At 37.9% G+C, this 72089-nt stretch overlaps 2 protein-coding genes across 2 annotated transcripts; both read left to right on the top strand.

Annotated features, from left to right (window-relative positions):
- Nucleotides 1-48996: 48996 nt before the first annotated feature.
- LOC140230576 (uncharacterized) lies at nt 48997-60690 on the top strand. Its single transcript, XM_072310717.1, has 8 exons — nt 48997-49287; nt 49740-50003; nt 51430-51654; nt 52639-52740; nt 53713-53952; nt 54993-55077; nt 55381-55548; nt 60680-60690. Exons 1-8 carry the CDS (start codon nt 48997-48999, stop codon nt 60688-60690), a joined length of 1386 nt encoding a protein of 461 aa, XP_072166818.1.
- Nucleotides 60691-61032: 342 nt separating this feature from the next.
- Nucleotides 61033-65560, top strand: LOC140230575 (uncharacterized). Its single transcript, XM_072310716.1, has 2 exons — nt 61033-63683; nt 64038-65560. Exons 1-2 carry the CDS (start codon nt 61033-61035, stop codon nt 64951-64953), a joined length of 3567 nt encoding a protein of 1188 aa, XP_072166817.1. The 3' UTR covers nt 64954-65560.
- The last annotated feature ends 6529 nt before the right edge of the window (nt 65561-72089 follow it).

Genomic DNA, 72089 nt, shown 5'->3' with positions numbered 1-72089 from the left:
CATACATGGTCATTTCAAAGAAGACACTTGACAATATTTCTTTCCTTTAATGCTAATGCTAGATATTTCCACTTTTGTGGCCACCTAAGGCAGAACGACACACTCTCTCTTTTGACTTTCACTTCACACACACCTCAACCTAACCAAAGAGCTACTAACCAACCTCTGCCTGAACAACCGCCATTTTGACTTGTTCGCATGCACTTAACCATACTCTCCACACTCTCCAGTTGGTTATAGCATCACATACAAAACTCTCCCATTTTATTCTTCTGCAGATTCAGTTTCGCTGATTTATTTCTGTCTGGCACTCAAGAGCAACGAAAGCACTTCGGATCTACACAAAATCGTCTCATCAAAGTGTCGCATTATACCAGCATCTATCGACAAGTATCTGGCGCCTTTGGACTTTGCAATCATTCACAGTCAGCCAAGATAAATATGTGTTTGTCTTGAAGTTCTCGCTGTAACTTACAAGTTCTTTCTGCGTAGTTCACATTCATGTGGTAGTACAGAGGAGCACACAGGAAAAAATGCAACGGTGCACTTCATTTGAAGTGATATCGTATTTCATCTCTATTTTTCCTCCTAATACATGTCTCGATTCAGAACAAACATTTGATATGTTGATATCTTTAAGTTGGGGGGGGGGGGGGGGGTGGGTAGAGTTCGCTCCTTAAAAACATTTCGCCAGAGCAACAATAATCCATGCACAGGGATAAACTGAATATGGAGGAAGAATCGTGACGCTTGTGTGTCAGAGTAACTTGACACACTGCACGGGTATCAGTTTAAGGCATAAATCGCAATACTCCAAACTCACATCACAGACAACCACATAAGAAAGTAGCAACCAAGTTATGACACTTTCCCAGATTATATCTTAAATGACATGGAGCCTATTTTCAAAGAGAAACAAGAAATCACTCTTATGATATATTTGAAGCATTGTCTTGATCAGAAAACTAAGATATCACATTCATTCAGTTGACTGTTGCACAATATCTGTTTGTTTGTTTGTTTGTTTTTTGGAGGGGGGTTATTTGGAAGACCACCATATATAGTAAATTATTTTGGCCCCTCTTATTTTTTTCCCCTTCGCATGTCTACCAAGGCCAACCACACTTTGCTAATTAAATAAGCAAAATATTGCAGCAGGCAATTCATACTCTCCACCTACAATTTACCTGGTGAAGCGTAAAAACTTTGATAAATCCCTTCTCTTACCCCCCCCCCAAAAAAAAAAAAACTCACACAAACATATGAAATTTGATACACTGCAAAAAAAAAATTGTAACTTGCAATATTCTGATATTCAATACTGTCTCACAACAAACTTTGATGCGAGCTAGGATGGCCTGGAAAAACAAAAAACCAAACAAACAAAAATGGGAGAAGGCCACGTTGTCGACATCATGAAGAAAAGAAAATAGTGAGTCGATTGGTATCATGCATTTCTAGGTTGTAAAAATATATCATATACTCGTGGGGCAGAGACAGAGATATAACATTACATGAATGTCACAACAGGTTTGTGTTCGTTCGGTGAGGATGGTCAAAGAGAGTAGGCTGAGGTGCCCTGTCAAATTTGGGAGGAATACAGCTGCAAACTAGACGATAAAAGTGAAAGGAAAACAAGAGAGTGCAAAGAAAGGAAGGATGTGGACACGAAAGGAAAGGTTGGGTTGAAAGGTAGGGGCAGCATGGCTAAAAGTACTCTAATAGAACTAAAATTGTGACAAAATGTCACAGTGGTCTACACACAGATATGCATACTATACTGTAAATGTAAGAACAAAATTATCTGTATCATATCAATAATAAGTACCACATTGATTCGACTAGACAATATCACAGAAATACAAATGAACCACACCTCAAAGAGGGTATTGACCTCACAACCTATTTTTCCCAACTGGTGTATAAATCACAGGGTTGATATTGAGGTTTTTTGAAAAAAAAAATCAGAAATCAAACTTTTCAGGTAATTCTGATACATGGAAAAAGCAAAAATGAGTATAGACTTGAGAAAGACAAAAACAAATCTGAAATCAGATTTAAATCTACAGAATATCAAGCCTGCAATCATAAATTAATCCTCAAATAATGATAGGAAGAAAGTGAAATATCACTATATCTTAAGTGCACATATTTATTGAAACAGAACAGTCCTTTTGAATGAGCTTTGGTATCATATGAAGGTACAAATTTAGTTACAAATATCTATGTCAAAATGTGTCCCTAATAAGCTCAATACTCTTGTATTGTGTAACTGTTTACACAGTTACACAATACAAGAGTAACCATGTAGTGTCCACACACTTTGACCATAACCAATACAAGGGGCCCCTCTGGGAAATTTTGACCCATAAAAGTGCTTATCAAACTCCTGACTTCCGGACCACATGCTACAAATCACCAATGGCCCATTAATTAGAGATAATATTATGCATCCAATCAGTAACACAATTAGACTGGGGTACAAGTCACCAGTGGTGAAATTAAAACTGTCGGCAGCTCCCCGAAGGAAAATCAATTTTATCGAGCGTTTCCGCTGGAATACCACAGGACTGGGCTGTTGTATCACTGTGAAGGAATGTAATCTCTTGATGGGCTGGTGCAAAGGGAAACCCCATTTTACAATGGACATCGATAAAGTGTTTGTATTTGAATAGCAAAGCCCAGCTCTCTGTTAAACATTGGCTGGATGGGAACTTGGGAGGACATATTACTGGAAAAAAAAAAGATAACAAGGTTTACTTCCTTCTATTATGGTACCAAATTTAACAAAAGTAGGCCAAATGTAAATGCATGTGAAATGCCAACCACTTCAAAAGAGTTCGTTGTTTGAGTCTGAATCATGCATCTTTGTCTATTTTACATACATGCCCAGAAACAACGATACTAGCAGTTTTCACATAAAAACCTGAAATCTATCCCTAGAAATGGCACTTGGTATCCCCCGGAAATTCATATGTCTAAATAGATCTCCCTCTAACAACAATCTTGATAATTCTCATTTGCAGCTTGGCATCTCCAATCGCAATGTTTCGCACTGCGTGTTTTCACTACTCAGAAAACTCATTCAGCACCAATGAAGAAAGATTGAGAAGATTCTGGAGGTACTGCGCATACCCAGTACACTCGTTCAATCATACCCATCGTGCTTTTTGGTTCGAATTCAATTTACTGGCGATGACACAAATGCAGTACAGTGCAGTGCGATACTGGCCGCTCACACATTTCTTGTGTGCTAAATAAAAACGGATCTGGAATTCACATGAGGAATATCATAATTTTTCCTGCTCTCAAAGTTCTCATCACAAAACACCTTCCAAAGTTCACTCGTAGTTAGAAAAATCACATCCAGATTTGTGATTTTCTTGCCAAGTTTCATGTAGAGTTACGCTAGGTCCAGCTGCTAGGCAACCTTCACTGTAACTTCACCATATTTTTAATCTTGCTATATCTCTATCCAAATAAGAATGCCCAAATTAACTCTGAAAATACTACTTAACACTCTGCTGCAATAGATTTCAGTGGCACTCTACATGTATAGAAGCAACCCAAGATGGGTTAAGACACAAGACAGCAGAAAAAAAAAAAGCCATCTTTGTGCTGAGGGAGTTGTTGTCCTTGTAGGAGAGATGTCCTGCATCCTGTTTACATCCTGCATCGACAAACTTCTGAATCACAACACCCCCAGAGATTGAAGATGGTGGTAAACTCAGTTGTGGACAAAACAGTCCATGGATATAAGACGATGGTGTTGTCAAGATGTGTAATGTAATGTGTAAGTGAGGAATGCACACTGACATGTTGTGACTAAACTCATCACACACCTGTACAATTTTTTTTTATTTGCATTGATTGTTATTATTGCATATGTGACCCGCTACAACAAAAGGATCCTAAAGTCGGGGGATCACAATTTTCTAAAAATGGCATGACATTATTTCCTTACTTTTCTTTTTTGTTTTGACCAATTTTGATGATGTGACTTCAAACTCGATTTTCTCAGCTCAGCCGTCAGCGACTTGAGGATCCTTTTGTTGTAGCAGGTCACATATTTATTCATATCAAATGCTACATTCAATTGTACGGTAAAGCTATTATTTTGATGTACACATATTTTCACAAATGAGGTCACAGACATTTTCTTGAGATGCTCTTTTCACGATTTGACATCTCAGCTATCATAGGAGCACTAACGCTACTCCATTTGCTATATTTTTGCTTATTGTTATATTCACGGCCCAGCAATGATTCAAGAAAGTCACAAATATTAAGCCCTCGCAAAAATAACAGCTTCTTCAATAATCCTTTGTTTGTATCTTAGCTCACCAAATATGGATAGCAAATGCTGGCAGTGGTGTTTAATGCTCATGTTTTTCTCATTTGTCTTGAAAAAAAAAAAGTATTAGATATAACACATTGCATAATGATGCTGGCAAGCATAAAATAAAACAAAAGAATGAGATATGTTTGCATGGGTAGTTTCCTGCTATTAAAGTTAAGCACACGATATGGAAAAGCAATGTCTCAGCATCGCTTGTAAGTCTTTCGATTTTCCAAACCTCAACAGCATGTTTCAGAGCAAAATTTTGCAGGCAGTATCCCACATGCCATTTTACCCATGACCTGAGATACAGTAGTTATGTTCACACAAACGCTTAAACGATGGCAACTATTGAATCATAAACGATTAAATCTTGCCCCATAAACTACAATACGTGTCCACAAAAACACCTAATCTTAGAGAGCGAACTTTTGAAAGAGAGTTCCCATTTGATGATGCGTAAACCACAGACCGAAGTGGAAGGGTATGCAGCACTAGCAATAAACAGATCATGGATGCCATGATACAGAAGTGTACAACATGCTCTAGAGATTAAACCTGGAAGCTAATGGGGAATATGGTTCATGGAGAGGTCACACTACTTTCAAGTTTATTGCTTATCGCGTCCACATGATACTAAACTACAATTTCCAACGATGTAAGATAAGCTATTCATATTTCACTCAGCAGCATATATGGATTTATTTTATGCTTCATTTCCATATTTCCCCAGCTCCTCATGCACTGTATGCATCTGCACATTTTATATCAAGAAATCATATGATAGATTATAGCTTCCTCCCATTTTCTTTGTGCGTGTTTGTGTCAACCCCAGCAATCCAAAACATTCCCTTTAAACCTGTTTCATACGGGAACCTGGCAGCCTGCGTATTAAGTCTATAGGCATTTCAGAATTCAGTATGGAACAGGTTAATAGAAGATACAATTTATATTATTCAATAATTATTACAAGGCTGTTTCATATTACACTAATTTTTCATGATTTCAATGAAAATGTACCTTTGGTTTCATATTTTGCATTGATAAGTATTTCCTTTGTGAAATTTTGTTACTTGAAAAGTTGCAGAAACCAGAAAATAAATGAATGAAAGAAACATTTTGGAAAGGACACCATGACTGTAAAGCACACACCACCCCATGAAATGAAAATCACCCTTAGTATATGACCATTATGATCTTCTGTGATGACTATTAAAAGGTCAAATGTAAACAAATGGAGACTCAAACGACTAGCCAATGGGTAGAAGGCGTGACAGATGAAAGGACCATGGATCGTCCCTGTCTACCTAAGATGATGACGTAGTTTGCAGGGGTCCAGGTTGTTTTTCTTAATTGGCAGTGACCGCCATCAGAGGAGGATGTTAATTATCTTAACGCTCAGCTGGATAGCATCAATCACATCCAACAACCCCCCCCCCATCCCCCTCCCCACCCCCCCCCCCAAAAAAAAAAAGATGAAGGAGGAGCGCATCCCTATCCATCGGTTGGTACCGACGGGCGGGATCGGTGGTACGCAATGAGGAGGAAATGAACTGCATGACAAGATACAGCTGTCGGGGTGTGATCCAAAGCCTCCGTCATGAGTGATTATGGTTGCTATGATGATGGTGATGATGATGGGGGTGGGGGGGGGGGGAGAGGGGGAGGGGTAGGCAAAAGCAAGAGGAATGTAACATATCATGCCAAATCTTGCTCAAATAAACTACTATCGACTTGCAAGTTGATATACATGTAATGACATGCTTGCATCTTCCAGAGCATCACTAACTTGAACACCCCAGCGTGTTCTGTCCATTACAAAGGCCAACCCACATCTAAGTAATAAAATATCTTCATATATATGGAAAACACATGAGGGCAATCCCATCAAAAGGTGTGGCAGTATTTAAAGCTATGACTTACACGAACATGCTTTAAGAAAACACCTTTTTCTTTCTTACACCACAATCGAAGCATATTATTTTTTCAAAATTGCTTAATCAGACTATAATGATCCAAAATTCAACCCCAAGACCTCCCGATCAGGAGGTCATGGGTTCAAATCCTGTCCCGAGTATGTAAATGCCCAGAATTTTTCATCTTTTTTCATCATGGTTACTAATAAAACACCGATTTGGTGCCTATTCACATCGATGTAGGACAATTTGTCGATCAGTTGAGACAAAAAACAACTCGATGCAAGAGTTTCATTCATATGAATGTACTGTTCTGTCCTATATACAGCAGATATATGTATCAAAGTGAGATATATATTTCATACACGTACACATCCTCTCTGGTCATTACAAAGAATTTCAACCTCATGTTTTAGGAAATACTGGTATCCAAATGAAATGAAAACTAGAAGTGCATGTAATTTATCAATGCTTTATACAAAGTGTTGCTCTTTTTTTCTTTTCTTTTTTTCCATTATTTGGACCAGTCTATATACCAGAACTTAATCAAAAATTGGCTATCATTACCTGAGCATAACAACGGCATAGGAAGAGCACATGATGTCTTTCCAGGTATGAATTAAAACAAACAACTTCAGGGGCTTAACATCACGCTAGTCTGGGCAGGAAACAACCAGCGATGGTAATCATTATCAACAATCATCAACCACAGAACACCATCTGTGGAAATGATCATCATAGCCAGATAGGGTCACTGTCTCTAGATCAAACAAGTTTCGTTTTTTCATCCAACACAATTACCATGCAAAATTTTCACTGATAACAGATCTGTACCAGTTCCTCTGGAACATAAAATTTTAAACAGTTCACGTACCACTATCAAATTCGGGCAAAAGCTTTGGAACCCCAAATTTTACCAGCACATTTTTGATGAATCATGTGTATTTTGATCATTCATGTTTCACATTCAAAGAAAAATGATCTATCTTGTCTGCTATCAATTTCCAACTGCAATGAGTATACCACGTTGAGCCGATATTAAATTCTTACTGCAAGCTCGATCTGCCTCATGACATTAATAATTTTAATTTTATTGCAGAGGTTTCTGCCCAGACACTTTACTGCTGTATGCATCTAATTAGGCAAAAATAATTCCCAAGGCATAGAGGCTTTTATATTCTCTAGTCTAGACATGAGGAAGCCTCCTGCAAAATTGGGGCAACTCTGCAGGTCTGCTACAAGTACAAATTTGTATGAGCATCAAAATATTTCAAAAGATTATGAGCAGCTTTACTTTTTTTTGGGGGGGGGCACAACAGCATTAATTTTGAGTTAGGCTACATAAAAATATGATTCCATCCAGTGATTCCATCACTGTACATTTTTTGTGTTACTGGGCATCATTCTGAACAGAGGATGCAGTCTTCTTACTCGCCTCTCTTATCTACCTCACATGTGTTATCATTTATTCGGCAATGATGACACTCTTTGACTTCAAGAGTGGATGGGGCAGCTACAAAGGAGGGGCCTGGTGCATCTCTTAGCCCCAGAGTCATGGCAGAGAATATGAGCTGGAAGACAGTCATGTCCTTTCAGGAGCAGCAAGCTCCAGTCATCAGGGAAGCAGTTCACCTTCCAGGCATTGTATACCCAGACAGTCCGTTGAGTCACTAGCACAGTAAGACATTGGTTCATAAGCTCAATAATACGCACCCTTACAAGCACACACACATACACACGTGATGTGTATGGCCCACATTTAAGCCATGTACATGTATACACATCCTCCTGTACACATACACACGCATTTACACTCATGCATAGATGCATGCCACCAGATTTTCAGCAGCAAGTGATGCAGTACAGGACAGTGAGACAGGACGGGCGTGTCTGCATGGATGCCTTCACCATGGGAACCATTCTGGAAATCACCCCCTTTAGTTGGCTGTGTGGCACTTACACACAGACACAAACACACACATACACATACATTCATCTTAATGAATCTCTTCTGATGGCTCATTTGGGTTTATCGAATTTGATCCCTTTCGATATTGTCAAGCTAGCAATGAAAACAGCCTTTCAACCAAGAGAAGCTGTCTGCATCTGTTCTGATAGGAACAATCACTGACTCCAACATTCATCAGCTTCCTGGGCAATGGATTTTCTCAATGTAAAATGTAATGAGATAGCGGTAAGGATGACTATAGTTTATCTTAAATAAATTTGTTGAAATAATGACATATTTAACACAAAAACAGAAGCACTTTGAGATTGCATATTGATTCAAGATGGAACAGAAAATGCCACATATTCCTTCACTCATCTCTCAAAACACTCTTTCACTTGAATATTTTCTTTTCATCCTCTAATTTTGCTGCAGAAAAAGAAAAAAAAAGGGAACAAGGCACAGGGATTTTAGATATCATGCTCCTCTGACAACACTAATATCACAATATCACTTGTTGCTATATTCTAGAGGGAGAATCGTGTGACACATTCGGTGAGCGCTGCAGAGGGTACATAATCCTGACTCAGCCGTAAGTGTAAACAGTATGCAAGGGTAAACAGTAAGCGGGAGTGATGCCGCGTAATGCGAGAATGCCGTCCTCATGTAAACATACCCCGCTTTCCACCGTGCATCCAACCCAAGAAAAACTGCGTTCTTCAAGACATCTTCTAAAGCCTGTGCTAGCATGGAGTAAGTTTATCCTCAAAACTCTTTTCCTCATCACGCACAAACACAGCACACAATTGTGATGCCACTTATGAACAAAAGTCATAAATATTTCCTACCATCAAGGTTGCAGCATGGCATCTGCCTCACACAGCGGCCAGACCAGCAATTAATTAGCACTCTTTGTGATTACGATTCTCTGTCTGGGGGGTCAGTTTTTATTTGTTAGGAGGAATACCCATCTCGCTCTATGTTTAGACTACCAATCTCGCAAATTGTTATCAACCTCTATATCACTGACAAAGGGGGGGGGGGGGAGGGAGGGGGTTAGGGGGGGAAAAAAGAGAGAAAAGGGTCCCTTGACCCAGTCTTTGCAGAGCCTGCATCAAAGATGAAAACCACGTTTATACAATGCTGTTGAGTCACAAAATACATCTACTGTGATATTTTGCCATATGGCCATTTTGACTCTGACAAAGATTCTGCTTGCAGCATGGATTACAAGCTCAGGCCTCTCTTTGACTCCAAAATGCATTTTTAATAGGTGTTCAACATTCACCTTTTCTGACATGAGCCTGTGTGTGTCTAGGCAGCAGAAGCGGTAAAACCTCCTTGGAAAATGTGAGAGACTTTCTAGGCATCATCCTAGCTCATTGATGAAGCAACTGAAACATGAGCTTCTTAGAGGCTGCAGAAGTAGTACTCTGTTGGTAATTACCTCCAGACACAGCAAGCCTGAGAAGGATAGTAATCAATTTTAAAGACCCAGCAGTGTGGGGATTCATGGCTGGCCCAATTCATTTTTACAGTAAGTACAGAAATAATGCATTTTTGTGGGATTTGAGTCACAATGAAAATCATACAAATTTGTGATATTTTTACAAGACACTAAGTTGTAAGATTTTATATCCTACAATGCACCACATGAATCGCTCCTTGCTATTTTTACCATGCTGTGGCCTTGAGACTTGGACTTGTAAGGATACTATATATCCATAACATGCGCAAGTCAGCTCTTCGCAAATAATTGGATGACAGGGACCCAAAATGTTTTTAATTTTTCTCTTTTTTTACAGTGAGAATGCTGAATTAAATAGAAGCGACCCTGATCACGACCCAAATTTTGACATTTTGGCAATGAGAACAGCACTACTGACTATAAAAGTAATTTCACTGGTCGTAGTGACTAACTGAACTAGTCAGTAGGACCATGATGTCATGCTCAGCTTCAGCTCTCCAGCACTTCATTCATGCTAACATGCCATCAATGCTAACAACCATGTGAGGGTCTTGGAAAGAGACTATTTCATGAGCAGCTCAAAAGATAAGCATTTTGATTAATTTGCTTTCTCCAATAGACACAGCTCATCCCACTTTAGACTACCAACACTGACAGTAGTGTCTGTGTTTCTACTGCCAGATTATCACTTCATAGATTGTTTTTCCACGACAATTTCCATAAAAGGTCATGCATATCATGGCTAATTCCTACTCATTGGATGAAATAGATTGCAAGTCCCAATTTCAAGGCCAAGTGAATGACATTCATAAATTGCATCTGTATGATCAGATTCAATAGCAAAGTTGATTATATCTCTTTATTCCTGTCAAATTGTGCATCTGTGAAATGTGTACTTTTGTTTGTACAGAATGCATGAGCAATCATCCAAGTCGGCTAATGAAAATATTTTCAGCCTGTCATCAGCTAGCACCAATAAAGAGAAACCACAAAATCCCCAGTTTATTGATTGACAGTAGGTTAGGTACATTCATATTTATGGGGAAATACTGTTGCATTTTGTGCAGCATTTGGCAACGTGAATGCAAATACATCATGAAATACACCAAGAAATACATTGCAAATGTTGAGAATTCGATGAGGAGGCATCACGCTACATATACACACGCTATTAGTTAAGGTATGTAGCTCAATGGAAACTTGTCAAAGTTTCTTTGAAGGCTGCAAACGGTTGTTTTATTGCAGCTAATCAACTCAAAATCCAGATATTGTAGACAAGTGATTGTGATCCTGTCACCTCGCTGGCTTTCACTTAACTCCTTTCTCTTTCTATTCAAACTAAGTTTTTATTATTTTTCATGGTTGTTACGTCTTGCTAACAACGCAACGTAACGCAATACAATTTTGTGCAACATTAAAAGTCATGGTAAGGTTCACATATGCCGCAAAGCTTAACACATCACAACACAAAACAAGTGTGTCCACATCACAATGCAATATACTACACAAAATACCATGGTATTTAGGGTTGGTAATCTATCAACTTTGCATGTAATTTATGCACTTGAGCATGAATCACGTCATGAAATACCACTGAACTGACAGCGGTATATTTCTGACATGACCTGACATACTACCCGTCTTCTCCCATTAGAAGATTATACACATGTGCAGTGCTAACCTCAGAGAGGTGAACTTAAGGGCTAAAAATACCATGGAATTTTGTGAAAAAGAATGGTACCTATTAAACCTAGTGAATTAATGTGTTATCTATTCTGTAGCATTTCGCCAATAAGAACAGTGCCAACATACTACCCTGATATTTGATATCATTGTAACACAAATGTGAATGCACCTTATGATGCCTGAAGTTTGTAGCAGATCATGTATCCTTGGGAAAGATGGCCTCCAACTCGTAAAACAAAATGATACCTTCTTTCGATTGACTCATTCTGCTTTGCCATCAAGCCACATCATGAATGGCCCTGCATACCACAAGTATGAGGAAATCAGTCCCAACCCATCACAGAAGTGTATCTGATAAACCCCCTGTTCAGACGCAAGTCAGTTTATACCAAAACTCGATAAAGAAAGGACGTATAAAGAATCATCGTATAGCCGACAGACTGTTCAGACGCTAATCTCGACCGTTCTGGAAAACATCGTATAGATGTGCAGTTTCTCACTGCGCATGCTGTTATGGTCATGATTGACAGGTATATAGGCGCACCTTTCGTGTGCGCTCCCATTAAGCCCCTCCCAACTTTACCGTTCTATGGTCGCCATACGTTTAGACACCTAACGGACATGATAGAATGCTGATTCATTATCAAGTTCTAGTTCGAAACGTTGCTCTGACCGTCATTTCCCTACATGTCGTTTTGTTGTACTTCATTTCGTTAGTCAGCGTTCAGACGTATAAATTCATCGTATAGCTATACCATTTAGTATAAATTTTTTGCATCGGAACACCCTGTAAGGTCTAATCACTTGATTACCTTCATCAAGGGGCTTGTAGATAATGGTGACATTGAAGCCCAATGAACTGTTGATAGCACTGAGTCCTCTTGACAGAAATTACTTAGCCCCACAAGTGAATGAAAAATAAAATTGGCCAAAAAAAAAATCAAAATGAAATGTATAGCCCCCCCCCCCCATACAAGCAGTCAGTAAAGTTTCACAGGAATGTAGGATGTGTGCCATTCTAATCATTACAATTCCCAATTCAGTCTTGAAAGGATTCTTTTAATAAGTAGGGCCTATACAACACATGCTACCTGGCATACTGATGTTTTGCATCAGTATGACATCTAAAGAAAAAAAAAATATTTTACAACTATAAGAATTGATGGTAGGTTACAAAACAATCTCCGGATGCTTCTTTCCTGACACCAAATACAGAACTCATATCAAATTCTTTCTTTAATCTCACATTATCTACAATACTCAAGGTCAATGCTAGAACCGAGTATTAGGATTGCACTGCACTGGGTGATACAATACCAAAGCTTACAGCTCTGGTCGAGGTGAGGATTTAGCTTTTAATGTTTTGCGAGATATTCATAAACCACTCAATGAGATGTCAAAGAGCATGCAATTCTAAGGGGTATCAAAAGTTTACTTGATGAAAATCGGTTCTGAAATGGCTGAGATATCCAAAAACAAGGTGAAACAAAGAGATCCTAATAAAAGGCGTGGCCTGTCGTCTTTTATTATTATCACTTTTTTGGATATCTCAGCCATTTGAAAACCAATTTTCATCAAATAAACGTTGAATCATTGCAACTGATTGACAAATTGCCCCACAATGACATAAATAAGCACTGAATTGATCAGTGTTTTAGTAGTAGCCATGATAAAAAATCATGGGCGTACATACTCAGTTCATGAATTTGAAAAACGTTGAATCCTTCTTAAAATTACATGCTCTTTCATATATCATAAGAGGTTTCTCCTTATCTCACTTATTGATGTTATAAACCTGAATCCCCACTTAAACCAGTACTGTAGTAGTCCCTCTATTGTCCCCATTCTACCAATATGTCACTTGCTTGCTGCATGTTCTTGTTATGTCAAATCATATTACAGCTGGGAAAGCAAAATACACATCACCAGTCTATCAGGAATAACCCGTGGTTGAAATTAAAAGCTCATATTTCTTGAGATCACCATTCAAGGAAGCTCCATAATTCAAATTTCAAAGATTTTTCTACTTCTATGCAGAAACCACCACAAAGAACACAATAAGCCATGATATTTGATATTCCGTACACACCCCAACCGCTGAATAACCCTGCCTCTTTCCTATTCACAGATCCTGGAGACTGCACGAAGAAAAGAAAACAACATGAACAAAAAAAAAGTGCAGGAAGATGGCATTCATGTATGCATACATGAGAACGGAAAAGCCACGAGACCGAGGCGAAAGGGAGAATACTGCCATGAAATGAAGCGCGAGTTGATCGACATTTGGGGAGCATTTGAAACCGATCCAATGCAGATTCTGCAGGGTCGAAAGGACGCATTATAATGCAATTCACGCCACCTCGGGGGCTGTGCAGCTCATGTCTAACCAACATCTCCACGCCACCATGGTTAAGGAATGAGAAGAAGAACAGAAATCTATCTACAGGCAGTCTGTGGTGACTGCCGCTTGTCTAGTCACGGCTGCACTATTCAGGAGGAATTTGAGAACATTATAGAGCTAAATGATGGCAAATATGAGAGGTGGTGGGCATTAGCAGAGAAAAACAAATGAGACGTCCACTGACGAAGACTGGTTGTCTAGGTAATAAAGCTGCACTACATCTGTAGACATTCAATTTTCAAGAATGCAGGACAATCTATGAAGATGGTTAAATGTATAGTTTGTGTTGATCTAGAATATAAAACAGGGTATATCCACTCGAAATTAGATCACTGGCTCCAATATAATAATAATGATAATAATAATAATAACAATAATAATAATAATAATAGTGATAATAATAATGATAATTATAATAATAATAATAATAATAATAATAATAATAATAATAATAATAATAATAATAATAACAATAACAATGACAATAATAATAATGATAATGATAATAATAACAATGATAATAATAATGATAATAATAATGACAATAATAATGTCTCCTTTATCCAGGGTAGTTTCTTCAGTGTTGCCACTGCTCTACCAGAGGACCCTGCCATTATTATTACCCTAGCATTGCCAGGTACCCATGTAGAGACCTGGGTGGGGAGGGACATGGTGGGTAAAAGCATCTTGTCCAAGGACGTAAGCACGAGGCGGGATTCGAACACGGGTCCTGCGATCGGGAGTCAGGAGTCTTATCCACTATACCACAGCACTCCCATCATTACTGTCACCACTCGATCTATGAAACCTCATTATCATTTTCATTGTAGTGATCAACACCATTACCATTTTCTGCAGCAATTTGTTAATAATAATTCAATTTTAGCCAAAACTGTGGACAACAGTTAGATGAACATGCATAGGAATTACCCCAGTGATGCAATGTATAATGTATATAATATTATGATGCAATATATACCAGGAGATAATCTCTACGGTAAAATGATACTGATACTAGTAATAAAATGACCACTTCTTTGATCAAAATATCCTCGATTCACATACTGTCGATGGCTGACGTGCATGTTCGCATTTACCAGCATTTCCGGGTCAATTTCAAATTTAATGACAGGGGATCTCACTGAAATCAGACCCCGTGCAAGGATCAAATTTTGTGTCAGCTGAGAAGGTTGCATTTAAGCTCGAAGCGTGACAGGAGTACCTGTCAAAGTAAGATCCTGTTCTATACGACATCACATCATGCTTTCAGCAGTCAACGTAGACATCCAGTGTATCAAAGACAGCACTTCGATCATTCACTTTGCTACACCTTACTTTCACAAAAGGCCAATGGCCTCTACACTAATTTTTTTTTGAGACTTTTAAATGCAGGAAAAGCAAATAAAACTTAACTGTTATGCTATCTATGATAAATTTATGTACATTGGACAACTTAGCATAAAGTGGTCTTTGACTGATAAAATTCATTTATTACACGAGGTGTTTCAAAAGCTAAAAAAAAAAAAAGATATCAAGAAATTAACAACACAGGACTTTTGTTCCACTAGGACTAGAGAAAAAATTCATTACATAAAATGCTGTGTTGTATCAGGTGATATTCCATCATATCAGAAGCCAAATGTTACACCAGATACTTCATCATAATAGGTATTTTGTAGTACCTTTTACAGGAATATACAAACAGGTATAGCAGGTACTTCGTATACCGGTATCAGACCTTAGCAGGGGAAAGTTGACACTAGTCGTACCCACACTTTGGTAAGACACACCCCCAGATCACTCATTAGTATGCATAAGGTAATGCATACTTGATTCACACTTGACACCACATGATGACAGGTGTACTTTCTTGACCTTGATACAGACGCAGGGGCGGATCCAGAAATTCTGTAAGGAGGGGTGCCTTTACAAAATTAAAGAGGGGGGCACACGCACCCCTCCCCCATTTTTTAAAATTTCTTTTGTTTTAACAAAAAATAAAGGGAAGCATGCGCCCGGCGCTTCCCCCTGGATACGCCCCTGCAGACAACATTGAAGTTTAACCTGCTGAAGACTAGTCCTGAGTATACTTGGGTAAGTATTTATGGGAAATAGATTGTATGTTCCAAAATCAGACTGTCTTTAAAATGGGATAACAGAACTCTAAAAAATGATCTCAAAAATGTTCTCCTTTCTCATTTACAATCTCAGCAAACCAAAAATGGGTTAATCATATGAACTGAAAAGAAGTTTGAATGTCTAAAGTTACAAAAAGAATGTTTACGGGTTTACCAGTCAGGCTGGTATCAAAGGAGAATTTAAATCAGAAAAAAAAAAATCATATGGAAGCAATAAAAAACAAGTGACTGAACAAAACACAAGTATTCATTCCTGAAGCAAAATCAGACACTCCAGGGACAAATTTCTATATGTGTAAAAATCATTTCATGCCAGGGATAAAATTTCTACTTTGTGTAAAAGTTATTTCATGCCTTGGGTAAATTTATACTACATGTAAAAGTTATATCATGCCAGGGGTAAATTTCTACTATAGGCGTGTCTTCATCAGCCCGAAGTTCAAACTAGCGGGACATTTTGCGGTCTGAGAAAATAGCCCGATACAGCGAATGTGCGTCTTCATCAGCTCGAACAGCCTGCTTCGGGAAATTAGTCCGAAAATTGACGCATGCGCACTTCGCAGTATTACTCTGCCTGGCTCGCGGTTCGAAAGTGGATTTCCCCGCTCAAAATCTCCTATATCACCGTATGTACGATTCTACAACCAGGGAGGTGAGCAGTACAGCAAATTCTCTCCAAAGGGATATTAATAACGCTACTCTTTCTTCTGTCCAGTGAGGCATCTTATATGAAATTAACGAATTGCAATGTTTAAACAAATCCAAAATGCACACAATCTGCAAGAATCTTCAGCTAAGGTAGAGTGGACCAGAAGAAGAAGTTTACAAAAAAAAAAAAAAAAAAAAACAGCTAGCATCCACGGCACTGAGTTTTAATAGGGAGGTGAGAGAAATCACCTCCCTGGTTTTAAAGATGACAACAACAGTAGGCCTATAGTACACACATGTGATCCTTGAATACACCGTGCGTGTAATGTACTACTAGTATACACAATCACTAGCTGCTTGTACATGCGCTTTCCATTGCCAGCTGGCTAACCAGAAGCGTGGAGGGATCGAGAAAATTTCGGGCTGATGGAGAAGCACCCAAGATAGCGCGCTATTTCACGAATTAGCGCTCTAGTTGCCGAACTAGACCAAGATTTTGGGGGAAATTTTCCCGATCAAATAGCGCGCTATCTGCGTCTTCACTACACAGATAGCGCGCTATTTTGACATCGGACTAGTTTGGTAACCGCAAGATAGCGCGCTATTTTGAAACTTCGGGCTGATGAAGACACGCCTAATGTGTGCAAGTTATTTCATGTGTGGGGTAAATTTCTAAAATGTGTAAATCCACTCTCTCTCAGCATTGTAATTCCCTGTAGGGTTATTACATGACAGGGCTAGCTCTTGTTAGAAACAGGTTATTGTCAGAACCTCTTGGAGGCCTTGAAACCCACATGGGCAAGAAATGCAGAGGCAAAAATAGCAACCACACCATAAGGAAATACCACTGGTATCTGATATATGCATATAAACATTGATACTTTCTGATATTTCCTGTCTAAAACAAATCAAAGGCATTGGTGCATGATCTGTACGTGCCTGGCCACGATTTCCTTCCTCTCCGCTGTTTGATTTTATTTTGTAACTCGAGGTAGCATTTAAAGGAAGTGCATGAGACTTCCTGTCGTAAGATGCAGTTCACTACATAAATTTGTCATTGCTGGAGCCTTCCATGTGATTTCAATCAAAAGTTTGTAGTGCCGTAGCTTTTCTTTCTCTTGCTTTTTCTTTTCCTTTCTTCATAATGTTATGTCTCTTTCCTAGTGACAAACTTTGATTTCTAATTTGACATACGAACCCAACCTCCCTATCCTCAACTTCCACATCCCAAACCCATTCTTGTGATATGTGTAGAATTCATTCTAGAACATGCAATATAGATGGCTTTATTAGAACATGTATACACTTTAAAAAGAGGCACAAAGGTAATGATATGAAAGACTAGCGTGTTTATTTTTAAAAATTTGATGTAAGAGGTATCATCTCGTGTAATCCATGTTAGAACTGGAGCTATTAATCATTTTTTTTTAACCACTGTCAAAGCACATATCAACAAAGGTCTTTGAAAAGAAAAGATAGAGATAATGATGACTTCTTCATATACCCCTTTCAGGTAATCGTGGATGCGGATAATAGGAGGACAAGTCGTAAAATTTCGATTACATGAACGGGAGAGGACTAGAAAAGTGCGCATTATTTTTATGCTGCTATTATGCGCATAATTGCAGCATGAGGATCAGATCGAGAATACATGAACGCGTTTTACGACTTATCCGCACTAACATTCCACAGTTCGGTCAAAGGTCACTCGATTTCCCGCACAACCGCTGATTGCTGAGCTTGAGCGCGCGAGAGGTGTGCATACACGTGAGGATATTCACCGGAAACATTACGTCATTATAGAGGCGTGCGCAGTAACCATGACAAATAACTCGCACAAATAACTCGCACCATTATATGAACGGGTGCTCGTAAAAGTAGTGCGCACTTCATGGGATATATGAACGCGATTTTGACTACTTCATCCGCATTATTTGGATGCGGATAATTGAACCGCGATTACCTGAAAGGGGTAATAGATATCTGCCTGGGTTTTATCCCTTTCTGTGCCAGGGACTTTGGACAGTGTATATAATGCTAAAGGGTTTTCTGTGCCAACTGGCAATCAAACCACATAAGTAAAGCACATTTTTAAGTCCCAGACATTCAAATGAAAACTTGCCGGTGGAGACCTCACCTCAGCAAATCCTTAACAGCACTACAGAAATCGTCTGGAAGGAAATCGGTCATTCGGTATCAACTTTCATTTCTATCAACACTTCCTCTTCCAAAGCAACGTCAGCCCTTTATTCCCCTCAGCAGCTAGACCGTTACAACAACAGTTAGGCTAACCGCACACCACAGATGAAGCATTGCTTAGTAAAACTTGCAACCCCAACAAATGTATTCCTTAGCCAGTCCCATCAGTTGCTGAACATTTGTTTCATAAATTGGAAACTGTTAAACTTCAAAACAATGGCTACAGCATACTTTAAAGTGTTAACTACTACACTATCATTGCAAACAATAATAACTGGAACACAAGTCTGAAGAGTAATACTGCCAAAAAATTAGTAAAATGATAAACTGCATAAATCACTAGTTCACTTTCCATCAAACACAAAAACATTCTTATATTTTTTTTCTTTTGAGAATGAAAAAAAAAAAAGAGAAGTAGCTTTCATTCAAAATCAGGTCAAATGTCAATTTTGCATTAGTCTGCCATCTTGAATTTCAGATTAGTGAAGAATATCCCCGAGCCATGTCATTATAAACTGAATCCTTCATCAATCAAGAGATACTGACATTTAATACACAGTGAGCTCTTCTGTCACTATTCATTATTGCTCTGTTCAGACATTAGTCAGAACAGATTGATGAGGAAATTAGCCGTGCTCTCTCAAGTTCATATCCAAAAATGAAAGAGAACATACTCTGTTCTAATTTCAGGGTTCATAATCCCAATGCTAAGATTAATTTCCATCTTTATTTAGCACAAGGAAGAACACTGCAACACAGTGCAAGCTCATCCAAATAACAAAATGACCATTCACACACAAGACTTAATGGTTTTTGCATCTTGATGCAAGAAAAAAAGAGTCATTTCTTTACTATGACTCTTCAAAATACACCCTAGAAAATACACACACCCACATTTGCCCACACCTGTTTCAAAGTATTCCTTTCTACACACCGTCAACTTGGGATGACTGAATGAGCCTTTTTTGTTTTGTTTTGTTTTGTTTGATTTTTTTTTATTGGGGGGGGGGGGGGGGGAGGGGTTGTCTTTTTTTCTTTAAACAAAGGAAACAGCAGTACTCTGCACTGTGGAGCACTGAATCAGAAGTGACTCCTGGAGCATGCCCAGAGCTACAAACTGTAGTTGAAAACATTATCCATCTCGCTGGCTGGCTTCCAAATGATTCATAGAATTCTTGAGCTAATTGTAAATCGCTTTCGGCAGCTTGTGTGGCGCTGACAAAACCTATACCAGAGACTTTTTGATAATGAACAATATTGGCAGTAGTGATCGTGGTATTGAACAGGAGTGCTGGTTGTGGGAGTAGTAGTAGTAGTAGTAGTAGTAGTAGTAGTATCAGTAGCAAAAGTACAGTGGTAGCAACAGTAGAGGTAGTAGTAGTAGTAGTAGTCGTAGTATTTGTAGTAGTAGTAGTAGCAGTAGTAGTAGTAGTAGTAGTAGTAGTTGTTGTTGTTGTTGTTGTTGATGTTGTTGTTGTTGTTGTTGTTGTTGTTGTTGTTGTTGTTGTTGTTGTTGTTGTTGTTGTTGTTGTTGTTGTTGTTGTTGTTGTTGTTGTTGTTGTTGTAGTAGTTGTTGTTGTTGCAGTAATAGTAGTAGTAGTAGTAGTAGTAGAAGTAGTAGTAGTAGTAGTAGAAATAGTAGTAGTAATAGCCGTATTAGTAGTAGTGGAGTAGAAATTCCAACAGTATAACTGCTCTCAATACCATCATTAAAAACACTGATCAATCTTTCAATTGGCAGAAAATCATATTCATCAATGTTTCTGATATCTATACCCCATTCAAGAAATAAAATCAAATGATTTCTAGGAAGATTAATAACCATTCTATATAATTTGTGGAATTTTATGGTCAACGAACGTGAAGACCCAAACAAGACCAAAAAGGCTACAGATGTGCTTAACCAACGAATGCAGCCCACAATGGGTCCCCTGTACTCTCTTGAGTTAGTATGTCAGTATTTTCGGGGGCAACGAAAGTGAACTTGACACTCTTTTCCTTTCAACTTCACGCCTTGTTGCCAGTCATGAGGGTCGGAGGGCTAGGCTATCGTTCAAACTGGCATAACCGTCCGAGCCATTTCTGGATTTGTATATTTGGGCTGGGAAAATGTAAGCGATACCACTGACAAGATTAGTTTCCACAAACATGAACATCCTCGTCAGCAACTGAATCTCTCCTCTCCGGCAGACCAAAATAGGTTTCCACGAGTGTTGATTTCACAAAATTTTTGTGTCAAAGAACAAGATGCTAGTATAAATTGCATGGCTATGCTATGGTTCACTCAATGCTAAAAGGCTACAAAGAAAATCCTAAATACTCAATGTTGATTTCAATTGAAAATACCCACCTTTAAGAGACTTTGCTCAAGAGTGCAACTAAAATTTGTATTCTGTTATCTCTGTCATAAAAAAAGATAAATTTCCAAATAGTACTTCTCAGCGCCAGAGACAAAGGGCACTCTATAAAAAAATAACAAAGTTCAAGTACCAGCATTATACGCTATGAACTGTTTACCAGAATGTCTTCTTATATTTAGTAACAGAATGGTTCACCAAGCAATAAAAACTACCACATTCTACTAAAATATGTAGGCAAATTTCCTCAAAAAGAAAAGACAAATTCTAAGGGTACAAACCCAAATGCTGGCTTTAATTTATCCATGTAAAGCTGTTTAATTTGATTAATTATCCTTAATACTGAAATAAATTTCCTAAGCCTAGTAATTGGTTTTCACTTTCATTCAGTATCAAGTCTCAATTTCAATTCATAGATTATCACAGGATTTGATGGCCTATTGAAGCTTTGCAAGTTGTTATATTAAATATATTTGTGTGTGCTTCTTGTGCATACCTCGTTGAGCTTAACCTATCCAATACTGGAATCACACAAGTCACGTGTTTACCCAATGGCGATTAAGTATCTGAGGCTGTTTCTTGAATCTTTGATTGCAACATTCACATCCTGAAATCAGTCAATGGCTTGCCAACTTCCAAATTTTGGCTTGAAAACGTACAACCTCGCGCAAACTGATCACCACATCACAATATGCTACAGTGCATTGAAAGAGTCAAGTGTGATTCCATTCCTTACACGTAGCTTGTGGTGTGTGGCGACTGTACAGCCGCATTCCATAAACCATAGGGATTTTTCAAGTAAATTCTGATTTTCTGCTGAGGTCATGTCTTCAAATAGTTGCCTCCCAGACCTATTCATGACAGTATTAAATGTGTAATCATGACTATGATTACAATTTTGCTGTCTTTTGGGGGTTCATGATTCAAATACTGGCCATTTGCAAGAAAAATAGCCATAGCTTTGTCATAAAGTTTACATCACAACAAAGCTTGCAATTTTCTTTAAAACTTTGCTGTACTGAATTTCAAGCAGTAACGCTTACATATAAAAAAAGTAACGGCTTTCAAAAACAATGTTTTCAATATCCTCATGCATTGTAATCTCAGAATAATGTGGCATGTACGGGGTGTATAGTGGGTATCATTGCACGGGAGTTGATTCTATGCCCCCCCCCCCCCCCAAAGAAAAAAATACTCATAAAATATCTTGCACCAACTTCCTTGTCTATTCTTTTGGCTGAGTCACCATTTTCATTGATGACACTTAATTCATATTGAAAACTATCTGGAAGGAGAAGAATAGATTCATACGAGCATGTGTGTACATCTGCGCACTTAGTGTGCGATGCCACGAGCGGGATGGACGCATCAAAGGTCCACGATGCACGCTCATTTGGACCCTGAAGGGAAACGAAAAAAAAAAAAATGACTAATCCTCCGTACAACATGGCACTTTCTGGCGGAACAGGTGAATCCGTGAGATCACCAAACCACAAACTCCTTTTTGAGCCTTGATTGGGGAGAGGAGATGCCAGCCAGTTGCTAGGAAAGCAATTGTTTTTCTCCCAGTCGCGCTGGAGCCGTTCAACCCAGGTCCGCTGACAGAGAAACCCTACTTAATTTCCAACCTTTAAAGGGGCGCGATTGGAGCACAGTGCGAACTCCTGCGACTTATTGCCTTCAACACCCTCGTGATGTCGCCATTCTCCACCAAATGTCTTCGCCAATTTGCAGCAACCCCTAACTGAAGATCCTTGTTTACGCACAAAATTCTCCATGAAAGAAAATGAATCATAGACCACAAGAACATTGCATTAGGAAGGGGGAAAAAAAAAGTTGTATAATACATACATTCCAAAACAAGCAAACTACATTCTTTCCAAGTGATAACCACAACACAAATGCAGTTTGGGGTGCCCACGACAACACTGATCACAAAAGTACCCTCATTCTTCTCTATTACACTGTACAAGCATTATCAATGCGATGAACATAAGGGGAAACAAGCACTCCTTGCTTAAAGGTAAAGTCTGAATCTCTCCAGCTCTCATTAGACAAAGTACGTCAACCCAACACATGGCATAGCCTGTAGGTGCAATCTGTAGATGATAACCCAACGTGGAGTACATTGTATTACTGATGCTCTTAGTAAATACACAAAATGCATCAAGTTGAGTTGTTGTTGTTGTTGTTATTGCTACTGTTGTTGTTGCTGCTGCTGCTGTTGTTTTCTTTGCTTGTTTGGGATATGTGTGTGGGAGTGTATTATGCATAAAATCATTCTACGCTTGACCCTTTATTTGGCAAGGTACAGTTATAGGGCCTAAGTTTTCAGGCTATCTTTCCAAATTAACCAAACTGTAAGTTACTGTAAAACAAGGAATGTATGTGTGCACTTTAATTTCATGAATGTCGCAAGAGCCAAGATTCGGGAAATTAAAATGCACAGGGAAGTTCTCGTCTACACTATACGCATTGAATGTTAGAGGCACTCACAAAAATTTTATGCCGCGAAAAAGGCAGTCGGCTCCAATTCGTGAAAATTTCACGGGCAGCAATGTGTCTCAGTCCAATAGGAAGGCTATGGTGATATACATGTGTGTAATAAGGATTACATTTGGATTATGTAATCTCCGTTCATTGGCAATTACATAGCTTCCAGACAACCGTCTTGTGGGCAGAGGAAGTACTTGGAGGATGTACCAATTGGCAAACAAAGCATAGTAATGTCCTCTGTTTTTGTTGTTTGGGTTGAGATATAAAGTCCCTAGCTATAACTTTAAAGGTTCAGTTTACCTTTGGGAGCAGTGATTTCAAAAATGTTCAAGATATCACATTTGATGCATATGTGTAGGTCTGTTGTATCATAAAACATCCTACCATATGAAATATTTGCAATAAAACCTAAAATATAAGGAGATATCAGGGTTTTTCTCAATAAACCGTAACTGTATACGGTTTAGTCTGTAAACATTTTTATTATATTAACTATTGTTCACATTTTGTGTATTTAACAACACTTAACATTGATTATACGGATTCAAATTTTGACAGTGGTTGTTTCTATCCCTAACTCACATTTTAGAAAATTTTAAAGCACTAATGCTGGGTTTTTGTTTCATCTGCAAATGGTAAATTATGCCTTTAATCTACAGGGACTACAAATGAGAAAAAATGTATCACTTGAATGATTCATGTGAAAAAAAAAAATCAAATCACAATTTCTGCCAATAAACCGTGCGCTACGCCTGTTTGGATGGCTCTTACTGTTGTTGTTGCATCCATATGTTGTTGATGCATCCATACTGTATGTGCCACTGCATACCAGAATATAGCACGACAGTATCACAACATGTGCTTTTCACTACTATTAAAAAAAAAAAAAAAAAAAAAATCTTTATAAGTTGTTCTTGAAATACAGATCCCTCATTTTTTTTTTACTGCAATTTATCATCCCTTCTATATAAATGGACTAACCCATCTCCCTGAGAAAGAAGAAAAGGTAACAAATTTACTATGTTATGAGTTGACATAGATTCCACTGAACACCAACACTTGATAAAAGCGTCTGCACACTCAAGAAGGTCTATGTGCACCTAGAACAAACATAGTGTCTCGTTTACCTTGATCTTTGGAATGGAACCTTCAAGCTCCATTTTTCTTTCTCTCGATTAACTCATTCCTTCCCAAGATTCTGACGTCTGAGTAGACTCTCAAGGAACCTAATATATCCCTGTGGGCAATGGGTTACCTCATTGTAGAACTTCCTGGATTCTGTTTGCTTGGTTGGTGAATAAATGTGACTTTAGTTATCGCCTTCTGACGTTAGCTTTTTTGTCAGCTAGACACGAACGTGGTAAGAGGGACCAACTGGATAAAATGATGGGACCATCATGTCATGTCTGGATTTGCTTAAAGTATGATTTGCTTTGCAACAGAAAACAGTTATTAGCTTTAGAACTTTATGTTGCTGTGCACTATGTGTCTGAGATAAGCATTTTTTGTGTTAAAGGCATAATTTACCATTTGGAGATGAAACAAAAACCCAACATTAGTGCTTTGAAATAGTTCTTAAATGTGAGTTAGGGATAGAAACATCCACTGTAAAAATTTGAATCCATATAATCGATGTTAAGTATTGTTAAAGACACAAAATGTGAACAATAGCTATAATAAGAATGCTTCCAGACTAAACCGTATACAGTTATGGTTTATTGAGAAAAATGCTGATATCTCCTCATATTTCAGGCTTTATTGCAAACATTTTATATGGTAGGATGTTTTGTGATACAACAGACCTACACATATGCATCAAATGTGATATCTTGAACATTTTTGAAATCACTGCTCCCAAAGGTAGACTGGACCTTTAATGTACTTAACTATGTTATCTGCAAGGGTTGTGTGTAAATATTACACATTGGAAAACAATGCACCTATACTGTTTCTTGCAATCCATTTGCTGTTTGATACATTTAGATGTACTAAAAAAGCAGAAACTACCACATGCACAGAACATGTATGATCAATTCCTTTCCAGAAAGTGCATCACCACCAGACAACTTATCCATTCAGAAATTTCTTGCAAATGCCATTTTTTTTTATTTGGTTGGCATTTCAAAGTATTTTCTCATTCCTCATCACAAAGATAATTACCCATATTCTTCATAACCAGAAAAGAAAACAGTTTTATACAAATTACACATTTTTCCTCTATAATTTTCAAGGATTGGGATATTTTGAAAGTTTTACTCTCTGTAAGTTCTTATGCTATGCATGAATTTTCTGCGCAGTGCTACATATTGATATTTAAAATTTCCAAATGTTCTTTCAATTCTCAGTGTATAATTTCATCTTGTGGCTGAATATGGTCATAAAAATTGCAATGTTAATATAATGGTCCTTTTTACCCAAGAGCAATGAAAAAATGGATTCATGTGACATGGAACTAGCATTAAGAACTAAAGCTTGCTATTTTTTGCTTACTGCTCTACTTGTTCATTATTTGTAGTTTTTTTCTTTGTTTCCTGTAGCGTGTTAACTACAAACAAGTTGCCTTTAACCCTTGTATATTTGCTGCCAAAGCCATTCATCGCTGCAGCAGCAGCAAGCTGTTTAATCCGTTGAGGACAAGTCCGAGTATACTCGGGCAGGTGTCTATGGGAAGTGCGTGTTGTTGCAAAATCAGTCCGTCCTCAATGGGTTGAAGTACGTGCTGAACTGTCATGACTGTCTCTGAAATCAAATACACTATAAAAATTCATCTTACCAAGCTGAGAAGAATATAATGCTGCTTTTACAATAACCCACTCATGGACTACCGAAATGAAGAACAGTCCATTCAAAAGGTGACATTTTTAAAGTTTCAGTGTCGCCATTGCTGGATGAGAAGACTACAACAGTTTGTCACATCAATGCAGAACAATGACGTAAACGAAAATATAGAATTTTCTACAAATTTTCCACAAAATTTCAATTTTGGCACTTTACATGTTAGGGTAATATTGTCCCCCCTGCTTTCTGATAGAGGTTTACAAGTTGCGTGCTCTTTCATTTTGCTAGTAGAAATACCAAAATATGTTGAATTCTGTTCATATTTTCTTTATACCATTGTCCTGCAGTGACATTACAAACTGTTGAAGTCTTCTCATCCAGTGATATAGAGTGGTAATAAAACTGTAAGAATTCAAAACTTTTGAACGGATTGCCTGATTTTCCTCAAACTTGCACTGCTATGTTCTTCTAATATTGCTTCATTAACTCAATCCACATAATTATATGTCTATTTGGGTGAACACGTCCTATAAACTCTAGACCTCCTGTTTTGAGTCCATCACATTATGCACGGCAAACCAATCAGTGCTCCTAGTGTGAAAAATGAGAGATACAGACATAAAGAAAGAAGAAAAGACAACAACTGACAAAATTTGAACCATGTTTGCTCCAACTGTTATGACTGGTTGCCAATCCAGGGGGCCCCCCAGGTAGGAATAACGTAACCCGACTACCTGTTGTATATCTTCTTCACACCTTATCACCACCTCAACAAGATAGAGAAGAAAGAAATGAAAATAGGAGCTAGCACATTAGATTATTCAAGGGACAGAAAACTGACAAAAGGAAAAGCCAAGTGTCGGACCATCACCAGATCAACACAAGATTGGCAAAGCTCTTTTTGAAAAGTTCCTACTATGAAATGATTGACCCTTTTACATCAACAGTAAACAGACATTAGAAAGTACATGCATGGTGAAGACAAAGACCAGTAAATTTATATGCTGATATCAATTTAGAAGTGGGTCTGGTACAAGGCTACATGTCCCATACCTCTAATCATACTAAGTTTGTCCATACCTTGACATTTTAGCACATTGCATGGGGAAAAATTACATTGTATAGTATAACATTTATTAATTTTGTCTGTGCATATATCACAATTATGTACCTTATGGCACGGGACTATGGCTTGCTAAATTCAAGGACCTGAGAAGATCTGGGGTTCTCTGAACGTGCTCTGGTGCCGTCTTAGCCAGGCTTTTAATAATTTGACAACAGTGAATGAGCTGCAACTTCAAGCCGAGATAGAAGTCCTCCACTGGTTATTTTTGAAGTTTGCATTTGTGAGTCAATTGCATTTAGTGTATTAAAGCATGTAATCCATTTGGCATGGTACTTTGACGTCAGACAGTATTTGGAATGGGTGGGGGGGGGGGGATTCAGCACTGCTACATGGTAACCCTCTTCACCTGCCCAACACACTTCACGTTTCACATTGAAACAGTTTGTTGTTGTTGCTCTTGTTGATGTTGTTATTGTTGTTGTTTTGTGTGGGTTTTTTTTTTTGGGGGGGGGGGGGGTCGGGGACAACAAATGTGACATGCACTGTTGGCATAATGTTCACTACTTGCACAATGTAGATATAGATGCATGAAATATGAAAAACTTGATAAATCAAGCAATTGAAGGCAGCCGACACATCAAGTGTAATGGACACCAGTCATCAGCAGATTCCAAGTATTAAATGCTACACTCAGGCTGACACTTGTATGTTCTGTATTGCACTTAAGAAATCATGAAGTGTTTCTGAAGCATTTGGCTTTGTAGTAATACCGTCTTTGTGGTTAAAGTCTCAGAAACCTATGTTATGTAGAGAAATTTGAGCATTCATTATGCAGCTTATAAGTAGCTAGAAAGAAGGAAATGAAAGTAACACTTTGGTAAAATCCTTCTAAACCAGCGATTTGCTTTGGGGGAGGTAGCAGGCCGGGGTTGACTGTCGCACGCAATATGAGTTGATTTTTGCATGTTTTGGTGATCATTAGTACTGACAAGGTGAATATACATCAGCACACGTTGCACCGCATTGGCCGTGACACTTCGCCCTGTTTCTCCTAATCATAATATCACGACATTGGCGGAGCGAGCTTGCCCAGGTCATCCCATGCCGTGAGTCATGTTGCCCTAGGATTTCGGCAACATTTTGCCTGCTGTTCATGTGATCTTTGTTCACTGAATGTGCATGGGTTTAATAATAGTCCCAACACATCCATGTACACAGGCAGCATCCTTGCTACTCACTTTGCATTGTATCAACTGTGCCAAGATGTAAAAACTAAGAGCAGCTATTAACTCTTTAGGTGCCACGTTCGCACGTCCGACTCAGTCGGCGGCGTGCCAACTTCACATATTCTGCTCAAACACACCAATCCGCCCAATCTGATCAACAAATCGCCAAATGCCGCGGTACAATGAAAGCATTTCTCGTGCTTGCGGTCCTCTCACATATGATATAGCTTGCATTTCATGTAGTGATTGATTATCAAAAGGTGTTCTCTACTGGATTTGAGAGTAATTTCTAAGTTTCTGTCACTGTTTTGTGTGCAAAAGTCATGCCTTTGCAGTAATGTAGCTACTGGTCATGTGAAAGAAAAACGATCATAAATTTGTCATACAATAATACATCAAAGCAAAGCTTTGGCAATTTTTTTTTTACAACTTTACTCACTATTTGTCCAAATCAACAGAAATCTATAAAAGTAACATGAAACTGTTAATGTCTCAAAATAATGTGGCACAAAGGGGGTTTCCACCATGGCATATGAAGAGTTAAATATATTTTATTCTAATACCCCCAAGAGATCAAAAATCTGCCTACACTGGTAGGAAATATTAATGTATAAGTAACTGACATATATATGTATAATATACATTTCAATACTTGAGTTTTTTTCTACAAATTTGCAAAATGTTTGAATAGCCAGTCATCAAAAAAGCACTAGATTAGAATTTGGCAACTAAATCCACAGCTTCACATCCTGAATGGCACATTTCAGCTAGGAAACTTCCTTTGCAGACTGTCATGCATGAGTGGAAACTAACTGTCAAGGAATTAAGACTACCTAATCCCCCAATCCCCCATTATGACATAATGGTCTTCCTGTTCATAGACTGGGGCAGTTTACTCTAGAGTCAATATCAATGAGGTCAAGGTAGAAGGATTATAAATCAAATGCTAACATAACAAGTTGTCAAGTTTAAGCTAAGTGGCTGGGCTCATGAAAGGTCATTGGACGTTATGATGATAATAACTATGATGAACACCTGATCTATTCTACCAGTGTTAGGCTCTTAACCCTTTTAAAGCTACTGAAAATTCTGTACACAATGGCCTGTTGTTCCCCAGAAGGTACAGCAATTTTACTCTCATTTTGACAACTTTCTAAATTATGTAAAATAGCTCACTGCATGTTTATTTTCATCCATTATAAGTTATGTTTATTTGAAAGCCTATTAAGACTTTACCAAGAGAATGGTGTCACATAAATATAAATTCTGACCTACTTTCACTGACCTTTGACCTCTTAGAAATTACATAAAATATTTTATATGAAAACAAAAATGGTAAAGCATGAAATTATTCTTAAAAAGAAAAAAAAAAAAAGATGGCGGCCGCTTTCTGGCGGTCACTTCATTGAGAGCATGTTCTCCTAAACTTTCGTCTGACTGATATGCTCTTATACTGGTACAACGAGCTTTCTATTTTAACACCCCATTTTTGCAGGGAATAATTTTAACTTCTCAAATTTTATTAGCAGTTTTGATCAAAGGTGAAAATATTCTCTTTTTTTTAAGTTCTGTACAGTCCTATATGAAAAAGCCTACTTCACACAAGAAATTGTGCAGGCCTATAAAGCAGTCATATAAAAAAAAAAGCATAGAAAATTGTGATGCGATACCAGGAAAATCATGCCTCAAAGAGTGACTGTGAAAATCTAGGAAGCAATTTAAAATATTCCAGTCAAGAAGAAAAAGCAATGCGGTGAACCGAGGCAATGATAGTAAAGACTCTGGGAGGAACTAGCTCGGGCAGTTTGTGATCACAATAACCCCGAAAAGTTTGGAAAAGGAAATAGATATTTCTCCGATCTTCCGAGGTCACTTCCATTACATGCTTTCATGACTTAGCAGTCCTTACTCACAAAATTTGATTGGGAACACCAGTCTTAGGCAGAAAATGTTGCATCACAGCCATTAAAAAAAGAAAATACCCATGCAGATTATACTTTTTGTTGGATAAAAATAATCAAATCAAATCAAATAAAAAAAAGTGTCACTAAAAGATTATCATAACTTAACTCTAAGAAATTAAATGTTTCATGTGTAATTTTATGCACTGTAGTCCAGAAACATTAGAGTACTGCATACGCCGAATATTTCGCAAGGTTTTTATTTTCGCGAATTTCGCGAGTCAGGTGCTATTCGGAAATCAAAGACACAAGAAAATACTGACTCTGATCCCAATGTGAATATGACATATGCGTGTACACTTCTCCGTTCAGTACAGGACTCCACGATCGCGAATTTAACCACTCGCGAAATCGTCGGGAATTCCCAATTCGCAAAAATTTAGACTCGCGAAATATATGGTGTATACATTAGTATTGATACATCTAACTTAATGAATGACAAAGATTGAGCCACTTGTTTGCCACATGATATTCAATCTCGAAGTTTTCTCGAGTTTAGGCCACCAATGAAACAAAACTGCAAAGTTTACCGCTTATTTCTCAGAGAGAAAGACATGTAGCACACTGCATGGTTTCGAAAATCTCTTTTTAATCAAAATTTGGCGAATTGAAGGACTGAATTATCATATTTCTTTGGGGGATATGAAAACTAAGTTTCCCCACTAAATAATTGGTACATGCAATGGCACGTTCTCTACCTCCATCCTAACAGATCATATCAAGCTGTGTCTTCCAGTTGTAAACAAAGAGGAATCACATAATGCCTATGGATCCACACAGCTTCCTACTTTTCAGTGTGATTCCAAATATTACCATGAAAAATGAACCATTGCTATCAGAATGAAGACTAGTCTGCTATGATTTCATTTCACTTTTTTTTTAAAAGCTACTCACGAGACAGATAACATCAAATAAATTTAACTTCACACTGTATCACCCCTTATTGATAATGTCTGAAATGGAAATTATTTATCAGAGATTACCAAGACATCCAGACACTACATCAAAGGCTTGGAGAGATCAACAGGATCATCCCTTATGGTATGAAATACTCCCAGACAAAAAAAAAGTTGATGAGTCCCTTTAAAGCTCCCAACTGCTGGGGTAGCCCACTGAATGAGTCATCTTGCAGGCATTGTGGGTGCATTTGAAAGGCTTTTGTTGAATCAAATAATAGGTCTTTTGTATGCACACTGTCTGGTCCCCAGACACTTTGCAGGTCTGCGAAAATAGAAAACCGCTCACCCATACAATTACTTCTGCAGATGAATTCTTGGCTGCAAATCCTCTACCAGCAATATTTAGGAATTGGCGGTTCCATACAACAGATTAAAAGAGCACTTGGAGACATTAGTTGTTGTTTTTTTCTTTTCATATTATATTTCTTTTCATATTACATTGCTCCGTGATGACTGAAACGGAAATTCAGACATCAATGAGGGGAAAATATTGACACATAAGACACACACATACTTGCTGTGTCTGAGACTTCTTTCACTTTGCTTTTCAACACAGATGAAATGAATACCGAAAACACTTCTGTGCGGTGGAGGTTGAAATCTTAATAAATAATGTGTACTTCGGCTAAACCAATAAATGGCAGTCAGCGCCGCATTGTGCAGGGCGGAGTCACTTCGTGAGAACCCACATCCTGGAATATGAGGGCCAATGTGCCATGTCTGCATCCAAGACACTGAGAAATGGACTATGTGTATGACTATGATGGCGACCATTTTCTTCCTCACGGAACTACCGTACTGTAAAACGAAATATTTTTGGTGCATGAAATTTCCTCAAATTGCCTTAAACATTCGATGCATAGGCCTATAGTGTGCATTTACATTTCGCGAATCTTGGCTCTCGCAAAATTCACAAAATTAAATACACGCAATTATTTCTTGTTTTAAAGTCATATTCTGCCTATGTCCCTTCCATTCACAGACACTGATAAAGCATGATTATATGACCAAGGGGTTAAAAAGTACTATTAAAATTGACCCTTTACAAGCCAATGTGTAAATATTCCTTTGGTACTGCACATGTACAGTATGCAATATTTGCTTCAATGGCTATATGAAAAGGCTAGCTGTCCATCTGTATCATCAGAGCATCTGCTAAGCAAGATGCATCACAAATGTTGTGACCTGTTTCATTCTTCTTGCATTTTTTATTTGTTGGGAACAGTATTATGGCAAACTTTCAACAGGACTACACAAAGAAAAAAAAACAATAAGATCAATAAAAAGAACAAATATGAAATGTATTCTTCATATTTCAAAAGAACAAAGGATCAAAGGGGACTAAAACTGATGAAAAAAAAAATGCCACATTTTACATGTTCTGTGCAGGGAGCAAATGTATGACTGTGTTGGGAAAAAAATAAAGCAGAGCAGTTGTGGAACAGATTGATGAGTTGTGAATCACACCAGTCAATGAACAATTATTTCTGTTCACAAAGATCAGAGCAAACTTTCTTAAATTCATTCTTCCCACTGGTCAGTCTGCCCGAGAAACTGATCAGGTTTCCCAGGTAACAAACAATTTCACTCTATGCCATTGGGTTGCTGCCAGCCAGGTCAGCTCTTTCAGTTTCAGGCATTTTTGCCTCTCTTTTCAGTCAAACAGGAAGTACCTATCTTTTGGTGTTTTTGACTATTTTTTTTTCTGCTGCAGTTGTTTTGCTTTTGTTTTCTTGTGCTAACAGGAAATACAATTTTGCCCTCCCAAGCTCTTCCACAGCTCGTTACAGTTCCATGGATAATAGCTAGAAAGCATTCTATCATTTGTAACTGATTTCTTGGAACATTCAATGAGTACATTTCCTCTAACCAAGCAGCACTGGAATCAATCAAACAAAAGAAAAAACTGCTCACTTCCTGTTTCTGTGTGCTAAGCGCCATCCAAAGACTAACAGCAGGCAAACATTGGTAGCCTTTGCTCAAGAAGTAGGCCTACATTAACACACCTTATCTAATTCATGCAAAGACATTTATGAGCAGAAATATACCATACTGTACATCATGTCCTGTCAAGAGCTTCCAAATTGTACAGTTCACAGTTGTTCATCTGTATTCAAACAGATTTTTTTTTCATACGTTGGTTTGAAACAATTTATGTCGAGTTGCATGCATTAGACGGCCAGAAATTGAACTTTGATTCTGTGTTCTGCTGGACCACAGTGCCCCAGCTTCTTTAGACACACTGAGACAGACTGTTATGGGTAATGAATTACTTACGTTCACCCAAGGTTAATCAGGATACTAGATGTGAAAATCACGAAGATGAAGAAAAGGTTTCTGTCACATCACAAATTATACATTAATGCTAATATCTAATAAGCCGCCTCCCAAAGTTCAAATTGTCACACTTGAAATCTTGCTGCAACAGTAACATCTCCTAACTGACCTTGATATTCAAAGCACAGACTGGGAGACAAAGTCTATGGCATAGTTAAGAAACCACTTCTGGTATGATGTATAATATGGGTTGTGCTTCACTGCAACCCAACACTTGCTTTACATACATGTACATAAATGCATGCTGCAGTTTTCACATGCCAGCACCTGAGCTTCTCACATACGCCATTTTCACACTTGCACCAGGGCTCATTTGTTATCACGTTTCTGAAACGTGTTTCCTAACATATTTGGAGTCATGGATCATTCTGACTAGCCGACTCTCCTAGAAGACGACTACACTGTACACACAAATGACATTCCATGGAGCGTCTGTTTCACACACACCATGACCTGTTTACATGAACATTCAAGTTATGATACATACTGAACAAGTAGGGGCCTACAACTAATGTATGACAGTAAAGTGCATACATGATCAAGCTATGCTTCAACACTCAATCATATTTTAGAAGTCGCGCCATTTACACCGCACTAACATTCTCAGAAGAAAGAAAAACTCAAGAGGAAATTTGAATGCTTCTGAACAACCATTAATACTGGTGAAGCATGTTTGTGAGGAACAAGATTTATGTTTGCTTTAATTTCAAAACCTATAAACATGAAAATAACTCATCCACTGACATTAAACTTGTTCTTCATGTGTTTGCAAACAGGTTCTTTGGTAAATCTGAACTGGTTCAACTGTGTCCCTGGCCCAGAACAGGCAGGCAAGTACGGAGTCGTGGGAGAGAGAGAGCGATGCACAGGTCTTCACAACAAATTCATGACTCACTTCATCTCAAATTTCATCCCAGTCCCTCCAAGGCACTGACGGTTCCCTCTGCTTCCAGTTATGATAATCTGTCCTCCTTCGTACTCGTCTTGTCTCGTAACCTTAGGTTTCCATGTCACAATTAACATGGCAGTGATGTGTGTTGGCATGGGAGTCATTTTCTTTGAAGTGTAATTTTCAATTAGGGCCCACTCATTTCTGCGGCTATATGAGAAATTATTACAAGGGACTGGATACCCTCTCTTTGTTACAGCTGTAACTGTGATGATGACTTAAGCACAATTTTGAGAAAGTTTTGAAGACAGAGCTGGCTATAGAAGAGTATCACTTCAGCCTGGACATGGATGCAGCCAGCAGAATGTGGGACAAGTTCCGAAGTCGTAATTTGATTAAATGGCATTCACATTAAATGGTCTCCACATCATGTGGCTTGATATTTTATTTCCATGAAATTAGATCATTGACATCATGTCTCACTGAGAAATTTTTGTCACAGGCCCGTTTCACGGTTAGGCGCCACTTTTCATTTTTTTCAGTTTTCAGTCTACTACACAGAATAAGAGTAGATTCATGAAATGTTTTGATATGCATATGTTAGACCCCCATGGGGTCTACCTCCCATAGCATAACGAAAATGCAACTCCAAAGCATTTGCTCACAGCGAGGCAAGATGTGCCCAAATCGGACCCACTGTGTGTCAACCTGGCAAACATCCCTTTTTTGCAAACTTTGCCATTCTGTATCATATCTAGCTATGAGTTAAGTGAGCATATCTATGTTAAGTGTATGAGTAGCCATAATGAATCATATCAGAGTTAAAAAGTTTGAACTCCTTTTTGTTACATTTTTTCCACCCCAAAATTCTCTTGGTGGATGTGACATTGTCCGTTCACATTTAATCATCTGCTTATATGGGTTGTGTAAGTAAGAAAACAAAGGCAAGTCTCAGGAAAATAATGTAAAAGTAAAGTATAGCTTTGTATGAGTGACTGTAGAAAGTTTGTTTGTGCTTCAGTTCCATCTGATGAAATGACAGTAATTTGAAAACAAAATTTAAATGTCCGTTCACATTTTTGTCACATCCACCAAGATTTTATAAATCTATAACTTTTTAATGGTTGAGATTATTTCTAAAATTTTTGCATAAATCAATGATACACAGTTGGGTGGCTATCCCTCTGAAACAATTTAGGATTTGAAATTCAAATGCTTTTTTTATTTCACAAAACATGGTGTCCGTTCACACATGTCACATCCACCAGCCTTTCTTGTCAGAAACACATTTTGGTGTGCATCTCAGTAAATACTGGTCCAATTAACTTTAAATCTCAACACATTTTAGACTCGTTAGTAACCTTATAAATGCCACTGATTTTGAGATTACTATGAAACTAAAAATTTGAAAAACTTAAAAAATATGTGAAATGCCCTGGTGGATGTGACATTTTAAGATGTGAACGGACATTTCCGTGAATATCAAGTAAAATCTAGGAACAACTTATTTTTGGGGGGACAAAATATGTTTAGATTTAAAAAACATGTCTTTCCCAAGATATCTAGATATCAGACACCCACTTTTATACCACATTCACTATAATTTTACATTAGAATACTTGTTCACACTGAGGATGTAGTATGATTTTGTCACTGTGACTGTGAAAACTGATGTTCTACATATTCTAATCAATTTTCCAGATAATTAATCTCAAAAAGGCAAAAGAATATAAATGTTATTTAATTACATTGATTAGACCTCTCCTGTATACTGTATTTAATAAGTTTAAAAATGATTGAATATGTGGTGGATGTGACATTTTGGGGTGTGAACGGACACACAGTATATCTCCCCAACGCACAGCATTTTTCAGTATTAGTTCCCAATGCTTCACGCAGCATCAAGACTTGAACACAGTGTGAAATGATCCACAACCATTGGAATGGTTAACTTAGATTGAGGGGTGAAAAAAAAAAGTTAATTGATTTATATATCACTTTACTGCAACTAATTGAAAATTGCCCTTCAACATAAGTAAGCACCGGTTATGTAGTGTTCTAGTAGTAGCCATGACAAAAAATAATGGGCATTCAACTTGATCAGATTTAAACCAGCTATCTCCTGATGTTTAGTTTCCAGTGAAGGTACAGTGAAGGTGATTCACAGAGATAATGGTATGGGTCCATCTCACTGAAGGGGTCCGTTTAAACCCACTTTCCAATGCATTTTTAGAAAAAAAGGAATTCTTGCATCAGCGTAGTTATTCAGTGTTTTAGGAGTATAACCAAATGTGTGATGAAAAAATCATGGCCATATAATACTCAAGCTGGATTTAAATCGACCATCTCCTGATTACCAGACTGGCGTCATATCCACTAGACTACCAAGCTTCCGCTACAGAGCCCATGCTAGTTCTACAATGTACATGTATGTGATCCTGTGCAGTAGATACTGTGTATTTACCTGGTATTCAAATCAATGAATTCTTACATCAAGTTGTTTTTAAGTGGAGCTGATTGACAAATTGCCCCTTGTCGATGTACAATAAGCACCAATTATTCAGTGTTTATAGTTGTAGTCCTAATAAAAAATCATGGGCATACAACTCTGAAACCAACAAGCTCCTGATTATTAAGCAGGCATTGTAATTCATATCCACTAAACTGCCTCAACCCCAACAGACAAACCAGTGCTCCTTCCAATTCTTTTTAGCAGAGGGTAAGTCAATATTTATGCAAATAAATAAACCCTTGTATCAAGTTGTTTTTATTGCAACTGACTGACAAATTGCCCGTTGTTGACAAAAATTAGCATTATTCAGTATTTGCCATGATTTAAAAAAAAATGCACTTGCTGTATGTGCTTCACAAGATTACATGTTATTAGCCAGCTATCAAAAGCTCTTTAGGGTTGTTCATTATTCCCAATGTTTGTTATTCTGAAACACACAAATTCCTTTAACTTACAGGTTCGTTCAGCGAAAAAATGAGAGAGGGTTTATTTTTCTGAGGCTTTGTAAATCCAAGAATTAGATAAAGGTCATTATTCCAAAGGTTCATAAATCCAAATATGAAATAAGGCATGTTATTCTGAAGGTTTGTTCATCTGAAGGTGTAACAAGTTTTGTTAACCCTAAATTATTATTTTTTAATCTGAATACATAATGATACTCATAAAGCAAAAAGGGAAATAAAGTTTGTTATTTCCACAAAAAAAAAAAAAAAAATGAATGGTCTTCAATTGACAAAGAATGGCATATCCTGGTGATGATATAGGAGAGGTGGAAGGGTGGTATATGGATGAGGAGGAGAAAATGCTTCTTTTTACAGAACACAAACTATACAAATAAAGATTTCATTTTGTCAATATGTAGGGCCTATGTATACCCTGTGCATTAACATACTAACAGTGGTGCTTCAATATCAACAAACTATGGCAAATTAGAAATGTGATTTTTAACTGACATGATAAAGTTTATGGGTGGAATCCTGGTAGGTGACATATGCGAGAGTTATTGTAGCTTTTGCCTGTGCTGTAGATTTACAATGCATAATGCACACAGGATCATGACCACATAATCTGCATTTTTTGTTATTATTATTGAGGATTGGTCTTTATACCAGGTTTTCACTTTTAAAGTTTGTAATAGGCAGAAAGTATAGGTAGGACGAAAGGGAAGATTAAGACTCACATTACTTGTACCTTTTCTTTTCGATACCCTGGGAAAACACTTAACTGCACATTGGGGATTTTGATCACAATAAAAATGTCACATTCACCATGTTGGATATCATTTACTGTGAGAAAAATTGAGTGCATAATTGCTCTATCAGAAACATTATGTATGACTTCATTGGTTAAAGAGTAAGGATGTCATTACTATGTTGATGAATTTATTGTTTTATTAATATGCAGTTCACATAAATTGAAGGTAAAAAAATGTCTGTTCACATTTGATTTTGTCACATCTGCACCAAGGAGTTTCAGGCATTCATACATTGAAACTTGAGAATACAACTGTATGTGGACCCTTGTGAGCAGTGATTTGCATTCTAAAATGTGGTTTTTCTATGTGGTTCTTCCAAGTAGGATTACTGTTACCAGTTTATGATAAAGAAAGATTAAAATTCGGAATTCTGTTCACAATTTTGGCATCACATCCCCTGTGTTGGATCCAATTTACTCTAAGAGAATTAAGTGAACTGTACAATTAACAGTGTACATGTATGTCTGCAAAAAGACCTAAAAAATACTTTGGTCATTCAGTGCATGTGAGCCAATAGAAATGTTAGTAATGATTTCAACTATTACTATTAAGTATAAATTGAAGAAGAGTAAAAATGTCCGTTCACATCTCCAATCCGTCACATCCATCACTTATAAGGAATTTCAGGCATTCATAACTTTTACAGGACATGGAACCTTGTCAGCAGTGACTTGTACTTTGAATACAGCATTCTTGATGGTACTGCATGCATTATAATCATTGGTTGCAATGCAAGGTGTGCAGGAAAACAAAATAAGGAAATTGGTGTTCCGTTCACATGTCACATCCACCGTGTTGGATATTACTGATATCATTTATGCTGACAAAAAAAAAAATGAAGCTTTCTTGTGAAACATAATTTGTTTCTTACTGTAAACTGACTTGTGCTGACTGTTCATTGGGTAATCACTTGGCTTATTTCTTTTGTTTATTGCTCAAGGTGTAAAATGTCCGTTCACATCTGTTTTTGTCACATCCACCACATCCTCCAGCTGAAATTTTAAATGTAAAAGTTGGACACTCACAATGTTAATATTAGGTGTGTGTATGTCCCCCAACATAAGCATTATCTCCATGAAATATTACACATCCTGAATGAGGAAGTGTAAAACAAGAGAAACTTTTTGAAGTCATTTACTCTATTTCACACCATATTTTTCCTTCAAAGCGGTGCAATTTTCCAATAAATCCAAATAAGAACACAAAATCTGGCACGAAGTTTGCTTAAATATCACTTAATCATGTTACAGTATCAAATTACCTGTTGGACACATAGTGTGTCAGCTCTGTCCATGGTATCATAGTGTTATCTTTCAGCAAAATTACCTTCATCTCCTATAGAACCATTCATAATATCAGATATTGTAATAATAATTAAGCTCTGGCATTACATTTTCCATTAAATTCACATTCTTGGGAATAAAAAATCAAGACATTCCATCTCTTAAAGAGAACTTGAAATTTTGACCCCTAGGTTGACAAAAAGTGGCGCCTAACCGTGAAACGGGCCCACACATCTTCATGTACACATACCTACATTCACTTGGGGGTTATTAAAATTTCTAGCTTGAAGTCTACAAACTGTCTGTCTTACCATTTATTCAGTCTCAGGGATTCCAACATAATCTTCCCAAGAGCTGAATTATACGTGGGTATCAAAATACAAAGAGACAAAAGAAGATTTGAATAATCACATTCTTTCTTTCCTGATCCCCAACCTTGGTTGGAAAGCAGGAGGGTCAGGAAGAGCCAAAATGAATACAAAGGGACAAATTTCCTCCACAGCAATCACTGACTTATCGGTGCACAGATGGGAAGGAGTGATATCTCTCTCTATCTCACCAATCCCACGACACAAGAGCGACTCCTCCAGAGGACCATGGGCAGGCGAAGACAGGAAACGCGGCATTAGAGTCACACCACAGGAAAGACAAAATCTGGCATCAGTTGGGATTTGATTTGGAGGACGGCCAATATACCGGCTCCACTATTATTCCAGGCGGCAATCCCCACGATTGTTGTACTCACAGCTCGTGCAATTGGAAGAATTTTCGTATGAGATGAACCACACTCTCTCTGTCCCAAAGTGTAGACAACACATCAACAGAGTGATTACAATGTGGCCAAATGTGGGATAATCAAAGGCTAAAATTGGCTAACCCTTTTGGTGTCAGGGACTTTGGACAGTGTGTACAAGGCTTTGGGTTTTTCTGTGCTAATCGGCACTCAAAGCACATGAAGGATTATTGAGCATTAGTAACTATTGTACTACAAATGAGAGCAGGTGATATAATGAGCCATATTTCTAGCTACTTCTTTAATAATAAACACTTGTGTGCTCTTCTTTATACCGACTGTAACGATCTAGTATCGTGCTCTCCCATTAAAACACGGTTATAACGAAATTCCGGTTACAACGAAATGATTATTTTAGATCGCAGCATTATCCACTCTTTGTTTTTTATTGATTCTTTGTTCGGTTGAAACAAAATTTTGATAAAATGAAAAAAAACTGCCGGTCCTGAGGACTTTGTTATAATGGGAATCCCCTGTAATACCATGAAGCTCCTTAGTAATACATTCTGACTAATCTCAACTACAAAGCAAATCTAAATACAACATGATACCATGGTGACTTTTTAACATGCAGAAATATAACATGGAATTTCAACAAGGCTCCACTATGTGAGAATGTCTTTTAAGAGTATTGTCATGGGGGCTATCTAAAGAATCTTCTAACAGCATAATTTGCAGGACCTGATTTCCTGTGAAGTGTGGCAAGATCTGATAAATACAGCAAAATAGCACCTCGGACATCGTTTGACAAATCAGAGTCAGTAAATCAGCAAAATGTATATCCTCATTTCTGTGAAACACAGATAAGCCACAGTTTTATAAATGCAAGAAATTATAACAGTCCTTTAGTAGCATTGTTGTTGTTGTTGGGAGTGAATCAAAATAAACATGTGTTGGGATGTCAATCATACTGGCTGTAGCCATAAATCAACAGCTGGAAAGAACTAGAGCGGAGAAAATACACCCCTTCATGCATGACTGCTTATCATTTGACGATCCCTCTTAACAGCCCTCCCCAGGGACGGTGCTTTTGTTTTCATTCATAATGACAAGAATCACTGATTTCCCATGCATTGATTTCAAGTATCTCTACAAGCCTCATAACTGTTTCAATTCACAATCATAATTCATGCATTGTCATCTAATCACTGAGCACTGAAAGGGCTGCATCCTAATATGGGTATAAAATAATCTTAGCATTAAAAAACAAAAATTTAAGCAAGCACATCACATTTATAGTGTGGTCACTTTGGTGATCACAATAAAAAATCCTGGCAAATAATGTTTCTTCAAGGTTATACCTGACTTAATCATTACAAAGGCACTCAGCATTATCCTACAAAATGTGATATAAGATGGTGAAAAGACAACATGTCACAGAGAAATATACTCAAACAAAAGGAAGCTAAAAGAAATGAAGCAAATGCATGTTTAACAGCAAATAGCCAAAATGTTGCAGACTACTATTCAATTTCAAATGTCAGCAGATCAATCCAGTGTGTTCATGGCACCTCTGACCAGCCATTATTGGAACATCATCCACTGTATCTGGTTTACTGATGAAGCACTTCCACTTACAAAATAATTACACATGTATCTCAAGGAAGCATTATTTAGAAGAACAAATCTTCTGCCATGTCTTTCAAGACAATGAAATTGAATCTTTTAGGAGACTTTAAAATAAAAATTCCTATTTTTCAACAATTTATTTTTGTTACACTAAGTTTGGTATAACCTAAACAATAGAAAGCATAGTCAATTATGAAGATCTCCTTTTATATCGTCTCAGCTAATCCACCAACTACAACAATTCATATCCCTTCTACATATTCTAATTTGATTTGCTTTCTATTGTTCTACTGCAGTACTACTTTCATAGCTTAGACATGATTTGATATCCCTGTGAAATATATGCTCTAATTATAATGATGAAAAAGAAAACATAGATCATTACAATCAAACCTATCATTTAGAGGAAAGTGCTGAAGCTGGTTGTATGCAATGCATGAATGAATTTAAAGGTGATCAATTAATTATTTTGATCATTGTATATATTCCTTATTTTTCTCCTCTACCCCACCAATCCCCACCAATGCAATAATCTTCAAAACTTGAAGCTGCACTCTACCTGGAAGAAGAAGAAGAATCCCCCTTTTTTCACTCCTCTCTCACCCGCTTCCTCTCTACTCAGCTCCTTTTCTCTTACACCATTGTTATTCTCAAGATGAGTCAGTGTCTACCTCGTTTACACAATTAACAAGTCTGAAAACTGCAATTCATCCAAGCATAAAAATTAAGTTCAGCACACCAACAACATGCCTCACTTTGGAAAGGCTAGACTGATCAATGACAAACCAGGGGCAATTCTTACTTCTTAGAATAATGCATTATTCTCTCATAATATACATAGGGTCAGCCGACATGTAACATATGTACCACTGTGGCATATTCTCCAACCAAATAGCATCTCAGAACACAGAGTGTTTAATAGCATACCACCACAGCACAGCCGTCTTTCGAGGAACAATCCTTATCAACTCAAATTCATGATGCGTCATACATGTAGGGGCCTATATTTTCGCCACACAGCATTCACATGTACCGGTTACCGGGATAGCACATATATAATACGTATGTTCACACTCCAACTCCATTGATACCATCATAACCATTGAAGATACCGACACTGTCGGCAGTGTCATTACTAGGGTCCTAGATGACTCCTATCGCTTAATATCTTTTTTTTTTTAATACCAACTAGTTTGATCTTGAGGACAGCGTAGACTAGAATAGGCTAACATTAAATCTTGAAAAGGGTTCTTTGTACATCAGGGTGACAGGGAGGTGGAAAGAAGATCAAATCCACACTGTACAATTAACAGGGATGGGCATTCATCTAGATCCAGCATGCACCCATCCCCGGCCTAATCTACATTTATCTGTTATCTCTTTCTCCCTCTCTGTTTATCATCACCAAATCGCTCCATCCAGTCATCCTCTGTTCCTCAAATCTCAATTACAAAATTAGACTGAAAGCCAGTCACCTTATCAATTCTACATCTATCCCTTTCCACCTATTTCTCCTCCTCATGAGCTGCATCCATGGCATTTGGAAGCTACATGTACGAGAACAACAACTGATTCAGCTACAACTCCAATGCAATGTATTGAACGAAACGGCTGGCAATCATAGCATGCCGCAGGAAACCCATACGATACCTTTCTCCACTTCAGCAAGGATGAGGTCGATGTAATCCTCAGATAAAGGTTCTCCAACAACCACGAGCATGAAGTGGGAAAGAGACGCTGGAAATCCAGCAGAAATGCTGGGCTGAGCTGCACTCTCCTCCACCGAAGCCATGTTTTGTTTGTTCCACAGACAACTTGGCTGGGGTGGCTCGAATAGATTCAAGCAAAAGGCAGAAGCTTTGTGTCAACGAGAGAAGAGATATCTATCGGTCCACAAAACTGGTTATAACCAACTGCGCAGTCTTGTCGAGGCCGCTGTACACGAGCTCCGCTCTGATATGATGATGAGAGAGAGATCGAGAGAGACCTCCACACACATCCACACATCAGCTAGCAAGAGTCGTAGGGTGCGCACGTGCGTCTCTCGCCCAGTCCGGTGTACTTTGTGATGGTAAAAGTGGGCAGGGCATTTGCTCGTAGTCTACTCATTCCAGACATCATTTTTTTTTTATATTCACTGTGCACAGCAGTAACCATCGAAGAGTGGGATTCGATTTGTGCCCTCTACGGCTTTGGACTGTGCAGCGTAAATAGGGCTCTGATTCTCATTTCTCCTCACCACCACCTACAATAGGCTCTTTGGATTCTTATACATTTAGTTCATTTTTTTCCAGTTTAGTTTAGACATGTGGGGCCTGTCAAACAGCTGCTCAACGACATAGCACATCAACGGGGGAGGGGGGGGGGGGGATTAAAAAAGTTGATATTATTCTTTAATCAAACCAGCCCTTTGATAAGTCACATTAATTATACAGGTCTACACACTGGATGTGCACACAAATACATTTCTCGATAAAAAAAAAAAAAAATAGTAATAAAATCAGACATTCTATTTTGTGATGGGATGAAATATTTCAAAAGAAGACACAATGTATAGGCAGGCCCTAAGTCACGAGGATGATACAGAATATATTATTGAAATGGATACTCGAATGTTTTCCTGAGTAACCATGTCCATTAGCTTCATTGAAATTGACTTTCCATGCAACTATCCCTTGGTCTTGAGGGAATACAATACAGTACACAGACCCACTGTAACATAGACTGAGCTATAAGATACAAAATACACAGTGGCAATTCTAGAATCACCCTATACATTTGAAAGAAGGAAAAAGTCCTGGCCATGACGGAATTGACAACTATTTGATAAAAAAACATAATTCCTCAAATGGTGGATCCCTTAGTACACATTATCAACTCATCACTTACAACTGGCCATGTGCCAAATAGCATGAAAATTGCGAAAGTAATTCCTATTTACAAGAAGGGGGAGAAGGATGATGTCAATAACTATAGACCCATATCTTTATTATCTTCTATTTCTAAGATTCTTGAAAGAATAGTTTATATCAGGACAGTACGTTTTCTTAAAACCTGCGACATATTCTCAAACTTTCAATTTGGATTCAGGGAAAATCACAGCACAACACACGCACTACTTGCCCTCATCGACAAAGTCACACACGCACTCGACACACTTTCACACACAATAGGTATCTTCTTGGACTTCTCCAAGGCCTTTGACACGATTAACCACGGAATACTTCTCGCCAAACTGTCTCATTATGGAATACGTGTAAAGGCCTTGGAGTGGTTCACGAGTTACCTATCAGAAAGATCCCAATTTGTATATGTTAACGGCTTTGACTCTCAAAGTAAAACAATTGCATCTGGTGTTCCACAAGGGAGTTTATTAGGCCCATTGTTATTCATTATTTATATTAATGATTTTCATAGATCCTCGGAGAAACTATCATTCATATTATTCGCGGATGACTCTAACCTTTTTTTTTTTCTCACCCTGACCCAAACATTTTAATAACAGTCAATGAAGAACTGAAAAAGGTTATACAATGGATATACGCAAATAAATTGTCATTAAATATTCAAAAAACAAAAGTTATGCTTTTTAGTAATTCTTTAGATAGCCTCCCAGGCAAAATAACATTTGATACTACTCCCTTAGAAGAAGTTTCTTCCTTTAAATTTCTTGGTGTTTGCGTCGATAACAAGCTTTCATGGAGGAATCATATTGATAACATATGTAAAATTATATCAGGTAACATTGGCGTAATGAATAGATTAAAAATATCTTCCTTCATCTGCATTATTAACTCTTTATTCTAATTTGGTACTACCTTATTTAAACTACGGGATTCTTGCTTGGGGTAATACATATCAGATGTTACTTGATAAACTTTTTTATTTTTTTTTTTAGAATTGTTTTTAATTTACATACCCGAGAACATAGAGATGCTTTGTTTTCTGACCATGAAATATTAAAAGTAAATGATTTGTACGTGTTTCAACTTGGCCAGTTTATGTTTAATTACAACAGTAACTTTTTGCCTAAAATATTCCATGATTCATTTCATCGAAATAGTCATGTTCATAACTATCCCACGCGACGATCCGACGAATTTCATCTTCCATTAATGAGAACCGCACATGCCCAAAATACATTTCTTTATACCGGACCCAGACTTTGGAATAATTTAGATAATAGTTTAAAAGATTCCCCCAAATTTGTTACATTTAAATACAAACTCAGAAAATATTTACTTTCTACTTATAATCTTAGATAATTTAAATTGTTTTGATTCATGCTTGAGCCTTCACCTGTCCTGATGTCGCAGCACTTGGCGTGTTCTGTGTACAGACTTCTGTTCTTTCTTCTCTCCTCTTCCTTTCCTGTCTTTTGTTCTTCGTAGACTTGTATTGTTACCGGCTTCTCTCCTCTCGGTACTGTCTCGCGTCTTACAGTGTATACGTGTGGGTAATCGAATGTGTGTACAAACGTGTTGTCCTTGTCATATTTTCCCGGTACACGTGGTTCAGTGAGCAGTGTCCGGGCACTAGCATTGGTATTCTATATTTTTTCCCCAACCGGTGTATCTCAAAATAATTACATGTATATTGTTATAGAATAGTATATAATTTACTCATTATTTGTCTAGCGATCCACGTCCGACAAGCTATGCTTTTTAGTGGATCACTATTTTCCATAATCGAATTTATTTTCCGTTCTCCCACGAAGTATTTATACAGTGTTTTCCTAAATATTGTACATGTTATATGTTGTTCTATAATTTGTCTCGTATATAAATTACATGAATCTTTTGCAAACGTTTGAACAATATTTCATCACATGTATACTTTGTACTATGTTTTTTTTGTTTTTTTTTGATTTTCGATGATTGGAAATAAACTATGATTGAATTGAATTGAATTGAATTGAAATTTCTCAAGGTTACCAACTGAAGGCGCTATTTACCAAAATGATAAAAGAAATACATAGGATATTATGCTGAACCGTGATTTCTCTTTGCAATTTTTTGTTACGAGTATCATATGTCTTTAATTTTGGATTAACTATTTTCATTTTTGCCACAAAGCAAAAGCAAGTCAAACCGTTTAAATAATACTTTGTTTGTCATGGATAAAATCTTTCAATGTCATCACATGGGAGCGCTATTCATTATATTTCTATATTTCGTTACAGTGTAAAGAAACATATTGTGGGACCTAATGCATTTCTTGGGATAGGTACATGTAAGCCTCTAATTATCACATCAATATTTCCATTGTAATATAATTTTGAATTGCAGACTGATGACATGATAAACAGAAAATGATACTATAGGCAAAACCTGAGTGGAAGATTCATAATGACACAATAAAAGTACAGTAAATCTTTGAAAAATATTTTCCATTATTTCTATTACAGGTGTATCTATTTTTTGATGCCTGTGTCATATGAAAAAATGAAGGAAATGATAAGAAAACAAGCAGAGTCATTCACAACCATAGGTTCTTCATGCTTTGCTAATTCAGCAAATTTCGGCCAAGAATCCCCATTTCATTCAGTCATTAATGTAGTATTGGACATGAAAATAGAACAAAAAAAAAACATGAGATGGGGATTCAGGTTCTAAATTTTATGAGATCATTAGGAACCCAGCTTGCATGAAATATCATTGAGCATCAGTTCTAAATGGAATTAAAAGATTGTTTGATGAAAATGGGTTTTTCAATGGTTGAGATAAAAAAAAAACCAAACAAACACGAAAGTGTTCTTGAATAGATAGATGGTGGGTACACCTTTTATAAGAACTTTGTTTTTTTTTTGTTTTTTTTTTTTGATATCTCAGCCATTTCACTTCAACTATTTCAACGACTTTTTAATGGAACACTCTTTTGCATCGTTACAATTACTTCTCTCTTATTTTTTATGACAAATTGTGCATTGTTGTTTTTTTTTTTGGTTGTTGTTTGTTGTTTGTTTTTGTTTTTTGTTATTGGGCCTAATATCATTCGTGCATATTAGTATAATAATGTGTTCAATGAACTGTCTTTTTCAGTTAGATGAAAGACAAATTGACACATGCACTGCTTGTATAATGTAAGTCATGGAAATAAAAGAACTATATTGAAGTGAAACCGATTTTAATCAAATAAACTCTTAATTCCTCTAAGAAATAGGCGGTTTCTAATCATCTCACAAAACTTAACACCTGAATCCCTATCTTACCCCAAAGGTTCTCCCATATGAACAGAAATATATATGTATATAATATATATATATATATATATATATATATATATATATATATATATATACACACAGAACTGGAAAACCCATTATGAGTCTATTGATTATGTGATTTCACTTTGAACAACAAGCTACTCGTACACTGTAACTCGGAATAATGGTAGCGGTATGCTGATATGGTGACGTCAGAAGTTGTACGAAGAGCCTTGTGTCCAGACAACGCGAGCAGCATGAGCGTGTACGCATAGTCCGCGATCTCCGGAAAGGCCCCGAACAAGAACGCAGATTCTGAGGTGAGCTAGCTAGCTTGCGCTAGGAACTGCGCTGCGGCTGGCTGTGCTGTAGAGTGTATCGTAAACCACGTAAACACTAGTCGGTGAAAGGCAGGCGTATTCCTACTGGAAATCCTAGTTGTAAGTCCACGAAACTTTCGTGAGTCATTCTTTTCCTCTCTTTTGTTTGAATTCCTCGTGAGTAAGGCTGTAAATAAGCGGGTGAAGTTCAGGTATGTGTGATGGAAGAGAGAATACGGACACAAAAATGGAGAGGTCAACAGTACCGGAAACGACAAAATCTGAGCAGTTACGGGTAGTCGGTGGGAAGCGGTGTTTGGCGTTCGGGTGCTGTAACTCGTCTGTGAATTCGAGTTTTTCCATGCACGCAATGCCGGGGAATATGCCAGTCGGGACGGAACAATTTTCACCTCTGCAGAAGGAGTGGATCACATTTATTGGAAGGAAGAGGAAATTCGACTGCAAGGACGCAAGAAACTATTCCAACATCATTGTATGTTCCGGACACTTCAAGCAAGAGGACTTCGACTCGACACAGGTAAAGTTTCAAACTTTCCACTTAACATAAAGAGTCAAACACATTGAAATATTAAAGCACAAGAGGGGCAAATACAACCATAGAGCATAGTGACAGGTGTAAGTAAGTACATTGTAATAACAAGTGGCGACTTCATGATAATGGCGACTTAGAAGGTGATCATAAAATACAGCAAAGCGCAGTAGTATCTAGAGCATACATTGAAGTAACCCCGTCGCGTGGCGCTGTAACATACGGTACGTATTTGTCCGTATGGGGTCGCTGCTGCAGTTTACATTGAAGCAAGATATATTGCATCATTTCTTATCATTTATTTTATATGCACAACAGAGTGGCCTTCAGAGTGTGCAGTCAAGATGTAGTTTTTTGTTTTTTTTTTCTAGGAAATTTCTAGACAGTATCGATATCATTACGATGATTTCACTTTTCTTCCACGATCCAATCTATTCCAGTTTGAGATGTTCAGGAGAGGCCATCGCAAAAGACCCCCCAGACTCCTTCCCGGTGCTGTCCCCAGTTTGTATGATGCAGCCCAGCCCTTTCCTCCAGCGTGTTTCATACCACCTGCTCTGGCATCGTCTCCGGAAGATTCAACATCAAACCAGGAATGTCACTATGATTCGCTTGGTGCTGATGAATCTGACTTTGCAGATTTAACTGACTGTATGGATTCAGCTACATATGATGTTAAACTTGAAGAGCCTGAAGAGTATGAGGTACAAATGTATAGTTATTGTTTTGTTTTATTCAACTTCTAAATATTTCATGGTTTTACCTGCCATTTACATTATATGCTGCCTGCAAGTGTTTTGTTTGTTTGTTGTTGTTTTTTAGATGGGAGTAATTTAACTATAATTTATGCACTTAATGAGGCTATAATGACCACAATTAAGATAATTTATAGGCTGCAATAACCAGTTAATTTTTTTTTTTTTCATTTCAGGAATTTGATGTACAGTTGCATCCATTATTATAATTTCTTTTTTCTTTTGTTTTTGTATTGTAAATGTACACAGTGTCACTATTGTGTACTGTATGTTGGTATTGAAACTTATTTCATTGAAGTTTTGTATGTAACTTATACATTTTCATTAATTTGTTCACGTATCAACCTGCCACTTATCAACTAATTTATTTCTTGACAGTTTGCCTCTGTTGTGACGAAATGTATGTCGCCTCAGAAAAGACCTTCTGCATCTCCATATGACTATGTGAGAGAGGAAAAGAGACAAGAATGGGTATGTACTATAGGCAACTCCTGTTATTTCCTTCCTTATACATTTCTAATACTTTCTAAACCGTATCATTGTTATTATATATTGAGTCATATTGTTATTATTGCCAGAACGACAATGGTTCATCCGCCTACAGCATGTGGCTTATCCGACCCCAAATCTGCATTTGAGAAGAATTTGCTATAAAACTGTATAATTGTACTTTTTTTTCTCTCTGTTTCGGTCATTGTTGTACCCGTGCTCCCCATCTTAATCTTAAACTCAATTTTAATTGGGACCTACGCTCAACAAGCTCGCTTTTAAGTAGGTTCCTTCATATTTCTTTAGCATTTTTTTCACAGATTCCAAACCTCATAGATCGACCACTACAGTATATGTTTTATATATTTGCAATATTTTATGTATGTCTCCAGCTTGATATCATGTACTTCATTTAATTTTGTTATATTTAATGTATTTTTTCATCGAGAAATATGAAAATAAATTGAAATTGAAATTGAAATTATATGATTGGCAGTTTGTTTGTTTGTTTGTTTTTTATAGTAAAAAAAATGTTATAACCAATCAATATATAGATATTTATAATACAAGTAATCACTTTGGTACCAGATTTTTTTTTTCATAGTAACAAAATCTATTTATAATCATGCTTGTTGCAACAAGTCAGCATCCCCGTCGTATCCCCATGCTACTGGGTCTTCGATTTTCAATGCAGTTATGATTTTGTGCCAGAAACAGTATAAACTGATAAATGGGGGAAATATGTATGAATCACTTAATTTCAAATTTCTCTCATATGAAGTATGGGTATCTTGTGTTATTATTGTAAGATACATTTTTTTGTATTTATTTGATGTATGTTTTACTGTTTTGGTTTGTTTCATTTCTGTTATTTGGTAATTTTCAGGAAAGTGGCCAAAACAATCTCAAGTTTGTGGACAGCTCTACTCAAACTCCCATGCAGCTGAGTACTACTTCATCTACCCAATACAATGTAGAGTGTTGTGATGCTGCTGTACAAGTTCCAGAGCCCGATGCTGCACCTTCATCTCCTGAGTGTGTCAATGACCTTAATGAAGCACCTCATCATCACCCAGCTCAGGTCCATTTGGATAAGACTTCTGTATTACAGGTATGTTTGTTTGTTTGTTTGTGTTGCTGTTTTTGTTTGGGGGGTCAATGAAAAGCATTTTGATAACTTTGTACATGTAGGCTGCAGTTTTTCGTGACGGATTGGCCATTTAAATCTTTGCTAAAGTTTTGGGAATTTCATAGTATTTTAGGTGTATACTGTATGATATTCTCTGCTGTTGTTTTGAGACCATGTGACACTGTGACTGGTCATTTGTTTAAATTCGTTTATTTATCAATGAGTTCTTTTTGAGCAGTTTGACACCGTTGTGACAACATGCCTCTTTACAGAGAAAATAAACTTTATTTTTTTTTAATCTTAAGGATGTATATATCTATGCATTTTCTTGAATCATATACTGATATACAGTAGATTGATAATTATACCCCTTTGCACACATATTGCACAAGGGGATAACTCTGACAGTGGTTTGCAGGGTGGTTTGGCGTTCTGTCGGTCCATCAGTATATGTTGCAAAATCTTGTCAATTGAAGTACGCCTTCAGTTTTTGAGCAAGTAACCTGAAATTTGGCACATATGACCGCTGCTGCTGGTAGATGTGCAAGATAGCTTCTTTTTTTTTTCTAGTTTGGAGTAATGCATTCTCATAGTGAGTGCAGATGTAAAAAAAAAAAAAAAAAAAAAAAAAAAAATCAGAACAAGCTGTTGTGGATCGAACACCTCAGTGTTTTAATGCAGTTCACTTGAAATTCAGCACATGTGATCACTATGATATGTAGTCTTGCTGGACACTTTTTTTGTGAGTGGTTAGTTTCAATTTCAGGACAGTTGGGCAACTATTGCCATCATATTTCATCAGTCATCCCTAATACATTGCCCATCTCTTTAAATGTTCATCTTTTTCTCCACAACCAATGGGTAGATTTCAACCAAATTTCTTACAGATCAGCCTTTAAGGAAGGGGAGCCAAATTTGTTTATGTGATGGTGTATTTTTAAATTTCATTGTGTATTCTGAATGTAGGAGGACGTTACTCGGATAAAGAGTGAGGAAGAGAAGTCAGTCCCATGTGATCTTGGGTGGGTCATTGATTTCCCATCTCCCATCCAGCCTCAGTCATTTCAGGTGAGATTTCGCTGTGTTTGTTTTGCTTGTTTACTTACATTGATTCTTATACCTGATGAATTTATGATCTTTACCTCGACTGCATAGCAGAAGTGAGACACAGGCATCTCTTTTCCTCCTGTGGTATTAGTGGCAGCAGCAACATCAACAATTTGGTGTAATATCTATAATTTTCATCAGGTTTGAACTATGACCACCAAAGGCACACCACAGGTACATAAGGAACAAAAAAAAATGTTGGTCAATTTGGAATATTGGTCAAAGCTGAAAAGTTGAAAGGTCAAGTGGTCAGTTAACTTTATGTGGTAATCACTGTACTGGTAGTAGTGTTATGTACAGTGTACTCTCATTAACTTTTCACAGCTTTGAGCTGAGACCATAAAACTCACACCTCGGGCACATCACATGATGATGCCAATTGAGTTTGAATATTGGTAAACACAAGGTCGAAGGTCAAAAGTCAATGAGCTTACAATGAAAAACACTATACTATATGCCAGGGAGACATCCCTTCATTTTAACAAGAGGCATTTGCAGGGAAACATTAAAGTTTTAAATGCTTGAGTCCAAGAGAAGGTGCATTCCAGTGTCTTTTGATAATCATATTAACAGATCTTAAAAAGTGACTGACAGATTTTTTTTTTTTTTACTTGAAGGGTTGCTTGTTTGTTTGTTGTTGTTTTTTGGGGGGTGTAGTATCTTGGTAACTTGAAAAAAAAAATGTTATGATATATTTGGCACATAGAGGTGTATTAGTGAGAACATATGCAATTATTACGGGAAAAATGAATCGACACAATTAACATGCATTTGCATAATATAGTTCCTTAAACCCTGTGCTTTATTTGCAAATAGGTACATACATTGTATACTGTAGTGCTTTATTTGCCACGAATGTCTGGAAACATATTGCCAATGAGTAGAGATTGAGGAAACATTAACAATAAAACAATAACAAACTGAATTCTTCAGGTGACAGATAGCCTACCGCCCTATGCAAGTCATCGACAAACTTCTCACACAGGTCCGTCAACGTCAACCCATAATGATCGATCGACTTCACAGAGATCACCAGAAGATTCAACAACTAGTCAGGAATATCAACATGATAAACATGATGCTGATGAACCGGATTTCTTGGATTCAGTTGACTGTATGGATTCAGGGATATGTACATGTGATGCTGAACATGAAGAGCCTGAACCACATGAGGTAATCTTTATGTTATGTTTTATGTTGCCTAGAATGTTTTGGTGTTAGTTTATCAAACTTAGTATGGTTGCAATGACCAGCATTTAAACTTTGTAGACTGCAGTTTTCCATGATGGAATAACCGTTTAGATTTTGCTCAAGTTCTTGATTTCTATCTGCCCATCTGTAGTGTTTTCATATTTGTTTTGTTTTTGTCTTGTTTTTTTTTTCAATATTTAATGTGGTATTTGGTGCCCCAGTTTACAAACATTTTTTTTTTTTTTTTTTTTTTTTGGGGGGGGGGGGGGGGAGGCCTCTGGGTTACCCAGAAAAGGATGAAACTGATTTACACTGCTTTATACAAGAGGATATTGTTTGTCTTAATGCAACAATGGATGAGTGGTAATGCATTAAATAAATTGTATCATTTCATTGATTTTTTTTTCTCTCTCTCTCTGAGTAGGTAACCAAACTGTATAATTATGTGCTGAACTCGGTGATTAAAATGGGTTCTAATTGAATTACTGTACAAAATGATAATGAAAAAAAAAACTTAGAAAAAGGAATGCTACAGATTGCATCGTTATCATTGCTGGAGTACTTTTGTTTATGTCATTTCATGAAGCATTTTGTTGCACAGATATGCTCTCAGCCAATCAGATGCAAGGATTTCACTAGCTTATAACAGTTTGTTGGAAACTGACAAAACTCTTCATGAAATGCCCCCCTGGAGTGCCACCATGGCATTCATGTTGGACTGAGGCACATTGCTATTCGTGAGTGAGCTTGCTAGGTTTACAACAAGGTCAAGTTTGGATAGATGACTGAATGCTGATGTAAGAAAAAGTTTGGCAAGTACTTGGGCAGATGTCTATTGGAAATGCATGACAAAACAAAATTAGTTTGTCCTCGATGGGTTATGGTCGATGCACTTGAAGGGTTGATGGTGACATGTAATCAATCCAAATTGGTGCTCTTTTAACAAAGCCTGTAGTAGCCTTATCTTAGGAGTGTAGTCTGGTCCTTGTAATCACTAATAGTGTACTCATTTTTGTTTACAGGTTACAAAGGCATTGCCAGAATCAGAGAATAATGGAAATGTTGATCAGAAGATGATTGTCAAGATCAAAGAAGAGCCTGATTGGGGTAAGTTAAAGGGAAAGTTTGCCCAAGTATACATGTGGATTGAGTGAATGCAGCAGTATGAAGAGAACAGTTAAGTGATTGTTTGAAGAAAATCAGACAATCTGTTCAAAATAATGAATTTTTAATGTATTAGTACCTTATCACTGGATGAGAAGACTACAGTGGTTGGTTATGCTAATACATAACAATAACATGGAAATATATTAGAATTTCACAAACTTTAGTTTTTTATGAAAATAAGATGAACCTTTTACCTCTTATTGACATATGCTAAGAATAATGTTGGTGACATTGTTTTATCAGGAGACTATAGTGACACCGCTGCTGAGATGACGTTTCAGGTGAAGAGGGAAGCGGCCACACTGGCTGAACCCGAAGCTGCTGCGGCGTTAACTCCAGACAATGCAAAGAGCTGTGGAGAGTCAGAATCCAGTGCTATGGTGATAAAAAGGGAACACTCGCAGTCAGAAGGTACCTATTGTTTTGCGGGGGGGGGGGGGGGGGGGGGTTATCTGTATGTTACTCCTGCCAACTTGAGGAGGGTGCAAAACACAGTCCGCTTGGAGACGGAGCACAGAGTGTTTACTATCCAGAAACATTTACACCACTGATGCATGTAGGAAGTATCTGGATATTCCACTATCCAATCGCTTTGAAGCCACTGTGCTGCCATATTGCCATGCACATTGCCAAACACTTGTGTATGGAGCCTTCAACACCATGTGACCTTGGTGACAATCTCTGCTGGAAAATGTGTGTATGTCTGCATAGTGTGTGCACTGTGACATGGCAGCATGCAGGGATCACCTCCCTGCAGCGTGGCAGCTTCAATTGTTTGTATGGCTTAACTGAGATATCCAGATACTTCTCATAGAGATTGGTGATTTATAATAAATACAGCCAGCAATTACATAGTAGCACAACTTGCTAGTACAAGTAGACGATAGGAAAAGTTAAACAAACCACAGCTGGGCCCTGTTTCATAAAAGATGTTAAGATGGCAACTCTTGCTGGAATGGCAACTTCCAATAGCAACAGCCAATCAGGAAGCTGGATTCTTGTCGTTACTATGGCAATTGCCATTCCAGCAAGAGTTGCTATCATGTCAACTTTTTATGAAATGGGGCCCTGATGGTTTTTACTGCGAACAGATTTATAGATACCCAGTGTAGCACTGAAAGTCAGTTGACAGATTGAAGAAAAAGCATTAGTGATATGAACAGGGCTCCTAACAATGTTTAGAAGAATAGAATTTATTTCATTTAAACATTACAATCATACGGTGGACTCCCGTTATAACAAAGCCCTCGGGACCGGCAGTTTTCTTGGTTATATTGAAATTTCGCTACAACCAAACAGATAAACAATAAAAAAACATAGAGTGGATAATTTTGCGGCTTGAGTTTTTACTTCGTTGTAACTGGAATTTCGTTATAATCGTGTTCGTTATATCGAGAGTGCACTGTACAATAAACCATGTGAAAATGGGCAGGTGTGACAGAATACTTCAGATGTTGCATAATGTTACTAAGAAGTAAGAAAAAACGTTGAAAAATTTAAAGATAAGCACATGCAGTGCCTGACAGTCCTCGGACATCCTAGTGTCTTGAAACCTTTTTGGACGGGGTAATTGTCTTAGACCTTTACAGTATATACAGCACACAGGTAGATTTCATGTGGAATGCGTGTTAACTTAAATGAGTGCCCAATCTGAGTAGCAATAGCCTGGTGTGATGACACTGGACAAAGCTAAGATCAATGCTGGAACAGCATCAACAGACTCATGAACATTTTTTTTTTCTCAAACCAGTTTTCAAAAATTGCTCAAATAGCTCAGAGTTTTGGTTGCTGTATATGGGGTACGACGACTGGACTGAATTCTAGCTTGGGGAAAAGTAGGGGAACTACGCTGTATACTCTGAAGGATTTCAAAGAGGTCACAAGTGTAAGTGCTTACGTCCTTGAATGAGATTTTTGTACCCACCATATCCCTCTCGTCGTAGGTGTATTAATAGGTACCTGGCAAAGCTAGGGTGATAATGACAGGGCTGTCTGGTAGAACAAAGTACCATTGAAGAGGGTACCTTGGATATAACTTAGACTATAGTTTTATCATTATTTGACTGTTCATCTATGATACAGACATTTTTGGAAATCGTGTTTTATTTCACTGCTGTTAATTTTAAATATCAAAAGTCTCAATAGTGAGACTGTGCATTATTGCGTAGGAGAATACGTGAGAGATCCCGCCTGCACGCATGTGTTCAATTCATTCATAGCTGTGTTCTAGAAAGAAGCAAAGCAATGTGATTCGACATAATTTTCACTGAAATTTTACAGTTTCACCTCAATTTCAGGAGTGTTTTACCCATTATTACAGTTCCTGATACTTGTATGTCAAATGAAAAGCTGAAAGAAACGACAGAGAAATATCTAGTTTCTTTGATTTCTCCGTCTGTTGCCTTGCTCTTCTCAGCCAAGGTTCAAGCACAATGGGCTACAGGCAGCAGCCTAGCTGCGTCTGCATGAGAAGGCAGTACGTGAAGTACTTAAAGGACAAGTTCACCATTATAGACATGTGGATTGAGTGAATGCAGCAATAAGTAGAACACATCAGTGAGGGCTTGAGGAAAATTGGACAACCCATTAAAGTTATGAATTTTTGAAGTTTCTGCTCAGTTGCGGATGGATGAAAAGACTACTATAGCTTGTGATGTCACATGTGTACAACAATATAAAGAAAGAATAAAGAAAAATCAACATATTTCCATTTTTCTCGCAAAACAAATGAACACTCGACTTCTCTCTTTCAGAAGACAGGGGGAATAATATTATCCTTAACATACGTCAGTAACAAGTGGAAGAAATATGCACTTTATTAAAAAAGTAAAGTTTTGTGAAATTCTCTTTTTATTTTCATTATATTGTTGTACGCATGTGACATCATACACTGTAGTAGTCTTCTCATCCAGCAGTGACTGCGCAGATACTTAAAAAATTCATAACTTTTGAATGGATTGTCCGATTTTCCTCAAACTTCCACTGATGTGTTCTACTAATATTGCTGCATTCTCTCAATCCTTATGTACATAAAGGTGGACTTGTCTTTTACCAAGCTGACCGCGTTGTGATGGCCAGTAGCTAGGGAAGAAAAAACCTAAACGAGGTGAAACCTCACCGAGACACTTGATTGCGATTCACTACTAGTGACAGTTTGAAGTCAGACATAGCCAAAAATATCTTCCTTCCCGAGTTCTTGATGCCCTGCCAGGCTCTTCGATGTACTACAGGCAAGACGATCGTAACGTACTGAAAACACATGGAGAATCTGTGCATGCAGCTAAGGCACTGAACCGCCAGGATCTTTAGAACAAAGAATGTGACTATGCTGCTGGCACCTATTTGTGCACAAAGAGTCCAATCACTACATCATATTTGGATTGACAATATGAAAAGGACAAAATGTGACCCGCCACGACAAAAGGATCCAAAAGTCGCTGACAGCTGAGCCAAGAAAATCGAGTTTGAAGTCAGAACATCAAATTTGGTCAAAATCATAAAATTTCTGTTTTTGGCACAATTTTGTAGTCTACTGGTTCGTCTATTATCTGCCAAAATTTAGAAGCAAAGTGATCAAAGAAAGGGCAAAATATTAGCATTTTTCTGGGCCATGATTTTCTGTCTTTCAGTGGAATAAAAACCTTTCTGAAGATTTGGATTTAGCACCACAGATAGACTCCACCCCTTGCAATGAGGGAGTAATCTTGTTGGTCAGTGCATGGCATCCTGGTTACTGAGTGGTTGTGCACAGACTGCTAGCGCTAAGTTTGAATGAACATCGTGGAGGTTGCTGAGACCATACCTTCTATTGTCAAGAGGTGAAACCTGTCTAACCTCCCCCTTGATCACGATCGTGTCGGAAGGAAAACTTTGATGGCAGTTTTCTTGAAGCGGTGATTTCTTAGACCACTCGACATATTCTCATAAAATCATCTATAAATCTCTGCAACCAAGTACTTTTATGAGTCATGTTATATGAAATTAAAGCAGAAGATTAAGGGAATAATGTCATATCCTTTTCCATAAATTGACCTCCCCCGACTTTCAGATCATTTTCTTGTTGCGGGTCACAAATTATCAATTGAGGTAAACCGAGGCCATGTGATCAAGCAGAGCATACCGGTTTATTGTGTACTGTAAAACAGGATATATTTGCTTCATGAAAATTTCGCGAATTGGAGTGGACGGCCTTTCTCGCAGCATGAAATTTTTGCGACTTGCCACTGGCATCTAATGCATACTGTGTAGGCAAGAACTTTTGTGCGCATTTTAATTTCGCGAATATTGCCGCTCGCAAAATTCGCGAAATCAAAATGCACGCGAACATTCCTTGTTCTTTACACCTACACGTGTACTTGCCAAACAGAAGACTTTGTATACTGACCTATCTTACAGAGTACTTCAACATTATGCAAAGATGTAGAGGCACAGACCAATTCCTGTTTGAATTGACATGCAGTAAACCACATCACCGTGCATTGTCATGAATTTATTTCCAGATGGTTCAAAAAGGTTCTGGCGGACACAGGTGTGGACACTCACATTTTCAAGGCAGGTCTATGAGAGTAGCTTCTGTCTCAGTGGCAGACAGCCTGAATGTTCCCATTACTAATATATTGACAAATGCAGGATGGGCTTCACAGAGAACTTTCAGAAAAGTCCATGGAAAGCTGCTTCCTGACTCAGGGATATTTGCTAATACTCTGCTGAACCAATAGCTGATCCAGACTTACAGAGATGTTGATTGTGGGACATGCACACGTGTGTATTTCCCTGGTTTGACAAGTTTGGGGAATGACAGCTATCCTGTCTCCCATGCCATTTTCCATCTGACATATAGGCTTAGGCCCGAATTCACGAAGGTGGTACAAATGAAACCATGCAAAAACCATGGAGCGCCAAGTGTCGCACGGAATATTTCGTTACGAAATTGGTCATTTCGTCGACAAAATGACCGTTTCGTTAACGAAATTATCATTTTGTGGACGAAGTGATCATTTAGTTACAAAATGTTGTCATTCCGTTACAAAATAATCATTTCATCGGCGAAATGACTGATTTCGTAATGAAGTACATGTATTCCATGTGACACTTTGCGCTCCATGGTTTTTGTCCATGGTTTCATTTGTACCACCTTCGTGAATTCAGGCCTAAGTGTCCTCTATGTTCTCATACACAGTAATGTGTAGTCTTGATATCTAGACTTACATTATAGAACAGAAAGATGTAATGATAACTTATCTTTATGAAATTTGATCTTTGTTTTATGAGTAGTAAGGCAAAGAGGAGATACTACGTGCCCTCCTCCCCCACCCATTACATTTTAATCTCACTAAGACTTTCATTGTGGTAAGTTCTCATCTTTATTTCGCATCAGAATCCTGTAGACGCTTAGTCACTTTAAAGATTGAACATGTGCGCGCAGGGCATGATCTCTCACATATTCTCGTATGCAGTTAATGTGTAGTCTCTCCTCTCTGATAAACAAAGGTCAAATTTTGAAAATGAAAGTTCTCATTTTTCTGTTCTCCTGTGTCTGCAGATGTGCTTTGATGATACCTTGCTTTCTCTCTCCCCTTTTCTGTCTATCTCTTCCATCTGAATGGGCCAACAGCTGCCAAACAAGAGACAGCCAATGGGCAGGGATATAACTCCAGTCATCATCGGGAAAGAGAGCATCTAATCTGCCAAGGGGAGCCTATCCAGTGCCGTTACATTTCCATCAGAGAAGAGGATAGAAAGACTGAAGAAAGGAGAGAACAGTTTTCAAAGTGTAGTGTGTGCTCCAAAGTGCTCTTTAAAGGTGGCTTGTGTCCGGACCGCAGTGGCACATCTTGCAGTCTTCTTTTGTGTACTGCTTGCCAAGCCTCTGACATATTGAATGAACCAAAATTAATGGAAGATATTGTAAGAGCAACCTCAGGAGTCACTGTGTCAGTGTCGCCAGGAAGTAAAAATCAGGATGTGCTTGAAAGCACAGAAGGGATGATAAAGAAGTCACAGAAAGATGAGAGTCAGAGTGGATCACAAGAAAAACACGAAACATGTGATGAGGGAACAAGAAAGGTCATAAGGAAAGTCAAAGATGGCAAAGTGGCAAAATCTAGTGGAAAGAGACGAAGCAGCCTATGGACACCACACACATGCTCTGTGTGCAGGAAGAGGTTCACACGGAAGGAACACCTTGTAACACACATGAGAATCCACACGGGTGAGAAGCCGTACCAGTGCAAGGACTGTGGCAAGGCCTTCTCAGACAGCAGTACCTTCTCTAAGCACCTCAAAATTCATGCCAAGGGGAAAGGGTTGCCATTGAGAGGAATTGCCAAAAGGAATTTAAAAGATTACATAGTAACAAGAGAAAATGACAAATACCATCAAGCCAGAGTTAAAAATCATGACAGATACCATGTATCCTTGATGGAAGATGATGACAAGTACCACGAAGCTAGAGCAGAAGATGATGTCAGATACCACAAAGCCAGAGAGAAAGATGATAATAGATACCATAATGCCATGGTGTTAAGAGAGGATGAGAAAAGCCAGGATCCCATGGTGGAAGATGGTGCCCCTGCCACTGTATCTCCTGACCACACTCTTGCTGATGATAAACATAGTGGTCCAGCAAGACCACACACATGCTCTGTGTGCAGGAAGAGGTTTACACGGAAGGAACACCTTGTAACACACATGAGAATTCACACGGGTGAGAAGCCATACCAATGCAAGGAATGCGGTAAGGCCTTCTCAGACAGCAGTACCTTCTCCAAGCACCTCACAATTCATGCCAAGCGGAAAGGGTTGCCATTGAGAGGAATCGCCAAAAGGAATTTAAAAGATTACATAGTAACAAGAGGTGACAAATGCCATGAAGCCACAGCAAAAGATAATGACAGATACCACAGATCCATGGTGGAAGATCATGACAGATACCATGAAGCCATGGTGGAAGATGTTGAAAAATGCCATGAATCCAGAGTGGAAGATGATGACTTATACCAAGAATCGAGAGCGGAAGATGATGTAATGTACCATGAAGCCAGCCACAAAGCCAGATTGGAAAATGATGAGAGATATGAGAAAGAAAGAGTGGAAGATGATGGCAGGTACCAAGAAGTCAGAGTGGTGGAAGATGATGACAGATTCTACAAAGCCAGACCGGGAGGTGATGACAGACACCACAAAGCTGGTGTGGAAGATGAGAGATACCAGAAAGCCAGAGTGGAAGATGATGAGAGATACCAGAAAGCCAAAGTGGAAGATGATGAGAGATACCAGAAAGCCAAAGTGGAAGATGATGACAGATTCTACAAAGCCAGACAGGGAGGCGACGACAGGCACCACAAAGCCAGAGTGGATGATGATGAGAGATACCAGAAAGCCAGAGTGGAAGATGATGGCAGGTACCAAGAAGTCAGAGTGGTGGAAGATGATGACAGATTCTACAAAGCCAGACAGGGAGGCGACGACAGACACCACAAAGCCAGAGTGGATGATGATGAGAGATACCAGAAAGCCAGAGTGGAAGATGATGACGGATACCAAGAAGCCAGAGAGGTGGAAGATGATGACAGATTCTACAAAGCCAGACTGGAAGGTGACGACAGACACCACGAAACTGGTGTGGAAGATGATGACACATACGATGTCATAGTGTTAATAGAGGATGAAAAAAGCCAGGATCCCATGGTGGAAGATGGTCTTCCTCTCACTATATCTCCTGACCCCACTCTTGCTGGAGAGAAACATAGTTGGTCAGCGAGACCATTCATGTGCTCTGTATGCGGAAAGAGGTTCAAGCGGAAGGACCACCTTGTGACACACATAAGAGTCCACACGGGAGAGAGGCCCTACCACTGCAAGGACTGTGGAAGGTCATACTCAGACAGCAGTTACTTCTCCAAGCACCTCACTCTTCATGCCAAGCAGAAAGGGTTGCCGTTAAAAGGAAAGGTGAAAAGGAATTTAAAAAGTTACATAGTAACAAGAGAAGATGACACATACCCTGAAGACAGCATGGAAAATGATGACATATACTGGAAAGACATGGTAGAAGATGATGACAAATACCACGAAGTCGGAGCAGAAGATGATGAAAGATACCTCAAAGCCAGAGTGGAAGATCATGGCACATACCATGAAGCCAGAGCTGACACTGATGATAGATACCATGAAGCCATGGTAGATGATGACAAATACCATGAAACCAGAGCAGAAGATGATGCCATGATGTTAATAGAGGATGACAGGAGCCGCAATGCCATGGTGCTAACAGAGGATGGCATAAGCCAAGATCCCATGGTGGAAGATGTTCCTCCTGCCACTGTATCTCCCGACCCTTCTCTTGTTGGAGAGAAACGTAGGAGGCCAGCGAGACCACACACATGCTCTGTGTGCAGGAAGAGGTTCACACGGAAGGACCACCTTGTAACACACATGAGAATCCACACAGGTGAGAAGCCATACCAATGTAAGGAATGTGGCAAGGCCTACTCGGACAGCAGTTCCTTCTCCAAGCACCTCACAATTCATGCCAAGCGGAAAGGGTTGTCGCTAAGAGGAAAACCCAAAAGAAATTTAAAAGATTACATAGTAACAAGAGCAGATGACAGATACCATGAAGCCAGAGTAGAAAATGATGACAGGTGCCATGATGCCATGGTGGGAGATGATGACAAATACTCTGAAGCCAGATTGGAGGATGATGACACATACCATGAAGCCCGAGTGGAAGATGATGACACATACTGTGAAGCCAGAGTGGATGATGACAGATACCACGATGCCATGGTGTTAATAAAGGATGAGAGAAGCTATGATCCCATGGTGGAAGATGCCCTTCCAGTCACTATATCTCCTGACCCCGCTCTTGCTGGAGAGAAACATAGTGGGCCAGCAAGACCATTCATGTGCTCCGTATGCGGAAAGAGTTTCAAGCGGAAGGACTACCTTGTGGCACACGTCAGAATCCATACGGGTGAGAAGCCATACCAATGCAAGGACTGCGGCAAAGCATTCACAGAACGCAGTACCCTTATCAAGCACCGCACAATTCACACCAGGGAGAAAGGGCCACAGTTAAGCAAAAACGTCAAAGGGCAATTGAAAGATTACGTGGTGTTAGTAGATGATGGTCAATGGAACAATGCCAAAGTGGAAGATGATCCGCCTCCTGCAGTATCTTGTGACCCTACTCTTGGTGGAAAGAGGAAGAGTAGGCATGCAAGACGACATGTGTGCGCTGTGTGCAAGAAGAGGTTTAAGCGGAAAGAACACCTTGTAAGACACATCAGAATCCATACAGGCGAGAAGCCATACCAATGCCATTTCTGTGGCAAGTCATTCTCTGACAAAAATCACTTCTACTCCAAGCATCTCAAAAACCACATGAGGCAGAAAGGGCTGCAGTCAAGAGAAAATGTCAAAGGGCAGTTGATAGATTACATGGTGTTACTAGATGATGACAAAAGCAACAATGCCAAAGTAGAAAAGGATCCTCTTTCCGCAGTATCTGACACCACTCTTGCTGGAAAGAAAAGTAGTAAGCAAGCAAGACGACACATGTGTGCTTTGTGCAAGAAGAGGTTTAAGCGGAAAGAACATCTTGTGAGACACATCAGAATCCATACGGGCGAGAAGCCATACCATTGCAATTTCTGTGGCAAGGCATTCTCTGATAAAAATTACTTCTTCTCCAAGCACCTCGCAAGCCACACCAGGCAGAAAGGGCAGCAGTTGACCCCTACCAGTACCGCACCAGTAGACACTAGTGCTCAATTTGCTGGAAGATGTTCCCTGAGCACTGCTGCTCAGTGACCCATGTCTGCTCTCAGGGAAAAGTACCATAGCTGCAAGGTGTGTAAGAAGAATTTCACTCGGTGGCACAACTGCCTGTGCCTAGTGTGGGAAGTCTTTGTGCACTTAGGCCACCATGAAGACCACATGAAAACTCACTCCAAGAGTGTGGTCTCTGGTGGCAATGGAGCAATGGACTTTACAAAATTAAGTAGAGAGCAAAGTAGAGACTATCATGGTCTACCACAGAAGGGGTTAACAAAAGCCTGACAGAATGTTTTGAAAGGTTCATAGAGGAAGATGTTAAAATAAAGTGTTAACCCTTTCTCTGTCACAGCCAGAAGCCTGCCGAAGACTGCTCAGGTCAATTCAGTCGGCCCTATTTTGATTGACAGATTATTCCAAAGGTTTAGATGCTACCACTGGCACTGTGTTAACTCATTTGTGATTGGCTGACATTGTAATGAAATTGTATCTATTGTGATAAAGCTTCATCACCGTCAACCAATCAGGAAAGCCCTCTCACAGACATAAAATTTGTGGTTGCCTCATGTTCATTTGCATGTGGATTTTAAAGTGCAGTATTGTGTACAGTTCTGACATAGGCTTCATATGTGGCAAACCTGCATGGCTATACAACATATATATATATATATATATATATATATATATATATACATATATATATATATATGGGACTGTAATAAGAATCCTGGCATGCCAGAAAAAGATTGTAGGTATGGATGAATTTCCATCTGTTTTACCAGTGTAAGTCAAAATAGCAAAATATGAAGTGATTAGGGATTTCACCATCAAATTCTGTGAAGGGGTATATTTCTGGTAATATCGGCCTTGTAAATATCTGGAAGTGTAATGATAGATTGGATTGATACTTCACATTGACGGTGGAAAGTACAGTAGTCCTACAGCAGTTGTAACAATGCACCCAGGGGTGCAATAAGTCTCTACCTGGAGCCAGTGGGGCAGGATGTGTGGTGCAATAGAGTTTACAGACTCCTGCCAGCAGCTGCACCCTGTCAAAGCTGCAGAATTTTTTACTGTTTATCATGACATTATCAACCATCATGTGTGACCCGCCATGACAAAAAGATCCAAAAGTTGCCGATGGCTGAAAATCAGTCAAGACTGTAGAATTTCTATTTCAAGCATAATTATGTAGTCCAATTTATCGTCTATCATCTGCCAAAATTTTGATGCTAAATAATCAAAGGAAATGCAAAAACTTAGCATTTTTCTGGGGGCATGGTTTTCAGGATTTTAAAGGAAGAGAAACTTGACTGAAGATTTGTATTTAGCGCCACAAATAGACTCCGCCCCTAGCAGCGACGGAGTAATATCATTGGTCAGTTCATGGCATACTGGTTACTGATTGGTCGTGCGTAGACACTGGTGCTAAGCTTGAATGAACATCACGGAGGTTGCTAGGAGCATACCTTCTATTGTCAAGAGGTGAAACCTGTCCTACCTCCCCTTGATCACGATTGCATTGGAGGAAAACTGAAGGCAGTTTTCTCGAATCACTTATTTCCTAGACCACTCAAAATACTCTCATAAAATCGATATCTCTGCAACTGAGTTATTTTATGAATCATGTTATATATGAAATTAAAGTGGAAGAGAAAGGGAATAATGCCATGTCATTTTCAGAAAATCTACCTCCCCGACTTATGGATCCTTTTGTTGTTGTAGTTCAATAGAGGTATATCATTTATTTAAAAAAAAAATGACATCAGCAATAGTTCAATTCTGTTCAGGAGAGTGCAGAAAGTTGTCAAGTTTACTCAACTGGCATGGATATTGTGATGACTGATTATATTTAATGACTAATTTTACCCTTAGGGTATCATATCATAATGGCAATATTACAGGATATGTTTTAATCTGAATTGTATGCAGATAGCAAAAGTCATATTTTCACTGAGTAATAAGCGCACCATTTCAGGCCAACATTTCCTTTGTAAAATCTGAAATTATGCATAAATTTGTGAAATGGTGGTTGTAAGTGTTTTGCCACGCACCTTAGTTCATGAGGCCCCCTTGACATATGGCATGATGTGTCACTACCGCAAAAAGGCATCGCCAAGATGTTGCTCGACTTTTTATGCCTCCACCACGAAGTGTTGCCAGGGGCATTATGTTTCCGTCCATCTATAATCAATTTTGTGAACAGCAAAACTTAAAAACTGCTTGAGGTATGCCAATGAAACTTGGTACTGTATGTGTATGTATGAGTGGACAAAGTTGTGCATGTCAACTTTGGGGCATGCATACACAAGGTCGAAAGGTCATGCTAAGCTGCAGTAATTACACTCATCTCCATACCTTGTCAATTTCTCATTCTATAGACGTAATTAAACTTGTTATGCAAGCATTTTACCACATAATATTTCCTCCACACCCATACATTTGTGTGTGTATGTTTGTTGTTGTTTTTTGCCCACTGTGCTTCAAGTAATTGTTGTTTCTCATTTAAATAGTCTTGCCGTCTGCATTAAATAGAATTGTTTATTTTATCAAACAGGTTTTTTTAATGTGTATGTGTTGAATCTTTTTTGTTATCTATTACCTGATTACTTTGTCATTTATACCATATTCCTGATATACATTTACATGGTTATTATTACATAAATGCAGAATTTGTCTGCAAGCAACCAAACAAACCATGCATACTGCCAGGCCATGCAGAAACATTAGTTTTCAGGGAACTTGCATCACAAATCATTTGGAAATTATGATGCTATGAAATCCTGTGTTACTTTTTGTACAGGCTTCACTCAGAAGAGGTATACACCATGTTTCATTCTCAGTTTCACTTTATTTCAATTCAATTCAGTTCAGTTCAATTCAATTCAGATTCTATTTCATTTTTCAACAAAAACACATACATGTACCTATTTAACCGTAGCAATTTTCATTTGATTTAGAACAATGCTTAATGCATATACACAATAATATGTATATACAGGTATATGCATATATATATATCATACATGTATTTATAAACTGACTGGATGACAAACTGTAAATAGATTTTTTTTTCAACTATTGAAACATCGACATTATGAAAGCCAGGAATCTCACACTTCAGGAGTTAAGAAACACTGTTAGACTTATTCCAAGTTACATTGCATAAAAAAAAAAGAGCAAGCAGTGGAGAGGTGAGGTTTCTACAATACATCAACATTATTGCCTGTAATTTCCAGAGTGTCTACATTTGGTTGCTCATGGTTTTTATAAGCCTGGGCTAACAATGATACGAGATGTACATGTATAATGATATTTGCAAATGTAATTTTTAGAATATTTTTCAGTGAACATTATTTCTATTTCTAAAGTACAATCTTTAGCTTCGTTGGTATTTTCTATCACTTTATTTCTGAACATTTGATTATAATCCAAATCATCCATATCCTCGTATTTTTGTACATTTCTTGTATTAAAGGACAAGTCCATCGCACCTTCATAAACATGTGGATTGCGTGAATGCAGCAATATTAGTAGAATGCACCAGGGAAAGTTTGAGGAAAATCGGACAATTTGTTCAAAAGTTAAGTACCTAAATGATTTGCATATTTGTTCTATAAACATTTCATAAATTTTGTTTTAGATAGTAATAAAGCCATAGAGTAACAAGTTTCCTCCAGAACTGACTTCCACACCGCAGGACTCTGAAAGATACTGATGCACGTGATGTACTAACTTTGGGTAAAAGAAAATTTGCAGCACTCGTAGTTTGATAAATACGTATATTCGATAGTTTGTACTCAAACAGGATTTTTGAGTGGCTCACAATTATACAAGTAGTCAAATGTATGCCGGAAAAATGTGAAAATAAAATGAATTGAATAAAAATGAGTATTTCAATTTAAATTGAAATATTTTACCAGAGAGATATAGGTACAAAAATGTTTGTAACATAAAACATAAAAAAAAAAAACTCCTCACTGAAATTCATAAAAATCCTAGATATAAAAAAGAATGAATCATGAAAGATTGAAGTAGTATGACTGTAATAGAAATTGATGCACCCGTTTCTAATGCAAGATACATGCAGTGTAATGTTCTTTTTTTTTAGATACATATTGTACAAGCTACCTCGACAGCCTTATTCTTTACGTTGCATTCATCTTCATCGTCATTGGAACCAACACTTCTGAAGAAAGCTTTAAGATTATTGCAGATGACTTCTGAAGTGATGTTGAACACTTGCTATAATCTTTTACTTTAGAAAAAAATCATAACCTTATCCATAGTACTTTGCTATATCATGTGTTCGCCTAATCAACGTGTAGAAGCACTTGTAATCAGGAGTCTTGTGTCACAATTTGAAAATTGATGCCGTAAAATCATTTCTTTCTTGTGTAAGCCTGCAGTACATCAACCGTACAAAATCAAGTACAAAATCAAGTGTTCGCTCCATACAATTGTAGTGGTTGAGAGGATAAGTGAATTTACTTTCAGGAATCTGTATTCGGGATTGAGTTTACAATTTACCGGTGGCATTTTACAGAATACGACTGTATATTGTATTTACAACTCACTAGGAGGATAACTGCTGCTAGTACGTGTACATGACCATTTAATTGAGAGTTGTTTGTACCTTGTAATTTTCTAGTTGTCATTCCCGATATGGCAGTGTTACGTCGGTAGATCCAGGCTTTCAAGCAGGATAGTGTAAAAAAATAGGAAAAAGTAGGACAAAAGAGGGAAAAAGTAGGGCATGAGAATAAAAACGTAGGAATAAAATAAGACATGCGCAGGCTTTTGGGAGTAGTTTTCGTCAATACCAGAACTCTTGATGGTTCATGTAAATCTTAATTTGTACTCACAACCTTGCTGCTTCAGCCTCACTTTTGCTCCTGGAAGGGCCTGAAAAATACAAAAAAAAAAGAAGAAATATTTATTTCACTTTTTGATTTTTGTTAGAACAGTTGAAGTCGGGAAACAAACAAAAATGCATGTTCAACAGTCCAGGCAATATGAATCTTGAGCACTTACTGCAATACATGTATAAAAGAGACATCATTCTGTGAGTGACATAAACACCTGCCATATATAATCCCACAAAATATGACATAAACATCACCCTTTTCCATGACATATAAGTTATACATGTACACTGATGCCAAATGTAAGTTATACATCTCCATTTGAAAGATGACATCGTTTATCTGCATTCATTTGAATGATTTGAGGTTGTGAAGATATGTGTTCTATTTCAAAATATGAAAAAGACTGGAAATAAGGCTGTTTGACAAAGCTATTTCAGTGATGCTCAAGACAAGTATGCTCAACTTCCAGTCGAATGACCATGAGATAAGCTATAAACTAACTTTCCAAGAAACCTTCAATTTCAAATAAGCACTTTCTGTGTTCAAACATGTAAAAACTAACAGCATTATTCAAAGTATGTTGTGCTCAGTAGGCCCTACTAGTCTTTAGAGCATCATGTTGTCACATTATTTTATACAACCTAAATCACTGGTACAGGCAAGACATGCACACACAAAGAAATGGGTTGTCTCACGCATTAATATCTTTATTTTGCAAAACCTGGTCCACTCCGAATCTATACACTCAAATACAGTGAGTTTATGGCAGTGTCTACCACTGATTTTCCTGTACAATATCATAGATTATCTTGGTATAATCACATGAAATAATGGAAACGTGGGGCAAGCTCAATTTGAAACACTTTAACCAATAGAACATTAAAACCTCCAAAGAGAGAGAGAAAAAAATACAGTGCTGTAGTATCAACTTTACATTTTAATATTAATCGGGAAAATGTATAACCATAGAATTGTTGCATGCATAGTAAGAGAAGACTGCAATATAAACGAATGACCCCACTTTACAAGATGTGAGGAGTGTACTTTATGTATCTTCTTTTTGTTTCTCATTGTCTGTAGCCTTACTGACTTTTCCGCAGCAAAATGACTCTATTTTTTGCTTTTTTTTCTGTAGATAACAAATAAATCAGTTTTCGTTCATTGGTTTTCAAGATGCTAGATTCCATGTATTTTTTTTTTAATCTCACATCTATATTGAGTAGCTTAGAAAGTTGCAGAAAATGATCATTCTGTACATTTTAATGGCTTTCTTCTGTTTGCATTTTTTCCCAAATTCACTGGAAAGAGACAATAATTCTTTACATTCAACTTCTTTTCAGCTCGTCATGACCCTTTTTGTCGAATACACATACAGCCATTTGTTCTTGTGCAATTGTTGTTTTTTAGGCTCTTTTAAGCTCATTCAGTATTGTCATAATCAAATTTCGTAAATTGTGAAAACATTATATGCATTAGCCTTTGAAATTTTATATGGTTCAGATTCTGCTTTTCATTTCCCCAGATATCTATCCAAGCTCAGTATTTCAGCTGGTCAATTTTATAAACTACCTGTGCCAGAATGTGGGAAATAAACAGTCATCATCATTCAAGTCCTTGCTTGCTTCTCTGATTTCTCAGCAAATTCCAATTAACAAACTTTTTTGACAGTTTGAGGGCAAATAAACTCGAGAAGATCTGTATACTTGCCATGCAATTCCTACTTTTTTCCTCTCTCTTAAATACAGTGACTTTTACTGACCTTTCAATTTTGATACTCTCCATTGTTCTTTTGATTCTCAATTTCAACTCATAGTTTTGTGTGTTGACATTATATACATGTATTTTGAAATACACATCCATCCATTCACTTTTTCTGAGGAAGTTTTTCTTACATGTTACAAGGACTCTGTTAAATGGTTCAATATTTTGAGTATGTCACATCAAATGATCCATCAGATTTTAAACACTTCAATTAAGAGATTTCTGCTCTACCATTTTCCCTATCTTGGTCAAACTAGCTGGGTGATGAAAAGATGTTCAGCCTCATCAGCTAAAGTTTGCAAGATCTGTGGAATAACAAGACATCATCGCTGAAATTTCTGTTAGCTTCTAATTTCTCTGCAATTTGTTTCCTCCAAACGTAACAAACTGTCCTTGGCTGTTCACCTTGAAACATTCATACACTTGCACAAATTTGTGGAATATTAATTTATTATCTTTCCTGATTTTTTTTTTCAGGTATGCTGCAGTCCGCTTCCTTTTACATTCTTGGTGGTTCTGTAGTTGTCTTCAGGATGTTGACTC

Source organism: Diadema setosum, chromosome 7, assembly GCF_964275005.1.
Source record: "Diadema setosum chromosome 7, eeDiaSeto1, whole genome shotgun sequence".
Taxonomy (NCBI): Eukaryota; Metazoa; Echinodermata; class Echinoidea; order Diadematoida; family Diadematidae; genus Diadema; species Diadema setosum.
This window is presented reverse-complemented; position numbering and strand designations above follow the sequence as displayed.

Excerpts from the sequence above, each read along its gene's own strand:
- LOC140230576 (XM_072310717.1), top strand. The coding sequence starts at position 48,997 with ATGGAGAGGTCAACAGTACCGGAAACGACAAAATCTGAGCAGTTACGG. Across the intron at positions 50,004-51,429 it reads AAGAGCCTGAAGAGTATGAG|GAAAGTGGCCAAAACAATCT; the intron begins GTACAAATGTAT and ends GGTAATTTTCAG. Across the intron at positions 51,655-52,638 it reads ATAAGACTTCTGTATTACAG|GAGGACGTTACTCGGATAAA; the intron begins GTATGTTTGTTT and ends TTCTGAATGTAG.
- LOC140230575 (XM_072310716.1), top strand. The coding sequence starts at position 61,033 with ATGGAAGATATTGTAAGAGCAACCTCAGGAGTCACTGTGTCAGTGTCG. Across the intron at positions 63,684-64,037 it reads ATTCATGCCAAGCGGAAAGG|ACCATTCATGTGCTCCGTAT; the intron begins GTTGTCGCTAAG and ends TGGGCCAGCAAG.